The following is a 72,089-nucleotide window of genomic DNA, read 5'->3' as shown; positions in this document are numbered from 1 at the left end:
GCTCTCCTGTTGAGGGGAAGGGTTCTGGTACAACTGGTTCTTGTACCCCTACTTCCTCATGTACACCAACCTTGGTGGTTGTGGTGGTGGAGTCAATGACAAAGATGAAGAGCATACCCATATTGGGATGTTTTGTCCAGTGTAATGCTTATTTGTTTTAGCTAAAATTTGCCAAAGGGGGAGATTGTTAATACCTTAGGATTGGCATTAATTTTGTAAAACAAATAATGTAATCATCTCTGTTGTTTTAATATGTTGGGTTGAAGAAGTTCAACATCTGGACCAACATGTCATGTACGATGTCACGACATCATGCCTGTGACATCGTACATGTGTAGAAAACTGAATTAATTAATTCAGTATATATTCTGGGATTAGTAAGGATATTTGGTGAATATCCTAACTGTAACACCCCGATAAAATAAGATAATTATTTAATTTAAGTTAATATTATATTTATTAATTTAATTAAATAATTTAGAATATTATTGGATTTTATTATTGGAATATATAAGTTGGAATAAGAAAAAGAGTTCATTTGGTAAAGAGGGTTTTCACGTGAAAACAGAGAAGCGGCAGAGAAGTGGAGAAAGGGCAAAGAGGAAGAGCAAGAGAACGAAGGTTGGAGAAGAGAAAAGCTTGAAGCTAAAGGATTGCCGGATTAACTCAGGTAAGGGGGGTTTATCGTCGTTTAATGGGTATTATGGGTTAACATGTAATGGGTAGTGAGGAACCGTTGATTTGACCCTAATTGGGATGTTGAATGCTGAAAAATTGTGTTGGATAAGTTGTGTTAAAACTGAAATTGAATCTGTAATTGGACGAGTCTTGATTTCCCGAAAGTGTAGCTTTTTACGGAATTGAAATCGGAGGTCCGGAAGTCCTCCAACGGCGGAAAATGCGGAGAATTCTGCATTCTGCTTCGTGTTAGCGCAGGAACAGCTTTCTGTCTTGCGTTAACCGGTTAACCCAGGGTGTTAACCGGTTAACACTGTTAGGAATTGTGAGGTATTGCTGTTTTGCTTGCGTTAACCGGTTAACCCAGGGCGTTAACCGGTTAACACTGTTGTGGTTTCTGAGAAATTGCTGTTCTGTCTGCGTTAACCGGTTAACCCAGGGCGTTAACTGGTTAACACTGTTGAGTTTTGCCAGAAAGCGTGTTCTGTCTGCGTTAACCGGTTAACCCAGGGCGTTAACCGGTTAACACTGTTGGAAATTGGAAAAATTAATATTTGAATAATGTGTGCATAATTGGTGTTTGGCCTATATTGGCGTATGATGTAATAGGGATTAATTCCCGCTGTTTTGAGCAGTATAGGTATTAGTTGAGTGTGCTAATACTGTGATTAATTATTTGACATGATATGATGTTTTGATACATGTGTTGATGAATGTATGATGGTATGCATAATGCTGTGAATGTATATGTTATGTATGCAATTGTAAATGGATTGTTTATGGCTTAGAGTGTGAGCATATGTCCATTGTGGATTATTGTTGATGATATTGCATTGCTAGGTGAATTAGCATGCATATTGTGGCCTTTATGGTGGTAGCTAATTCCCATAGTGAGGAATTAGTGAGTTAGTCATTATGGACTGTTGTTGATGTTTGCATTGCTAGGTGATTTAGCATGCATATTGTGGCCTTTATGGTGGTAGCTAATTCCCATAGTGAGGAATTAGTGAGTTGGTGGTAGCTAATTCCCGTGGTGAGGAATTAGTGAGTGAGTCACTAGGTCTCAAATGAGTGGGACTAGTGGGCTTGGTAGCCGTATCTGGATTTGATCGGTGAGGTGAACTATATGTTCACGAATAGTCGGTACCGCATGCATGGAGTCTCATTGCATAATGTATGTATTGTGTATAATATGAATGGATGTGTTCCAATATTATACGTGTGTTTTGATGTGTATGTTGAGCATGATTATGATGTTTGAGTGGAGGTTGCCGTTACCGAATGTGGGATATGATTAGGGTGATTAATGTGTTATTTACTTAGCATTACATGATATTTTATAACGCTTATTATATCGATTGAGGAACTCACCCTTACAACTATTTTTCAGGTAACGAGCAGTGATTGAGTAGAAGCTAGTGCTTGGAGTCTAGTGTAGTCTCCTTAGTGGGTCATGCTCTGATAGATGTAACATCGGGACGGGATGTTTTACCTTGTTGAATAATTTTACATGTAATGTGTTACATGTTTTGCATGATTGATTTGATTTCTATCCGCTGCGTATTGTGCAAATCCTTTATGTTTTGAATTAATAAAAGAGCATGACAGTTATCATGGCGAATGGAGTGAAATGATTGTGTGACACCCTTAATTTGCATATTTACTCTGATTGATATATTGTTATTTAATTAAATATTTGGGGTATTTTAGAAGGGTGTTACATTAGTGGTATCAGAGCATAGTCGGTCGAGTCGAGTCGTAATTATTCTGTTTCCCTGTACGTGATAGGTGTTGTGTAACCCTATCAGTACTTATTGTTTTAGCTTGTTGGGTTTTCAGAATAGAGATGGCTGGAAGAGGTAGAGATGATGCTGCGATTGCTGAGGCTCTGGGTATGCTAGCTGGAGTACTTGGAGGAAATCCGAATGTTGTGGGAATGGGAGCTGCTCGTCAACTGAGTGAGTTCCAGAAGAACAATCCTCCAATGTTCAAGGGAGCATACGATCCAGATGGTGCTCAGAAGTGGTTGAAGGAGATCGAGAGAATCTTCCGAGTGACTGAGTGTGCCGATAACCAGAAGGTCAAGTTCGGTACGCATATGCTGTCAGAGGAAGCAGATGATTGGTGGGTTGCTACCCGCACTGAGTTGGAATCTGCTGGGAATGCTGAGATCACTTGGGCTGTGTTCAGAGAGAGATTCCTGAGGAAGTACTTTCCAGAGGATGTCAGAGGAAAGAAAGAGATAGAGTTCTTAGAATTGAAGCAGGGCAATCGGTCTGTTACTGAGTATGCTGCTAAGTTCACAGAGCTGTCGAAGTATTACACTCCTTATAATGAGGCTGCTGGAGAATTTTCAAAATGTGTGAAGTTTGAGAACGGGTTACGTCCCGAGATCAAGCAGGCTATTGGATATCAGCGGATCAGAGTGTTTTCTGATTTGGTTGACTGTTGCAGGATTTTTGAACAGGATACCAAGGCCAGAGCGGAGAGCTATCAGCAGAGGGTTGATAGGAAAGGCAAGAATCAGAATGATCATGGGAAACCGTATGCAGCTGGCAAAGGTTTCCAGAGACAGAGTGGGATGAAGAGACCTAGTGGGGGAGGCTCCAGTGCCCCTGCTAAGTGTTATAGATGTGGTCAGGCTGGACATCGTATCCATGAGTGTACCAGTGCTGAGAAGAAGTGTTTCAAATGTGGAAAAGGTGGTCATTTGGCTGCAGAGTGCCGGTCGAAGACTGTGACCACTACGCCAAAAACTGGAATAGACAGCGCACCTTAGAGGGCGCTTTACTACAAAAGCGCTCTTTAAAGTGAAGCGAAAAATAAGGAGCAATAGACAGCGCACTTTAGAGAGCGCTTTTGTAACAAAGCGCCCTCTAAGGTGAAGCGAAAAAATAAGGAGGAGATAGAGGGACAACAATACATGGCGCTTTTTAGAAAGCGCCCTCTAAGGTTACCCTTAGAGGGCGCTTTTAATAAAGCGCTGTTATAAGTCCATGTGCATTTCCAGCTTATAAAGCGCTTCTGGAAAGCCTTAGAGAGCGCTTTCATAAGCGCCCTCTTAGGCCCCCTTTAGAGGGCGCTTTTGTAACAAAGCGCCCTCTAAAGTGAAGCGAAAAAATAATGAGGAAATGAAGGGACACCAATAGAGGACGCTTTATTGAAAGCGCCCTCTAAGGGTAACCTTAGAGGGCGCTTCTAAAAAAGCGCTCTCTATGTCCATGTACATTTCCAGTTTATAAGGCGCTTTTGGAAAGCCTTAGAGAGCGCTTAAAGCGCTCTCTAAGACCCCCTTTAGAGGGCGCTTTTGTAACAAAGCGCCCTCTAAAGTGAAGCCAAAAAAAAAATGGAGGGACAACAATAGAGGGCGCTTTTGTGAAAGCGCCCTCTAAGGTTACCCTTAGAGGGCGCTTTTGAAAAAGAGCTCTCTAAGTCCATGTACATTTCCAGTTTAGAAGGCGCTTTTGGAAAGCCTTAGAGAGCGCTTTCAGAAGCGCCCTCTTAGGCCCCCTTTAGAGGGCGCTTTTTTTAAAAAAGCGCCCTCTAAGGTCCCCTTTAGTAAACATTAAAAATATAACATATACTGCATGTCTCTTTATTTTCCCTCTCTATAAGCTATTTCGTTTTCTCTCAACTGCGATTACTCTCTACTGCGATTTCTCCCTCACCGTTCATTGTTCGTTCTCCCTCCCTCACCGTCATCGTCGCCGTTCGTTCTCCCTCCCTCACCGTTCACGTTCACTGCGTTATCCTCTTCCACCGTCACTGTTCACTTTCTTCTCCATCGTTACCGTCACCTTTAAGGTATTTCTCTTCTCCATCGTTACCGTTCACTTTCTTCATGTGTTTGATTATGGCATTTTCTAAACTTAGTTTTTCATTTTGTGCATTATGTTGATTAATGTTGTTTAGGGCAAACTGAGTTTTTTATTTCTGATTGAAAACTGATATATTTGAAGTGTGTTTGAGCTTGTTTTTGGAAGTTTGATGATTATGGATACAAGTTTGTTCATGTTCCAAACACCATAAGTTTGCATTGGTCTTTTGCATGCAGTAGGTGTGTGTGAGTTTGTATTCAATAATGATAAAAAAAAAGAGTTTAGATTGTTGTAACATGAGAGAAATGGAAGGTATATGAATGTGTTCACGTATTGAATCATTGTCTTACTTGGGTCTTATTGAATCATTTCTATATTACAGATAAAATGGCTAACCAAGACGATACCAATGCCGCGAATGAATCACGTAATAATGTTGAAAAAGAAATCAAACGAGGATTGACTGTTATGAAGTCAATCATTCGTGCAAGAGACAAGGGTGTAAAATTTGAAGTACATTGGAGTGCTGAAGACCAACTAATTGAGCCTAACGGTTCAATGTTGGCAAGTTACATTGGTTTCCTTGTTCGCCAACATATTCCGATTACATGTGATAATTGGAGAAGTCCGGACTTGAAGGTTGGCAAGGAAAAAATATGGTCGGAGATAAAGGTACTTACCATATATTATTATATGTTTTTTTGTTGACTATTTGTTAACCATATATTGTTATAATATTACTTTATAATAACACACTCCATTTGTATGTTTTTTAGAGATCCTTTCACATCGATGAAAGCCGGCAAAAATATTGTATTCAATTGGCCGGAAAAAGACTCCGAGGATTTCGATCCTTTTTGTGCAACAAATTTCTCAAGGATGAGGAAGGAAAATTTGTTGAAGGAGAACGGCCAATGAAGTATGCCGAGATTATTTCAGCCGATGAATGGAATAACTTTGTCGCCAAACGAAGAAACGAAAAATTCCATGTAATGTCTATTAATTATGCTATTATACAATTGTTAAGTTACTAAGTTCTAATATGCCTTAAACTTTTTTATCCAGGAAGTAAGCGACATAAATAGGAAAAGGGCATCAAAACCCGCGTATCCGTACAAAAAAGGGCGTATGGGTTATGCACGGTTACAACAAAGAATTGTGAGTATATTCAAATACTATGAGCTTATACATTGTCACAATATGTTATAATTGATGATCTTATAATCTAATTCAATGTGTAGCTAGCCGAGGAGAAAAGTGACGCAACATCTCTTCCGGATCACGTATTATGGAAGGCTGCTCGGGTTGGGAAGGATGGGGCTGTCGTTGAAGCGGTCCAAAATGTTTATGACGAATGTGTAAGTATATGTAACATTATTTCTTTAATTATATCGAAAATTTTGTTAGACATATAATTCATTTTTAATCTCCTCTAATAATATTTCAGGAGACTTTATCCCAAACCGTACCTTCAACCGAGGTCCAGGATTGCAGGAGCGTACTTAGTCGAGTACTAAATGTTCCTGAGTATTCCGGTCGTGTGAGGGGTAAGGGTTTTGGTGTGACTCCGTCGTCATTTTATAAAAAAACAAAAACAAAAAATCCTACCAACAAAGAGGTGATGGAGACCTTGGCGGAGTTAAGGGCACAAGTACTCCAACTGCAAAACGAGAATGCAAGGTATAGAGAGGAAAGGTGCGCTTCCGAGGCAAAAGATACTAGTGACCGAGCTAGTATCAATCATCAACCGAAATTTCCCGAGGTAATTATATATGTTATTATGAAATTAAAATAGCACTTTTTTACTTGACACATATACAAGTTAACAATAACATTTATTATTGGTTTAGGGCATTTCACCTTGTCAGCTGTATCTATCGTCACCAACTTATCGCATGGTTGGCAAGGGAAAAGTGCACAATACTTCGGGTGAATTACTTCACCATAATCCCCTCCCGGTGGGATTTATGAAAGTTTCGGTTGACCTCGTATTCGATACGGACGCCCGTCTACCATTACCTGACGTTGTTTCAGAGACAACGTTGATGCGAGATGCAGTCGGATCCTTTGTTGGTTGGCCGTCAGAGCTAATTTTCCCTGATGCCGAGGTATATATGTTCTAAATGATTATGAATATTTATTCAATTCAGCTACAATTATGATATTTAATCAATTATATGGTAATGTTAGACTCCTACAAGACCCACACATAAAGTTGGTAAAGGGATTTCAAGACGCATCGAGTCGGTTGCATCTCAAAAAGAGGTACAAATATATATACCCATTGAATTATATACGCAACGATTCTGTTGCATCACAAAAAGTCATGATTTATTTTATATGAATTTTTAGGTTCCCGGTCGAGAGTTGAAAAGCGCTGCTAAGGATATTCCAACGACGTCCGGGACAAAATCTCAAATTTTGATGCGTCTTGAGAAAATGGTGGAGGAGTCCGATATTATGCATGGGGGGGCCATTCGTACTATAAATTTTGATGAAGGTGTTTTCGGAGCTGCTCATTTCGAAATAATTGGAAAGGAGGACTTCCAACAACTTTTTGAACACACCGAATTGGGCATCGCTGTCATTCATACATACATATGGTACTCCGATCAATCTATAATTTACTTAGTTGAACAATTTATTTACACATTTCAATGAGTAGTCTAATGTTTATTATGTTTCTATTTAAGGTATATGTATGTAACATTGATGCGGGGAACTGAATTGTGTAACCGTTTCAATTTTATTGCTGCTTCCCGTATCAACGCAACGTTAATAACGAATAATTCAACATCCATAAAGAATGATCTAGTCGATATATTCATGGCAGCCGGCGATAAGTCTACACCCAGTTTGTATTTTTTACCGTTTAATTCTGGCAACGGGTTAGATTTTCTTTCTAATAATTTCATTCTAATCTATGTATATCTTTTACGTAGAAAATTTTCATTCATCTAAATTTTTGTTTTATTTTACAGTGGTCACTGGGTGTTGGTTGCTATGGATCTTTCGAGACTAATAGTGTATTATCTCGATTCTTTATCGGGTGATTGGAGTAAATATCCGAGTATGAAGAAGACGGTTGACGCGTAAGTGAAATTCCCCTAAATAATCGTGTGTATTTGTATATTTAATTATGTCTGTCAGATTGATCTCAATATACGTTTTTATTTTGTTAGGGCAATAATAAAATTTAGATTGAAAAAGAAATACCGCAATAGGAAGGACATTACCTGGATCAGAGTTCAGGTATATATTAAGTATCTTATTTTTGCTTATAATAGTGTTTGTTTTTTTGCTTATAATAGTGTTTGTAAGAAATTAACTATATATATATTGTTTGTTTTTCTGTGTAGTGTCCTCAGCAAAATAATTCGGTCGATTGCGGATTTTTTGTAATGAGATTTATGAGAGACATCATTGCGTTGAATCGTATAGACATCCCAAAAATGGTATGGAATAATAACTTAGGGTTTATTTTAATATTATCGGATATTTCATCTAATTTGTTACTAAATCATGAATATGTTTTATTCTCTTAATTGTAGTACTTTGAGGAATACAAATCTTACTCAAGAGCTCATTTGGATGAAATCAAGGATGAATTGTGTCAATTCATTGTTGATCAAAGAATCATATAGCTAGGTTGTATATTGTTGTACATATATGTATGGAATGTTGTTGTTGTATGCTGTTGTTGTATATATGTTGTATATTGTTGTTGTAATTTTACTAAATCATGAATATGTTGTTGTATATTTTTGATCAAAGAATCATATATTAATGTTGTATATATGGAGGATTAATGTTGTATATAAATGGATTCATGTTGTATATATCAATGGATTAATGGTGTATAACATTGGATTAAAGGATGAAATCAATATGAATTTTACACTTTTGCAGCATGCGAACAGGTTACCAATTAAATATCCACTGTTTTTCAAACAATTTTTTTTTAAAATAACTAACACTTTAGAGGGCGCTTTGTCCAGAAAGCGCCCTCTAAACACTTTACATTGACAACTTTAGAGGGCACTTTTTCCTGAAAGCGCCCTCTAAACACTTTACATTGTCAACTTTAGAGGGCGCTTTTTCCTGAAAGCGCCCTCTAAACACTTTACATTGACAACTTTAGAGGGCGCTTATTCCTGAAAGCGCCCTCTAAACACTTTACATTGACAACTTTAGAGGGCGCTTTTTCCTGAAAGCGCCCTCTAAGGTGTCTCTTTATGGACCACTCCAGAGGGCGCTTTTTTCTTAAAGCGCACTATAATGTGGCCCTTAAAGGGCCACTTTAGACAGCGCTTTCTCCAGGAAAACAAAGCGTTGTCTTTACCTATGCCAGCGCCACTTTAGAGGGCGCTTAAAAGCGCTGTTATAGGCCAAAATAAGCGCCCTCTTTTCCCTTATTTGGCGTAGTGGACTTGTTTCAACTGTGGAGAGTTGGGTCATATTAGCCCACAGTGTCCTAAGCCGAAGAGAGAGAACCAGTCGGGAGGCAAGGTCTTTGCTTTATCGGGTTCTGAGACTTCTGCAGATGATCGTTTGATCCGAGGTACGTGTTATATTAATGGCTTTCCTCTTGTAGCTATTATTGACACAGGTGCGACTCATTCCTTTATATCTTTGGATTGTGCTGTGAAACTTAAATTAGAGATATCTGAGATGCATGGAAGTATGGTGATTGATACTCCTGCGAAGGGTTCAGTGACTACTACTTCAGTTTGTTTGAATTGTCCTTTGAGTATTTTTGGTAGAGACTTTGGGATGGACCTTGTGTGTCTTCCACTAGTGCAGATTGATGTTATCCTGGGTATGAACTGGTTGGTGTTTAACCGAGTTTATATCAACTGTTTTGATAAGACTGTGATCTTTCCTGAGATTGAGGAAGGAAAGAGTTTGTTTCTATCAGCAAGGCAGGTGAATGAGGCAGTAGCAGATGGGGCAGAGTTGTTTATGCTGTTAGCGACTTTGGAGGCTAAAGATAAACTGGTGATTTGCGATCTAGCCGTGGTGTGTGATTTTCCTGATGTGTTTCCTGAAGAAGTGAATGAATTACCGCCAGAGCGTGAAGTTGAGTTCTCGATTGATTTGGTACCTGGTACTAGGCCGATATCGATGGCTCCGTACCGTATGTCTGCTGTTGAGTTAACTGAATTGAAGAGTCAGTTGGAAGATCTGTTGGATAAGAAATTTATTCGTCCGAGTGTGTCACCGTGGGGCGCACCAGTGTTATTGGTTAAGAAGAAAGAAGGTACTATGAGGTTGTGTGTGGACTACAGGCAACTGAATAAAGTGACGATCAAGAATCGGTATCCTTTGCCGAGGATTGATGATTTGATGGATCAGTTGGTTGGTGCGAGTGTGTTCAGCAAAATAGATTTGAGATCTGGGTATCATCAGATACGTGTGAAGACTGAGGATATTCAGAAGACTGCTTTCAGAACAAGGTATGGACATTATGAATATTCTGTAATGCCTTTTGGTGTGACTAATGCGCCGGGGGTATTTATGGAGTATATGAATAGGATTTTCCATCCGTATCTAGACAAGTTTGTTGTGGTGTTTATTGACGATATTTTGGTGTATTCGAAATTTGAAGAAGAGCATGCTGAACATTTGAGAGTGGTTTTAGGAGTTCTACGAGAAAAGAAGTTATTTGCTAAACTGTCCAAGTGTGAATTTTGGTTAGAAGAGGTTAGTTTTCTTGGTCATGTGGTTTCAAGAGGTGGTGTTGCTGTTGATCCTTCTAAGATAGAAGCGGTATCTAAGTGGGAAGCTCCGAAGTCAGTTTCTGAGATAAGGAGTTTTCTTGGACTTGCAGGTTATTATAGGAAGTTCATTGAGGGATTTTCTAAGTTGGCGTTACCGTTGACGGTGTTGACTAGAAAGGGGCAAGCGTTTGTTTGGGACTCAAAATGTGAAGAAGGTTTCCAAGAGTTAAAGAGAAGGTTAACTACTGCTCCTATTCTGATATTACCGAGTCCGTCAGAACTATTTGAGGTTTACTGTGATGCTTCATTGTTGGGTTTGGGTGGTGTTTTGATGCAGAATAAGCAGGTTGTAGCTTATGCTTTGAGACAATTGAAGGTTCATGAGAGGAACTATCCGACACACGATTTAGAGTTGGCAGCTGTGGTATTTGTTCTGAAGTTATGGAGGCATTACTTGTATGGGTCAAGATTTGAGGTTTTCAGTGACCATAAAAGTTTAAAGTATTTGTTTGATCAGAAAGAGCTGAATATGAGACAGAGGAGATGGTTAGAGTTTCTGAAGGATTATGACTTTGGTTTGAATTACCATCCGGGTAAAGCAAACGTAGTGGCTGATGCATTGAGTCGGAAATCATTGCATATGTCTATGTTAATGGTTAAGGAATTGGATTTAATTGAGCAGTTTAGAGACTTGAGTTTGGTGTGTGAGAGTACTCACAATAGTTTTAAATTGGGAATGTTGAAGTTAACGAGTGGTATTCTGGATGAGATTAGAGAGGGTCAGAAATCCGATGTGCTTTTGGTTGATAAGTTGACTCTAGTGAATCAAGGTCAAGGTGGTGAATTCAGAGTTGATGAGAATGGTGTTTTGAAATTTGGTAATCGGGTGTGTATTCCGGATGTTACCGAACTTAAGAAGAGTATTCTTGAGGAAGGACATCGTAGTGGTCTGAGTATTCATCCTGGGGCTACGAAGATGTATCATGATTTGAAAAAGTTATTTTGGTGGCCGGGAATGAAGAGAGAAATTGCGAGTTTTGTTTATTCTTGTTTGACTTGTCAGAAGTAAAAAAATTGAGCATCAGAAGCCGTCTGGGCTAATGCAACCGTTGGCTATTCCAGAGTGGAAGTGGGATAGTATCAGTATGGATTTTGTTTCTGGGTTACCGAGGACAAGTAAGAATTTTGAAGCCATTTGGGTGATTGTTGACAGATTGACAAAATCGGCTCATTTCATTCCGATCAGAATGGATTATCCGTTAGAGAGATTAGCTGAGTTGTATATTGAGAAAATTGTAAGTTTGCATGGTATTCCGTCGAGTATTGTTTCGGACAGAGATCCTAGATTTACATCGAAATTCTGGGAAGGTTTGCAGAGGGCTTTGGGAACTAAGCTGAGATTGAGTTCTGCATATCATCCGCAGACTGATGGTCAGACTGAGAGGACGATTCAGTCGCTGGAGGATCTTTTGAGGGCTTGTGTTTTGGAAAAGGGAGGTGCTTGGGATTGTTATTTACCTTTGATTGAGTTTACCTACAACAATAGTTTTCATTCGAGCATTGGTATGGCACCGTTTGAAGCTTTGTATGGTAGGAGATGTCGGACACCTTTATGTTGGTATGAGTCCGGTAAGAGTGCTGTGGTTGGACCGGAGATTATTCAACAAACTACGGAAAAGATTAAGATGATTCAGGAGAAGATGAGGATTGCTCAGAGTCGTCAGAAGAGTTATCACGACAAGAGAAGGAAGTCACTTGAGTTCCAAGAGGGAGATCATGTGTTTCTTCGCGTTACTCCGATAACTGGGGTTGGTCGAGCTTTGAAGTCGAAGAAGTTGACACCTCGATTTATTGGTCCTTATCAGATTTTGGAGAGGATAGGGGAGGTAGCCTATCGTATCGCTTTACCGCCGTCACTTGCGAATTTGCATGAGGTTTTTCATGTGTCTCAGTTGAGGAGGTACATTCCTGATCCGTCGCATGTGATCCAAGTAGATGATGTCCAGGTGAGAGATAACCTGACTGTTGAAACATCACCTACGAGGATAGAGGATCGAGAGTTGAAGCAGTTGCGGGGTAAAGAGATTGTTTTGGTAAAGGTAGCTTGGGGAGGACCAGCAGGTGGCAATGTGACTTGGGAACTTGAGAGTCAGATGAAGGAGTCTTATCCCGAGTTATTCGCTTGAGGTATGTTTTCGAGGACGAAAACTCTTTTAGTGGGGGAGAGTTGTAACACCCCGATAAAATAAGATAATTATTTAATTTAAGTTAATATTATATTTATTAATTTAATTAAATAATTTAGAATATTATTGGATTTTATTATTGGAATATATAAGTTGGAATAAGAAAAAGAGTTCATTTGGTAAAGAGGGTTTTCACGTGAAAACAGAGAAGCGGCAGAGAAGTGGAGAAAGGGCAAAGAGGAAGAGCAAGAGAACGAAGGTTGGAGAAGAGAAAAGCTTGAAGCTAAAGGATTGCCGGATTAACTCAGGTAAGGGGGGTTTATCGTCGTTTAATGGGTATTATGGGTTAACATGTAATGGGTAGTGAGGAACCGTTGATTTGACCCTAATTGGGATGTTGAATGCTGAAAAATTGTGTTGGATAAGTTGTGTTAAAACTGAAATTGAATCTGTAATTGGACGAGTCTTGATTTCCCGAAAGTGTAGCTTTTTACGGAATTGAAATCGGAGGTCCGGAAGTCCTCCAACGGCGGAAAATGCGGAGAATTCTGCATTCTGCTTCGTGTTAGCGCATGAACAGCTTTCTGTCTTGCGTTAACCGGTTAACCCAGGGTGTTAACCGGTTAACACTATTAGGAATTGTGAGGTATTGCTGTTTTGCTTGCGTTAACCGGTTAACCCAGGGCGTTAACCGGTTAACACTGTTGTGGTTTCTGAGAAATTGCTGTTCTGTCTGCGTTAACCGGTTAACCCAGGGCGTTAACCGGTTAACACTGTTGAGTTTTGCCAGAAAGCGTGTTCTGTCTGCGTTAACCGGTTAACCCAGGGCGTTAACCGGTTAACACTGTTGGAAATTGGAAAAATTAATATTTGAATAATGTGTGCATAATTGGTGTTTGGCCTATATTGGCGTATGATGTAATAGGGATTAATTCCCGTTGTTTTGAGCAGTATAGGTATTAGTTGAGTGTGCTAATACTGTGATTAATTATTTGACATGATATGATGTTTTGATACATGTGTTGATGAATGTATGATGGTATGCATAATGCTGTGAATGTATATGTTATGTATGCAATTGTAAATGGACTGTTTATGGCTTAGAGTGTGAGCATATGTCCATTGTGGATTATTGTTGATGATATTGCATTGCTAGGTGAATTAGCATGCATATTGTGGCCTTTATGGTGGTAGCTAATTCCCATAGTGAGGAATTAGTGAGTTGGTGGTAGCTAATTCCCGTGGTGAGGAATTAGTGAGTGAGTCACTAGGTCTCAAATGAGTGGGACTAGTGGGCTTGGTAGCCGTATCTGGATTTGATCGGTGAGGTGAACTATATGTTCACGAATAGTCGGTACCGCATGCATGGAGTCTCATTGCATAATGTATGTATTATGTATAATATGAATGGATGTGTTCCAATATTATACGTGTGTTTTGATGTGTATGTTGAGCATGATTATGATGTTTGAGTGGAGGTTGCCGTTACCGAATGTGGGATATGATTAGGGTGATTAATGTGTTATTTACTTAGCATTACATGATATTTTATAACGCTTATTATATCGATTGAGGAACTCACCCTTACAACTATTTTTCAGGTAACGAGCAGTGATTGAGTAGAAGCTAGTGCTTGGAGTCTAGTGTAGTCTCCTTAGTGGGTCATGCTCTGATAGATGTAACATCGGGACGGGATGTTTTACCTTGTTGAATAATTTTACATGTAATGTGTTACATGTTTTGCATGATTGATTTGATTTCTATCCGCTGCGTATTGTGCAAATGCTTTATGTTTTGAATTAATAAAAGAGCATGACAGTTATCATGGCGAATGGAGTGAAATGATTGTGTGACACCCTTAATTTGCATATTTACTCTGATTGATATATTGTTATTTAATTAAATATTTGGGGTATTTTAGAAGGGTGTTACACTAACTCCCAAGTGGAGGTCTTAAAGACTCAATCAGAATATATATAGGCTCAAAATAAGGAGATATATATGGAGAGATTTTAGGATTGAAGACCTTGAATGTAGCAGAAAGTTTCTGCTGATTTTGTAACAGCAAAGAACAAGTTTGCTGCGATTTCTGAAGGCCCAAATCCAGTTGGGTGATTAGGTTATAAATAGCATATTGTAACCTAGTTTTTGTAAGCCTCATAGAATGAAAATTTAGGGGTGTGTGTGAGGTAAACCTCCCAATCTGTGGGAAGGTTACCATGTGTTTCTCAGTGTTCAAAGCTGAGAGTATTTGTAACTCAAAGCCTGTAGGCAAGAGTGATTATGTTCTTGAATGAAGCTGTGAAGCAAGTTCAAGTTGGTTTAACATTACATTGTATTTGTAGTGATAGGAATGGAAACTGGAGGTTTCTATCTAGGAGTTCCTAGGTATAGATTGCATTGGGTAGGGATTAAGTGAAGAGTTGTAAACGGGGGAGTTTAACTCTGAATTAATACTGCTGATAGTGGATCTTCTTCCTGGCTTGGTAGCCCCCAGACGTAGGTCATGTTGGACTGAACTGGATTAACAATTTCCTGTGTTTGTTTTCCTTCTGCATATGTTATAATCCTGTATGCCATAACTAAGCTTGTATTTCAGTCTGCCTACCAAGATAATAACAGACCTGATACATAGCCTTCTGGTTGAATGTCAATCAGAATGTCTTGACATTCATCATTGACAGCATATACTGAATAATAGGCAGGTTGGTTTTTATGCTTCAGTTCAGTATATATTTAAATCTGGCTTTCAAGTGGAAAGCAGACTTGGCCAAAGGATCATTGTGAAACTGTCAAACTAGATGTCTAGACAGTTGTTCATGTAGGATGATACTGAATTAGAGACTGGTTGGTCTTTTACAGTACAGCAAATTTAGCACAGTCTGTTTTTCAGGAACATAACAGAATCAGCATGATGTATATGTTCTGAATGTCAAACTGAATGTTGTGACATTCATTCCTGACAGCATGTGCTAAAGTGTAGGATGATTAGTTTTTCTGGGTCAGTATTTTTCTCAGGCTATTATTTAGGAATCCAACAGCTGAGCTAAAATCCAGGAAACCAACGACTACCCTAAAATTAATGAACCTAACAAATCGCCTATTTGTTAGCAATCTAATAAGTGGTAATTAGATTAATGTATTCAACCTTTATTTCAGGAAATACAAGTAAAAGGCAAGCACACTGGAATAATGTAACAGATGATCAATTAAGACATCATGCTGATAACTGTGTAGGAAAACAACAGAAGTGGGAGCTATGATTGATCTCTGTTGAGGTTGTATACCTGATGCACAGGACTAGGGGTTCCTTCATTCTAGGGTGACATAGAAGGAGATGTCGTGACATCTGTGAAAGCGTGCTTTAGTACAGGGTTTAATGTGTTAACTGTCTTGCTATGATAGTTACAATGTTAGATCAGATGTCATGACTTGGAGTAGAACATCTGAATTCTGACTACGCCAGAATTTCAGGGATTACCTAAAATCCTTTATAGATTGATAAAAGTTGATATGCTATCTATTTTTCGAGGAAGTTGGTCTTTCCTTCAGTGTAATTGGAAATTTCCCGCAGAATGAGCAGGAATTCCTAGCATGAGTGAAATTTCTCAGCAGGTCGGCTTGCATTTTTCCCCAGCAAGTTTGCTTACCACTCCTCCTCAGTAGGGTTGCTCACTGAGGATTTACCTGATCCTGGTGATGGCTCTGTAGCTTCCCAAGCTGAGGATTTACCTGATCCTAGTTTGGCTTTGGAGTTCGAGGAAGATGTGTTGTTTCCTTCCGTAGCAGAGATGTTCCTTAAATAGAGAAAGGAATGTTTAACTGTGTTTCTGTTTGGGTGTTGTTCCCCATAGAATTTCTCATTATCCTCCGATGAAATCCCCGGGAGAGTTCATCCATGATGGATCTTATTGTTATCTCTGCGTGTTGTTGGAAGATCCCCAACATTTGGTAGTTGTGGCCTTTGGCTGATACCCAACAGCGGTCTCTAATCCCCAGCGACCCTGCTTGTTCCCCTAGCAGAAGTCTTTGTCCGCGGCGGTGACCCTGCTTGATCCTCAGTGGTGATTAGAGTTTCCTGGTATTTGCGGCTCCCCACCAGATTGGATTTTCTCCTGTGGGCCTGGCTTTCCTCTTTGTGAGATGTTGTACCGGATGTCTGCCCATTGATTGTTGGACCTGTTTGTGTTAAATATGTCTGTTTGTCAGCATTAATCACACATAAACCACGCATATACATGCATAATTATAGCATTCAGATATTCATGTTGCATTCTTTGTCATATATCTTTGCTTGTTATCTCCTGCTATTGGTGAAATGTTATTCCCCAAGCAGATAATTGTGTCTGATCTCTCCATATAGAGTCAGCCCCATAGGCAAAAAGTGTCTATCTTTCCTTCATACATTCCCCACTGAGTTATGTCCCCGTGGATGATTTTTGTTTTAGTGTCCTTCCAAAATATATATTGGGATGGAATTACTTCCCTGAGTTATGTCCTCATTGGGTTGAGTCTTGTTTCGTTGCGTCTCTCTAGTTTGTTCCTAGATTGACTCCTTTCTTGTTATTTTCCCATGTGGTCCAGGTGATCAATTACTCGGTAAGCCGTAATTGTTCATTCTCTCCCAAGTGAATATTTTGGCCATCTACCTAGTAGCCGATAGTTGTAAGTCCTATTGCTGTGGTTTTCTACCCGGTAACCGGTAGTTGTAAACCCCATTTTTGTCCCCTTGCAGAGTTAATCCTTGATATTCTCTTCCTTGGTTTGCTACCTAGTAACCGGTAGATGTAATCCCCTCTTTGTTGGTTATCTTTATCCAATATTCGGTATTGATATTCCTTCATTTTTGAGTATGCCACCCAGTAACCGGTGATATATCTCTGGGATCATTGCTTTTGACAATGCATCCCAAGCGAGTTATCTTTCATTTACCCTTGCTTGGTAATGATTGTTTCTCCCCTTGATTGGTCATCATTTTATACCCAGTAACCGGTATCCCGATGTCCTTTCTTTTTGGTCGATTTATCCTTTATTAACCCAGTAACCGGTTGTGGATAACCTTCCATGCGAGTATGTTATCTATGTTCTGACGGTAATAGATAATATATCTCATGCGCTCTTCAGTCGAAGTCTCCTTCTTCCCTAGTCGAGTAAGATTCGTATGTCCTTATGGAACCGAATGTCCATCCTGTAATCGAGTTTGCTTTTTCAGCCCTCCTTTCGGATGATGAGTGTCTTGGAAATATTCCCCAATTCGCGCCTGGTTGGTCACCTATTATATGCCCAGTAACCGGTATCCATGGTGTTCCTTCCTTCTGCTCCCTATTATGACTTTTTGTCCCCTGTGGAGTCAGATTTTCCTGAGTTGAAATATACCTTTTTAGGTCTTCCTCAGATGTTTGGACGATTGATATCTCTCACCCTTATACCGGTCTTAGATATTCTTTCTCCCTGAGCGTGTTGTTCTTTCACCCTTATACTAGTGTTTTGGATCACATATCTCTTTGAGCTTATTACCCAGTAACCGGTAATACCTCATTTGTTGCTTCCTCAGTTGGGTCCTTTGCGGACATCCCCACCTGAGTCCGGATTTTTATCCGAAGTATCCTTTGTGGATAGTTTTGTTGTATTGGCATATTCCTCAATACATGCATTTTTCCGCCAGCTCGAGTCTTTCCATTGATTTATTTTCATGGAATCCCTTCGTGTCTCCCAACAAGTTTTAAGTTGTGACCTGCTCACGCATATTCCCCTTTTCCCCTCAGAGTCTCTATCTCCCAGTGAGTTTTCCTAATGGAATATATTATACTCCCGCGGACTTTCAGTCTCTCCTGATTTCTTTTCTTCTTTGTGGTCATATATCCCCACATAGTATTAACTTTTGCATATATACATTTGCATCATGAGGTCTCTTAGGGACCAAAAATCGTCTCTTTGTTATTATTTAAGCCCATTCTACCTCGTTGAGACGAAGATTTTAACCTTCATATCTCCGGCTAGAATGACCTTAAATAGGGGCATCTGTAAGACCCTAATTTTGACCCTAAGATCCCTCATGGCATCATATCATTTCTCATTTGCATTTGCCTCAAGGATTATAGCATCTTGGCTCCTTAACCCTAGGGTTGGGACTTGTGTGAGTTGGTTTTATACCACCAAGCATGCTTGAATTGTATATTATTGCTTTTCTTATCTTGTCTACTAACCAAAAGCACAAAATATGTCACTAACTTGTTTTGTTTTGAAGCTCAAGCAGTCATGTGATCCAAGGCTCCTAGGAGGCCCCTATGCTCAATGAAGTGGCCAGATGAAGATGAAAGCAAGCATGAAAATGGTTCTCAATTCTCTAAATCATCATATATGTCTCCCAAGCATCTCAATTTGTCAATTTGATCAAGATAAACCCAAGGTCTTGAGAATTAATTCCCAAGGAAACCCTAATTCAACTGTGCATTGACCGTGCCTTGCTCATGAAGCAACCTCAACTTATGATCAAATCCAATCAAGGGAAGTTCTTTCATTCATCATTTTATGCATATATGAGCCTATGTGAGTATCCTCAATCATTCATTCATCAAGATTTGAAGTTTGGACTTGAGAAGTTGACCAGTCAGTTCATCTGACTATTTTGAAATCCACTGAGACCTAACGTTTAATGTGTTTATCAAATGATGATGACCCCAAGAGAAAAAATGTTATTAAGAACCATATGAACAACTTTCATATTCATCAAAAATCCATTTGAAACTTGGAAGGTCATCATTCATTTCAAAACATTACAGGTCATTTTGACTAAAACCCTAATTCTGGGTCAACTTCCCAAGGACCTAACTCCTTCATTTTTTATGATTTTGAGGTGATACCAATTGCATTGGAAATTTTAGTATGTATACTTCAATTGTTATGTTGTACCAAATTTCATAATCCTAAAATAAACACATGTGATAATACAAAACATTATAGGTCACTTTGGACCAAAGCCATTGAATCTTGAAAATGTCCAACTTCAAGTGCCCATAACTTTCTCATCAAAAATCCAAATGATGTAAAATTTACGTCCAAATTGATTGTCTTGAAAGGATATACAACTTTTGTTTTGAAGGTGTTTCCATTTGAGGCTTGCATCACTGAAACAGAAGGGCTTGAAGTTGGTCATTTTTATCAAATTTTTCAAATACATGTTTTGTACCTTGAACTTCATGGCCAGTTTTCATAAATTTCCAAACTCCAAATGGATTTTTGTTCAACATAAATTTTGTTCCTTATGTCAAGACCTTTCCAAAAAAATACCAAAAATATGTTTGACCTTTCTTGACTTCTAATCTTCATTTCACTTTTGTTTACCATTGATTGATGTTGATTCCATTCATGTTTGATCAATGTGTTTTGGTTATGCCATTTGAATTTTCCTTTTGTACATTCCATTTCCATCTTCATCTTCTTCTTTTTATTTTGACCAATGAGTTAATGATTTGTGGTTAGCCTTGACATATCAAATTCATCTTGATCAAAGATCAAGTGAATTGCTTTGTGTCCAAGATATGTTGCTTTTGGTCAAGCAAAGAACCTGAAATTCATACAAGGTCATTCTTCTTTTCTTTTGGCATGGTAAGTTGTAGGAGCTTGGCTTACTAGTCATGATCTCTAACTTGTATTTATTTGCCTATAATTTTATTGACCGGCCTCAGATAGGTGTGACTATTACATTAGTCCACTTACGATTGCTTAACATAGTGCTAAATTGCCTTATGGCACACTAACACTAACTACTAATTACTAACTTTTAATTCAAGCATTTAATTCTTGCAATTTACTTTAATGCAATTTAATTTCTTGCTCATTTATTCATATTACCTTTTCCCTTTGCTCATTTGAGCTCATGTTTATGTTTAGGCCATTTGCCTTTTGCTCACTTGAGCACATTATTGTGTAAATATACTATTGCCTTGTGTTTGTTTCGTTTTGTTTATGTGAACCAATGCAAAAAGGAGAAAGGAATTAGAATTAGGACCTCAACTATGCTTAATGGAGTTCAAGAGCAACTAGGCCTCATGCCTTTAGAATGCTAAATATGTTGAAGAGCAACTAGGCCTCATGCCTTTAGAATGCTTACATCTTGAAGTTGATTTGAAAGGACCCCTAATCTAAACTCTCTCTTTGTCCATTTCTTATTGCATTGTGGAACTTTTTGATTGTTTGTTTTTGTGTGATAGGGATTCCAAATTTGAGCTAATTAGAAGGACCATTGTCATGAGCATCCAAGTTAAGAGAAAGACAAGTCCAATTGGAAGATCCTAGGAGCTTGATTGAATATTTGCTTGATTGCTTGAGTTAATTGCTTGTGCTTGCTAAGTCCAAAGGAAAGGAGCATCTTGGATCATCTTTATGATTTCAAGAAAGGAACTCCAAGGGTTTTATTCTCTTATCTCATCTTTGCATGTTTAGGACTAGCCCTTCTTTTCTTCTCTCCACTCTAACCCAAGCCAAACTCATTTTGTGCAAACATTGACATTGTTTTCAAAACTAGAAACCTAGGCATTATGCCTTTGATTTTTCAAACTCTTTTCATTAATACTTATTTTGAATTGAATCTTAAGTCCACTTTGACTTCCTTTTTATGAATACTTCTAATTGGTAAATCCAACTCACTTCAAATTCTTTTGTGGTTCCAATGACCACCCTTGTTAAAATTTCTCATAAACATTAGCCATAGGTTTGAGTTATCATAGTGGGTGATGTAAACCTCACCTCATCCTTAGTGATTGGACTATAAGTCTTCCATACTTATTATAGGGTGGATCCCTCACTAGTATGTTGAAGCTCTCCTCAAATGGTGGATTGTTGGTTTAGGTTGAGTTTTCTCCCTTTGATAACAAAAGACCTTAAGGCTTTTGTCAAATCAATTCACCAACTTATTTTGAGATTTTTACCCCGAACTACGAGGTTTTGATCTTACCTTTGTGATGGTACGTAGGCAATGGGTTCATCCATTCAAACAACAAAATTGTAAATAATTTGTATATTCTTTTCTCATCTCCCCAATCATGTTTGCACAAATATTTTCACAAATACCTACCTACTGTCGCAACCTGAAAAAAGAATGCGAAAAAAAACAACCGGCGAAAAAAAGAAATGACAGACGAGTCGCCACCGTGCGTTATTTATCCCAAAGGAGGGAAAGGAAACGCTCGAAGTAAACCTGAAAAAAGGAAAGGAAAAGACAAGGTCTCGCAACCAAATCTTGGGTTCGGGAGCCGATTATGCGAAGGGAAGGAATTAGCACCCCTACGCATCCGTAGTACTCTACGGGATCCACTTTTGTTGTTCTTTTCTAAAGGGTGTAGGTTTATCTAATGTACTATTTACTAAAAGGGGGGTCCAAAGAAAATGACTCGCACGGATGTCGCATCCACTGCATACGTATCTCATCTGAACATGAGAATCAGAGTCTTCGTAGCTCGGCTACCTAGGGGTTAAAGAGGAGTGTGCTCGCTAAGACATCGCGTCTTATGCCTACGTATCTCATCTGGAATGAGAATCAGAGCAAGCCGTAGTTCGGCTACCTACGGGTTAAGGGTTGTGTTTTAGGATGAACGAAGTCACTATGCAATCTACCGGATGCTCGACCTTTGGAGACTTACTCACCTGTAGTAGAAGGAGTCAACGTGTTATTAGGAGAAGAAAAATCAATGAGTTGGTTTGTGTTTTAGGAATGCTCATGCAAAAAAGGAAGTCCTAGACGAAGGAACAGTGTTACCTTAATTGACATGCAAACGAGAGATTGTAGGAAGCCTAGCAATCTTATGGGGAAACGATCACACCAGACAAAACATGTATCTTAAAGTAAACGCGCCAACAGGGGGGCTCAAACATACATGGGTAGGGCTTTAGTCAAGAGGGGTCATATCAACCTCGACAAACAAGCCATGGAATAGGTAATCAAACGGGCTCTTAACCACTGACATTGAACGTCAGGCTGAGCAGATCAAAAGGGTAATGAGGATAAGACCTCATAGCTCTTAACCCTGGCCAGGGTGAGCTTATGACAAAAAGTGGGGATTCAGAAAGGTGGAACCCTCTCCACTGACTGACCGGACAAAAGATCTTGGGCTTTTGTTCTGAAGCATCGACACGTAGTGCGAGCATAAAGAACGACACACTAAATAACGGAGGATTGATTACTAATCCCTTTTATCCGTCAATTGCCTCTGCATGGAGGTCTTTGGGCACAAAAGTAAACAAACAAAAGAAAATATTGCCTCCTATTGAGGTCTTCCAGCTAAGAAAGCGGTAAAATGCGGGAAAGATGTAAAAGTACCACACGGATAAAGATCCGAAGTAATAGCAACTAACGACACAAGAAACCCAAAGATCTCTCAAGCTGGCACCACCAAAGAAAGCAAGTCAGCACAGGTAATCGGAATAAACCTCCAGGTGGTATCCCACAAATAAAGTGGAATTCCAAGCAAGCTATCCTTTCAGGAGTCATGTGAGCCCTCACAAAAAACTCAACAAACAGGTTAGAGTGACAAGATGGGGCACAATCAAGAGTTGCCCCAAATCAAAATGTAACCACATGAATCATGCCATTAAAATTCACAAAAAGAGCTCACAAAAAGCAACCAAGTGTAGGAGGCCTAAACCTCTTGTTAAACACATGCATCAAAAGGGTATCAAAATTCAAAGTCAGGGGCAAGGATCCATACATCAAGACATGACATACATACTAAAACATGTGCCCACATGCAAAACCTAACGATAATACCTCATACATTCAGAGCATTCAAATTGAAAGCATAGAGTAATGGAAATAGGGCAAACCTGATTGGAGAGATCGAATGAAATTGAATTGCCCGGTTGGGTTTGCAAAGCAATCTGAGGGTTTATATGAGATGGAATTGGCTCTTTGCAGATGAGTTCCTTTCCGTCTCTAGAGGTTGCTCTGAACTCTGTTAGCTCTTCTCTCACTATCTTTTTCCCAGGGTTTTTTGGGAGATGGAAGTCTAGAATTTATAACCTGATTTTTGTGACTTTGTGGGCTCAAAAGAGAGAGGTCCAAGTCCAAGATTTTTCTGTTATATTTTATTTATTTATTTATTTATTTATTTATTTTTTATTTATTTTTTCGAAACGCGTGGGCTTCGCCTAGCGAGCATGACAGTTCATGAACAAACTTTTGCTCCTTCAAGATTAATGTTTTGACTGATGAATATACCCCATTTGAACATGTTGGAAGTATCTCAAGCCATTCCCTTGTGTTGACTGATCACCCAGATAGGACCCACAAAGTGTCTTGGATGATATTCAAGTTTCTTGGATCTAATTCCGATTGACATGATGAAATGCAATATGAAATGTTAAATGACCTAAAAATGAATGCATGCATGAGGGGGGAAAATTTTGAGGTATTACACCTACCATACAACCTTTGCAAAAAGGGCTCCCTTAGAGTACTAAGAATGTTTTGGGTGCGTAAAACCTTCCCATTTCATAACCAACCCCTTACCCAGATCTCTGACATTTTTATTAGTTTTTGATTTGATAAAACTTCTCGGTTTTTGTTCGCTTTCTAACCTTTCCTTTGGATAAATAGAAGTGCGGTGGCGACTCAAATTGTATGATTTACTTTTGATTTAGTCAATAAATCTAAAGGTAACGAATACCCCGCTACAGGATTGAAGATGAAGAGGGAGGGGAGATGAGACAAACACAAATTGGTCATGGGAGGAATTTTATCAAATTAAAATCATTCATTCATTTTGAGAGATGAAATGTACATTTCATCAATCCCCAAATCCAATGATTTTAATCCAACAAAAGTTAAATCAACCTTGACCAAGGCCCAAACACATAGTCCAACTTCACAAGTCAATAAAAATGGCTCAACATAATTTCTACACAATTAATCAATTAAAAGTCAAATTAAAATGCATTTAAATTAAATTATGTTTGATCAAAAACCTAAAACCTCTTCAAAACACAAAATAAATGGCCAAGAGATTTATCCTAGGTCAAACAAGATCAAAGGATCTTAGACAAAAAAATTCATAATTTTTGAAAAGTCAGAAGTATTTTTAAACAATTAAAAATATGCCCAAAAGTAATTAATTCATAAAAAATATCAAAAATAATTTTTTGGTGAAATTTTTTGGTGAAAGTCCCATATTTTTTGGATTAAAAATGTAATTGATATGAATTAATTAAAAATAATGGATTAAAAGAAATAATCAGAAATTCAAAAAAAGGAGAGCCATCTGATCTCGCTCATTAATTGAGGTGGCAGATCAGATGGATGGAAACGCGTGTTCCACATGCGCTTCAGTCAACTGCTGCACACACGTGTTAATCAAAAGCAACGTACAAGATTAAAACAATTCAGTTTGATCATATGGCTGAGATGCATGACAACACATCCCCGGAGCTAGGGCTCCGATCTTCTTCTCCGGTGGACCTCACCGGACTAGTCCACCATCAACCATCACCAAAATGGAAAACAAGGATATAGATTTACAGAAAAAATGTCCAGGAGCTCGAATCTGGCCTCAATTTTGTTTAATTCCAAGTATATAAAAAGATACAGGGATTTGAATTTTGAGGATCATGAACTGAGTTGCTTCGATTTGACCTCAAAGCAACTCAATCTTCTTGCTTACATTGATAGGACATCAGACAACCAAAAATCAACAAGAATAGTGAAGAATTAAGGGAGAATCGAAGAGATGAAAATTCTGAAAATTCACCTTCAATGGAGCTTCAGATTGACACGATCTTGCTTTTAATTATGCTTGGCTTTGCTTCAGATGCTTGATGGAAGGGAAATGGATCAAAGAAAGGGATAGACTCTTGGAGTTTCAATCTCAAAACAGATGGAGAATTGAAACTCGATTTTCAAATAAAATCTTCAATTTTATCCTTCATTAGTGAGGGTTTGGGGTTGTAGGTTCAATGCTTGGGCATGAGGTCCTTAATTCTGAGCAATGAGGGTCTTATTTATAGGCCATGAGATTGATTTCCACACACTTCCAATTTTGGCAAATTTTGAAATTCTCCCTTGCATGGTTGCATGGGAGTGTGCTAGGCCCATGAGATAATGTGATCTGATCCATAATTGAGTGTGAATCATGCTAAAATCATGTTAGAAATCCATGCAAATGAGTGTGAAAAATGGAATTTGAAATTATCCAAATGTTCCCTTAACTTAAACCCATGCGCAAGTACCTTATACTTTGGCCAAATAAGATGATCTTGGACTTTTTGGAAAGGTGAGATCTAGGGGAACAACTTTCACGTTGAACACTTTTTCAGTTGAAGCTTGGATCATTATGAATTTTGATGTGGAAGTTTGGGAAATCAAACATATTTGAAAATTTTCTAAGTCCCATGTCAAATGTTCACTTCTTCCACCTTGAATAACTTTTTCTATAAACTTCAAATGAGAAACGTTTCTTCACCAAAGTTGTATCTCTTTAAATCCTATTCAACTTGCTCACAAATTTGACCTCATTTGGATTTGGCACGAAGGAGTTATACATTTTAGAAGTTGAGGAAAATCACTTGTTCAATGGTATTGGTCCAAAGTGACCTATAATGTTTCCTCTTGGCACATGCATTTGCAAGTTGAATTTGCACTTCCTCCAAACATCAAAGTTGAATTAGACATATTTACTTTGATCATAAAATTTGAATGGATTCAATATCATAAATATTGAGCAAGTTATGGTCTTGGGAAATTGACCTCCAAACTAGGGTTTAGACAAAATGACCTATAATCTTTCACCATAAAAAATGACTTTCCAAGAAAAACTAGCTCTAGACTTCAACATGAAAGTTGTTTGGAATATCATTTTGAGTAACGTTTCTCTTGGAATCATTTTCATATGATACAAATTGTAGGAGATAGGGTCTAGGGAACCCCAGTTTTGACCAGTTGAATTTCTCTAATCAACCACCATGAACCAACTTGCTAGCTTAACATTATCTTGACTTTTTGGAATCATGGAGGACCATATATGCATAAGATGGTGTAATGTGAAGTATCTTTTGAAATATTTGATCAATTGTTGAAGAAGTTACACAAGATACCCAGATGAATTAGGGTTTCCAAGGCAAACAACTCCAAACTCTTGATGGTTTCTTGATCAAAATAACATGTGAAGATCATGGGAATCCATATTTGATGCTTAGGGCTAATGTAAACCAATTCTTGATTGTGCTCCTTGGATTGAGGGTGTTAAACCCTAGATATGAGCTTGATAGAGCATAGGTGAGCATACACACTACTTACAAAAGCAACAAATTATACATTGACATATTTTTGGTATTTTGGTTAGTGAATAATGAAAAACAAAGTATGATACAATCAAATTATGCTTGGTGATCTCTCCTAATGCAAACACAATGAATGAGGGGTAAGGAGGATGCCAAGGTGTGATCCCAAAGCCAATGCATATGATGAGATAGCATGAGGGATCTTAGGGTCAAAATTGGGGTCTTACAGACTGCTCCGGTGTTCACAGAACGTGTGAACACTTCACCATCCAGAGTTGTAAGAATCAAAGCACCGCCTGAAAAGGATCTCTTAACAACATATAGGCCTTCATAATTAGGGGTCCATTTTCCCCTAGCATCTGGTTTGCAAGATAGAATCTTCTTGAGCATGAGGTCACCTTCCTGGAACACACGCAGCTTGACCTTCATAATAATATCTTTCTTCAATCTCTGCTGATATAACTGACCATGACACATGGAAATCAATCTCTTCTCTTCAATCAAATTCAACTCATCATATCTGGTCTAGCACCATTCAACTTCTATCAACTAGGCTTCCATCAAAACATACGAAGATGGGATCTCAACCTCCATGGAGAGTATAGCTTCCATGCCATAAACAAGAGAGAAAGGGGTTTCCCCTGTTGAAGTGCGGATGGATGTATAGTACCCATGCAAAGCAAATGGTAGCATATGATGCCAATCTTTGTATGTCACAACCATCTTCTGAATAATCTTCTTAATATTCTTGTTCGCAGCTTCAACATCCCCATTCATCTTGGGTCTGTAGGGAGAGGAATTATGATGTGAAATATTGAAGTCTTTGTAAAGAGCTTCCACCATATTATTATTCAAGTTTGATCAATTATCATTGATAATCTTACTTAGCACACCATTGTAGCGGTATATTCATGACCATCAAGCTACGAATAAGCTTAACGTTAATAAAACCAGAGTCGCCACCGCGCTTTTATTGTTTCTAATGGAAAAGGGAAAAGTACGAACAAAACCCAAAGATAAGAAGTCTTCAAATCAAAACTAATAAAATGCCAGAGATTATAGGTAAGGGGGTTGGTTACACAGAGGAAAGGTGTTAGCATCCAAAGTGTCCTAGGTACTCCTAGGGAACCCTTTTTTATGTGTGTATGTGTTTTTGCTATAAAAGATGTTTACAATAAATAGAGTATGGGGATGAGAAAAGAAATCATTAATTATATTTTTGTGTTTGACAAGACCTTCAGACTTGTGCCTACGTACCAACATAAAAATGAGGGATCAAAACCTCGTAATTCGTGGTATCAATTTCAAAGTGAGTGGATTTCTTTTAATCAAAAATTTAAATTTAAAAGAGACACAAAGGGCCTAAAAGAGTTTAAATGAGTGTTAGTTCTTTTTTTCTTTTGAAATTTTAAGTCAATATGGTTAAGTTCATTTACAAGTTTGATTAAGAAAAGAGTGTAAAAATGCAACGACATAAGGCCAAACTTTCTAATTTGCAATAAAGTCTAAGTTTAGAAATCACAAGCAAAGAAGATTTTGAAAAGGCGGAGAGATTTGAAATTTAAGAAATGGGAGGAGATGAAGAGACTAATCCTAAGCAAAGATTTTGACAAGACCTTCGGACTTGTGCCTACGTACCAACATAAAAACGAGGGATCAAAACCTCGTAGTTCGTGGTATCAATTTCAAAATGAGTGGGTTGCTTTTAATCAAATGTTAAATTTAAGAGAGGCACAAAGGGCCTAAAAAGAGTTTGAATGAGTGTTAGTCCTTTTTGTCTTTTGAAATTTTAAGTCAATATAGTTAGATTCATTTGCAAGTTTGATTTAAGAAAAGAGTTTAAAAATGCAATGGCATCAGGCCAAAGTTTCTAATTTTAACAATACAGTATAAATTTAGAAATCACAAGCAAAGAAGATTTTTGAAAAAAAAGGGGGGAGAGATTTGAAATTTAAGAAGAATGGGAGGAGATGAAGAGACTAATCCTAAGCAAGAATTAAAGGTTAAGAGTTAAAAAGATCTGACCAATGGGATGCAATCCAACAGACAAGAATGTCATATAGAAACCCACTTTTCCTTTGGACTTTAAATCAAGCAATATCAATAAGCAAGTAGAAATGTAAAGAGCAGGGCATCAAATAAAATTAGCCACATCCAAGCTAGCAACTTCATAGCCTTCTTCATAATCTTCCCATGTATTAGATGACATACTCCTTGTATGGCTCAGAATAAGGCATTAGACACATGTTCAAAGTAACATTTGCATCAAAACCATGTAGCAGATGAACTCAAGTGGATCCCAATACTTGTATCAGATGAAAGCTCAAATCACAATCACTTGGTTTCATAAATATTGGCATTGGCCAAGTCCTTTTGCATAGGGAATGTTGCCTAATTCTAAGTCCAAGGCTCAAATCAAACCCAACAATCCACACAAACATTTTTTAGGGTTTTTGTTGTTCATTAAGTATTTTAAGGTCCTAAGACCACCAACACAAACAAGATACTCAAACAAATATATACAATCACAATATATGGCTCAAGTGAGCCAAGTGAAAATGGCATAAACATAAACAAGTTAAATGATATGTAAATGACAAATGAATGGTAAATGACTTAAATTTAAATTGCATAAAGTAAATGACTTGAAAATAAAATCAATATTAATACAAGTTAGTCAAACGTTAGTTGATTAAATGTTAGGGATGTTTTGCTTTTCAATTGATTAAGTCATTGTTTGGAGAACACTCAACCCTCTATTCACAAGCATGGATCCTTGAACCAAGACATCTTCCAAAGGAAGGAAAAAAGGCCAAGTTTCCACACAATACCATGAAAGGGGGGAGACTTACAATCTCACTTACTAGAATGCTATGCCTTTAGGGTCAAAATTTAGCGTTATGTTAAGCAATCGAAATTGGACTTATATAGAAGTCATAACTATCTGAGGTCGGGCCATAGAAATTATGGTGTTAATGCATGTTAGAGATATGTGTAATGAACCATACTCCTAAAACATACCACACACAAAAATAAAATGATCAAAGGATGGACCTAATCTCATCCATACTTGTATTGGTTCATCTAACATGAAGTTATTGATGAACTAATTAACCTTAGGATATTGAGACTTCATTGGTCAATGAATGGGATGGGATAGAATGGGATTAAAGATGAAGAAGGAGGGGAGGTGAGACAAACATAAATTGGTCATGGGAGGAATTTTATCAAATTAAAATCATTCATTCATTTTGGGAGATGAAATGTACATTTCATCAATCCCCTAAATCCAATGATTTTAATCCAACAAAAGTCAAATCAACCTTGACCAAGGCCCAAACACATAGTCATACTTCACAAGTCAATAAAAATGGCTCAACACAAATTCTACACAATTAATTAATTAAAATGCATTTAACCTAAATTATGTTTGATCAAAAACCTAAAACCTCTTCAAAACACCAAATAAATGGCTAAGAGATTTATCCTAGGTCAAACAAGGTGAAAGGACCTTAGACAAAAAATTTCATTATTTTTGAAAAGTCAGAAGTATTTTTAAACAATTAAAAATATGCACAAAAACAATTAATTCATGAAAAATATAAAAATTATTCCAAAAAATAGTTTTAATTCAGAAAACGAATGGGGAAAATATTTGAAATTTTTTGGTGAAAGTCTCATATTTTTTGGATTAAAAATCAAATTGATGTGAATTAATTAAAAATAAGGGACTAAATGAAATAATCAGAAATTCAAAAAAAGGAGAGCCATCTGATCTCCCTTATTGATTGAGGTGGCAGATCAGATGGTTAGAAACACGAGTTCCACCAATGCTTCAATCAACTGTCCCACACGCGTGGTAATCAATTTGGATGAATGAGATTAGAAGTTATGAACCAGATCAGATGGTTGGAATCTTGCCAACACACCACCGGAGCCCTAGCTCCGGTCATCTTCTCCGGTGAGGACCACCAGACTGGTCCAAGCTCAACTCAAAGGAAAATAAAAAGTGAATACACTAATTAGAAGGAAAAATGCTCATGGGCACGAATCTGGCCTCAATTTTGTCCAATTCCAAGTATATAAAAAGATACAGGGATTTGAATTTCGAGGATCATGAACTGAGTTGCTTCGATTTGACCTCAAAGCAACTCAATCTTCTTGCCTACATTGGTAGGACTTCAGACAACCAAAAATCAACAAGAATGGTAAAGAATTAAGGGAGAATTGAAGAGATGAAATATCTAAAAATTCACCTTCAATGGAGCTTCAGATTGGCACGATCTTGCTTTCAATTATGCTTGGCCTTGCTTCCAATGCTTGATGAAAGTGAAATAGATCAAGGAAATGGGTGGACTCTTGGAGTTTCAATCTCAAAATAGATGGAGAATTAAAACTCGATTTTCAAACAAAATCTTCAAGTTTATCCTTCAATGGTGAGGGTTTGGGGTTGCATGTTCAAAGCTTGGGCATGAGGTCCTTAATTCTGAGCAATGAGGGTCTTATTTATAGGCCATGAGATTGATTTCCACACACTTCTAAATTTTCCAAATTTTGAAATTCTCCTTTCCATGGTTGCATGGGCATATGCTAGGTCCATGAGATGATGTGATCTGACCCATAATTGAATGTACACCATGCTGAAATCATGTTAGAAGTCCATGCAAATGTGTATGAAAAATGGAAGTTGAAATTATCCAAACGGTCCTCTAACTTAAACCCATGTGCAAGTACCTCATACTTTAGCCAAATGAGATGACCTTGGACTTTTTAGAAAGGCAAGATCAAGGGGAACAACATTCATGTTGAATACTTTTTCATTTGAATCTTGGATCATTATGAATTTTGATATGGAAGTTTGGGAAATCAAACATATTTGAAAATTTTCTAAGTCCCAAGTCAAATGTTCACTTCTTCCACCTTGAATAACTTTTTCTATGGACTTCGAATGAAAAAAGTTCCTTCATAAATGTTGTAGCTCTTTCAAATATATTCAATGTGGTCACATATTTGACCTAATTTGGATTTGTCATGAAGGAGTTATGCATTTTAGAAGTTGAGGAAAATCACATGTTCAATGGTATTGGCCCAAAATGACCTATAATGTTTCCTCTTGGAACATGCATTTGCAAGTTGAATTTGCATTTCCTACAAACGTCAAAGTTGAAGTAGACATATTGAATTTGATAATGGAATTTTAATGGATTTCATCTTATAAAAATTGAGCAAGTTATGGTCTTGGGAAGTTGATCTCCAAACTAGGGTTCAGACAAAATGACCTATAATCTTTCATCATAAAAAAATGACTTTACCAGCAAACCTAGCTCTATAATTCAACATGAAAGTTGTTTGTAATGTCATTTTGAGTAACGTTTCTCTTGGAATAATTTTCATATGACAAAAATTGTAGGAGATAGGGTCTAGGGAACCCCAGTTTTGACCAGTTGACTTCCTTTGGTCAACCCCCATGAACCAACTTGCTAACTTAACATTCTCTTGATTTTTGGGACTCATGGAGGATCATATATGCATAAGATGATGTAATGTGAAGTATCCCTTGAAATAATTTATCAATTGTTGAAGAAACTTGATGAAGAAGTCACACAAGATACCCAGATGAATTAGGGTTTCCAAGGCAAACAAACTCCAAACTCTTCATGATTTCTTGATCAAAATGACATGTGAAGATCATGGGGGATCCATATATGATTCTTAGAGCCAATGTAAACCATTTCTTGATTGAACTCCTTACATTGAGGGTCTCAAACCCTAGATATGAGCTTGATAGAGCATAGGTGAGCATGCATACTACCTACAAAAGCAACAACTATACATTGACATATTTTTGGTATTTTGGTTAGTAAATAAATAAAAATGGAGTATAATACAATCAAATGTGCTTGGTGATCTCTCCTAATGCAAACCCATTTAATGGAAGGTAAGGAGGATACCAAGGTGTGATCCCAATGCTAATGTATATGATGAGATAACATGAGGGATCTTAGGGTCAAATTTTGGGTCTTACAGCTGCCCCTATTTAAGGACATTCTAGATGAGGAGGCGAAGGTTAAAATCTTTGTATCAACTCAATAGAGTGGACTTAAATAACAACATAGAAGCAAATTTTATTTCCTAAGAGACCTCATGATGCATATGATATGAAATGTTAAAAGTAATCTTTGTGGGGAAAATGTTGTCACAAAGGAAAAGAATTCGGAGAGATTGAAAGTCCACAGGAGCATAATGCATTGAACGAGGGAATCTCACTGGGGAGACAGAGTCTCTGGGGATAAAAAGTTGCGCGTATGCCAGGCTACGACTTAAAACTTCTGGGGGGACACGAGGGATTCCATGAAAATAAATCAATGGAAAGACTCAGCTAGTGATAAAGGGGAAAATGTGCATGGGAAATGGATAAATCAGGACAAAACTGAAATAGTCAACCCAAACAGGGGACGACCATTTCACTGAGGAAATACACACTCAAACTCAATTGGGGAAGAAATTAATTTCAACACAGGAGTAACAAAAATATATTATCCACTACCGGTTACTTGGGTAAGGAGATAACATAATCTGACAGAGAGGACATCCTTTATCGGTTAGAGTAAACATATCAAGGATGACTCACCGAGGGAAACAGAAGGTGTATTCACTACCAGTTACTGGGTAAGGATAACCAGTTGGGGAAAAGCCAATAGGATATACAACTACTGGTTACTGGGCAGAAGACCGCAAAGAAAGAGAATATATGTCACTGTTTAAACTGAACATATCAAGGATAGACTCAAAGTGGAGAATATCCGTCATCATTTAAGATGAACATATCAAGGATAGCGTGTTGGGGAAAAGTAGGAATTACATCTATCGGCTACTGGATAAAATACCGAAAAGAGAATATCTGTCACCGATTAAGATGAACATATCAAGGATAGACTCCGATGGGAGAAATAAGAATTACATCTATCAGTTACTGGATAGAAAACCAGAGAGAGAATATTTGTCATTGGTTAAGATGAACATATCAAGGATAGACTCAATAGGGGGAAGTAGGATTTACGACTACCGGTTACTGGGCAGAAAACCGCAAAGAGAAGGAAACTCGTCATCAGTTAGGATGAACATATCAAGGATTAACCCTCCGGGGAATGAAATAGGGATTACAACTACCTTTTACTGGGTAGAATATCAAAACAATAATATCCGTCATCGGTTAAGATGAACATATCAAGGATAGACTCAAAGGGAAGAATACCTGTCATCTGTTAAGATGAACATATCAAGGATAGACTTTCTGGGAAATGTGAAAATGGATCCACTGGAAAAAATAAGAGGAAGTAGATTACTATTATCGGGTATTGGGTAAGAGTAAAGAACTCACAAATCGAGAAGAATATTACTATTTACTGGGTAACAGACTCTCGGGGAATTAAGGTATCTATCTAGGCAGGATCTAGAAAGAAAAGGTCAATCAAAGACTCAACCCAATGAGGATATAACTCAAGGGGAGTGGTTCCATCCAGATAATCAACTAGGGAGGAAGCTGAAAGAATGATCATCCACGAGGAAATAACTCAGTGGGGAATGAGAAAGGTTAAATTCTTTCTACTTAAGGGGGATGACACTCTATAATTGAAAGAGGACAGACACACCAAATCTGCATGGGGGAGAGGATACCGCCATCGCAGAGGATTAGAAGAAGAATGAATCACAAAATGCAATAATACTGCAATAATGAAATTTATGAATGTATATGTATATGTATATATGATGATTATGCTGACATAACAATCACAAGGATATAAATATCAATGGTTTGAATCATCATTACAACACTCAGCCAATCTCAACAAGATGAAGTCATCAACTGGAGAAAGAGATGTTAAGGATGAACATGAATCATCCGTCTCGAAGGCTCGACCCTGGCTGGGGAAAGAGGGCGGATTTGCTGAGGACCTGCACCCTCAACTCTGCAGGGGATTTTAGGTCAACACCATATCAAAATGGGAGACAACCTTGAAGAGGACCAGAAATTTTACTCAAAAATCAGTGCTAACAGGGATCAGGAATGAATTCCGCTGGCGACTTGAGGGGAAACAAAATATTTGTGCCGAATCTATGCAAACCGTTGAGAATACATGCTCACAACTCAACTAGGGAAGCGATCTCAAAACTCAGTTGGGGAAACTGAATTGATGAAACCAACTGCTTGGGTAAAGATCAACAATGTTTCGCATTTTGGGACTTACCTGTTCTCAGACTGTTGTTGATGTTCCTTTAATGAAATTGATTGCTCTTAAAAAGTAATTACTTTTATTATTTAAAAAAAACATGATTTTGATTTTTAAATTCAATTTCAAAATGATCATTATAAAATTTAATTCTATTTAGCTGAATAAATAAGAGTAGAAACAATTGGATAAAAAGCTCAACTTTATTTAATAGAATGGTAGTTTGTAAATGACAAGACTCCATAGATCCTTACAAAAGTTGAAAAATGGTAATTTACATGGAAGAGGGCTACATTGAATACAATGATCACTACTCCTTCTATCAACTTTGATATCCACTGTGCTCCTAGCTTCGGTTGAAGATGAATCAGAACCAAATGACGTGCTCAAGAATGTCTTCAAGACTGAAGATCAACAGGATACAGTCACTTGCCATAATCCCTAATTTTTGCATAAAGTTCCCCAAGGTGGGGTACTCAATTTATTGGGATAAATATTTTTGTTTTATGTCTCTAACTTTTGCCTGGATCGCCCATTCGGGTTTTCTATCCATCGAGACGCTCATTTTTTCCTAAGCCGCCCATTCGGGTTTTCAACTTAGCGAGCTGTTCTTTTCTTTTTAGGTGAAGTATTTCTTGACTGCATTGGCATTCACAGGACGAGTGAACTATTCACCATCCATAGTTGTAAGAATCAAAGCACCGCCTGAAAAGGCTCTCTTAACAACATATGGGCCATCATAATTAGGAGTCCATTTGCCCCTAGAATCTAGCTTGAAAGATAAAAATTTCTTGAGCACAAGGTCACCTTCTCTGAACACATGAGGTATCACCTTCTTATCAAAAGCTTTCTTCATTCTTTGCTGATATAACTGACCATGACACATGGCAGTTAACCTCTTCTCTTCAATTAAATTAAGTTGGTCATATCTGGTATGGCACCATTCAACTTCAGTCAACTTGGCTTCCATCAAAACACGCAGTGATGGAATCTCAACCTCTACTAGGAGCACAACTTCCATGTCATAAACAAGTGAGAAAGGGGTTGCCCCTGTTGAAGTACGGATGGACGTACGGTACCCATGCAAAGCAAATGGAAGCATCTCATGCCAATCTTTGTAGGTTACAACCATCTTCTGGATGATCTTCTTGATGTTCTTGTTTGCAGCTTCAACAGCCCCATTCATCTTAGGTTTGTAGGGAGAAGAATTATGATGTGCTATCTTGAAGTCTTTGCAAAGAGCTTCCACCATATTATTATTCAAGTTCGATCCATTGTCAGTAATGATCTTACTTGTGACACCATGACAACATATAATCTGATTCTTGATAAACCTCACAACAACTTGCTTGGTCACATTTGCATACGATGCCGCTTCAACCTACTTTGTGAAGTAGTCAATAGCCACCAGAATGAAATGATGTCCATTCTAAGCATTGGGATTAATCATCCCAATCATATCAATTCCCCACATGGAGAAAGGCCATGTAGAGGAAATGACATTCAACAGTGTCGGAGGAACATGAATCTTATCTGCATATATTTGACACTTGTGGCATTTCTTCACAAACTTGCAACAGTCAGATTCCACTGTCATCCAATAGTAACATGCTTTCAACATCTTCTTAGCCATAGCATGTCCATTGGAATGAGTACCAAAGGAACCTTCATGGACTTCAGTCATCAATAAGTCTTCTTCGTGTCTATCCACACATCTCAGTAGAACCATGTCGAAGTTTCTCTTGTACAACACATCACCATTTAGGTAGAACTTGTCGGCTAATCTCCTCAAAGTCTTCTTATCTTTCAAAGATGCCCCAGGCGGGTAAATCTGATTTTGGAGAAAACACTTGATATCAAAATACCACGGCTTTTCATCTTTGATCTCTTCAACTGCAAACACATGAGTTGGTCTATCAAGACGCATCACATTCAAATTGGTAACTTCATTTCAGAATTTTACCACAATCATTGAAGCCAACGTTGCAAGAGCATCTGCCATCCGGTTTTCATCTCGGGGGATATGATGAAATTCCACCTTTGTAAAGAAAGTTGAAATTCTCCTCGCATAATCTCTATAAGGTATCAAACGGGTTTATTCATCTCTCGTTCACCTTTGATTTGATTCACAACTAAAGCTGAATCTCCATAGACGTCCAAATACTTGATTCTGAGATCAATGGCCTCTTCAAGCCCCATAACGCAAGCTTCATACTCAGCCATATTATTCATACACTTGAAAGTAAATCTGGCTGTAAACGGAAAATGAGTGCCTTGATGAGTAATAATCACTGCCCCAATGCCGTTTCCATACTGATTAACAGCTCCATCAAATACCATGCCCCAACGGGAACCAGGTTTTGGCCCTTCTTCAAGCAATGGTTCATCGCAATCTTTTATTTTCGGGTACAAGATCTCTTCATCAGGAAAATCATACTGCACTTACTGATAATCTTCAATCGGTTGGTGGGCCAAATGATCAGCCAAGACACTACCTTTAATAGCTTTTTGAGATCGGTATTCAATATCATACTCGGATAACAACATCTGCCAACGAGCAATCCTCCCAGTTAAAGCATGCTTCTCAAAAATGTATTTGATTGGATCCATTTTGGATATCAACCAAGTAGTATGATTCAACATATACTGATGCAGACGCTTAGCAGCCCAAGCCGCTGCACAACAAGTCTTTTCTAGCATAGAATACCGAGTCTCACAGTCGGTGAACTTCTTACTGAGGTAGTAAATAGCATATTCTTTCTTTCCAGTTTCGTCATGCTGACCAAGCACACAACCCATACTTTCTTCAAGCACAGTCAAATACATGATCAACGGTATTCCTTCAACAGGTGGAGACAGAATCGGAGCCTCAAGCAGATACTCTTTGATACTATCAAAAGCTTTATGGCAATCCTCGGTCCAATCACAAGACTGATCTTTCCGAAGAATCTTGAATATAGGTGCACATGTGGTAGTCATATGCGATATAAATCATGAGATATAATTCAAGTGGCCGAGAAAACCTCTGACTTGCTTCTCGGTTTTGGGCGCAGGCATATCTTGTATTGCTTTGACCTTGGCAGGATCAACTTCAATACCCTTCTCATTGAAGATAAAGCCCAGCAACTTACCAGAACGAACACCAAACATACACTTATTGGGATCCAAGCAGAGTTTGTACTTCCTCAAACGCTGGAATAGCTTCAACAAATGCTCAACATGTTCTTCTTCATTACTGGATTTAGAAATCATATCATCAACATAGACTTCGATCTCTTTATGCATCATATCATGGAAAAGAGTGGTCATTGCTCTCTGGTATGTTGCACCTGCATTCTTTAAACCGAAAGGCATCACTCTATAACAGAATGTTCCCCAGGGTGTAATGAATATGGTCTTCTCCATATCTTCGGGTGCCATTTTGATCTAATTATATTCGGAAAATCCGTCCATAAATGAAAAGCCTTTGAATTTAGTTGTATTGTCTACCAACATATCAATGTGTGGCTGATCGCGACTTTATGAGTCGAATTTGGGGTACAAACTGCAAGTGCACAGTTCTATCGCGTAGTTTTAAAAGATATCGATCCCACAGGGACTTATGAATCGATATACCGTTATCTAAGGTTACTTCGTAAAGCTAAGGCGGGTAATACTTTGATTGTTTGGGGAAAAGTTAAAACTAAAAATAGGATCTAAATTAAATATCAACTAAATGGATATCGGTATGTAGTTCGTCGTAATTAGGGAATCAATTCTTCGTTGGTTTCTTGGTTTTAAAATAAATCTTTTCAGTTGACACTATTGATTAAAAGTCTTATCTCAAACTCTCGCTCTGTTGAATAAACTATGATTTTATATTAACGTAGCTGTCACTTATTAGTTAAGTCAAAAACCACTTTTTGAAAACAACAGAATCCATAGAAACTCTTTTTAAGAAAACACTAATCGTTTAAACACCCTTATCTCAAACTCTCGCTCTGTTGACTTAGGTTATATAATTAAATTCAAATGCTTAACTCTCGTCCTCACATTCAACCTTTAAAAATACTTTTTGAAAAAGATTAGAATTTAATTAACTCTAAAAATTGCTCTCGCCCTGATCTAGAATTAATGTCCAATTAACACTGTCCAGTCAAAAACTCAAACTCTCGTTCTATTGCTTTTAACTTCTTTATGTCTTTTACTTTCGTACAAAAACCTTGTTATTAAACCTGTAAATTGGGACCGTGAAAAGAGTGATTTTAATTTTAAACTTAATTAAACCAATTTAGTTTTGATTCCTTCATTCCGCTTACTTTACATACCGATACCTAAATAAATTAGCCAGACATGCTAAACAGATCTAAATAATTATCATGCATAAACAAATTCATCTCAGGCAAATAATATAAGTAAACAGTAAAACAGGGCATATATAAATTCAAACAATAATTAAAGAACCTGAGAAATTAAATAGCAGTCTTGAACACTCCACCACAGGCCGGTTGGATTTGTTCTTGAATTCTTCAATCAAACAGAAAAATAAAAGCGAAGGAATAAAAAACTAGATTCTAACGTAAGGTTAGATCCGGTGAAAGGTACACAATAGTTTCCGGTGTAGAAACTATTGTGCGAAAAATTATTTAATTGCTGGAAGCTTAACTGGAAAAGAAAATAAAAATAAAACTGCAATTAAAAGCAAAAACAGTAAAGAAAAATAGTGGTATGCTTGCACGGCTGGAAGAAGAAAAATTGCACGACGGAAGAAAATTGAACGAAGACCCCCAGAGCTTTTCCAAAAGCTCCTATTTATATTGGTACTTTTTGTAACTGCTTCCAAGGGTTTTCCGTGTACATAGCCTTCACGTTGCAAACGGTCAAGCGTGATAGTAGGCTTCAACGTGGTCTGTTGCGTTCCTTGTGCCAAAAATATAGGAGAATGGTGTGACGTCCGTCACACCATGTGTGACGCTCGTCACACAAGTGGGTAAAGCGTGACGCTCGTCACAGCATGTGTGACGTTCGTCACAGGCACATCGCCTGTGCTTTTGGGCTGGGCTTTGGCTTTTGATATTTGCTTCTTTTCATCCCTATTTGCACCTCCTTTTCTTCCCTTTTTACTTGTGCTTCAAATAAACTACCTGAGATAAATAGAAAGAAAATACCGCGTAATATCGAATAAAATGAGATAAATTGAAGTAAATAATAATATAATTTAATTAAATTGAATCCTAGAATGTGATACTATTTCATGTTATCAGTGGCAGAGGGAAATCATCTTTCGGACTAGCTTTGTTCAAATCTCTATAATAGACACACATGCGGACTTTTCCATCCTTCTTCAGAACAAGCACAATATTGGCCACCCATTGAGGGTACTCAACGGTAATAAGGAAACCGACATCAATCTGCTTTTGCACTTCTTCTTTGATCTTTACCGCCATATCAGGGTGAATCCTCATCAACTTCTGCTTGACTGGCGTACATTCTGGCTTCAACAGCAATCTATGCTCCACGATCTTAGAATCCAAACCAAGCATGTCTTAATAGGACCAAGCAAACACGTCTTAATACTCTCGTAGAAGATCAATCAACCCCTTTTTAGCCTCTGGATACAGTTGAGACCCAATCTTGACTTCCTTCACATCATCTTCAGAACCCAAGTTGACTAGCTCGATCTGCTCTTCGAACGGCTGAATGGCTTTTTCCTAGTGCTCAAGTAGATGGGATAAGTCATCAGACACTTCTTCATCAATTTCTTTCTCAGCCTCAAACACAGGGAAATCAAAGTTTGGAAAGGGAGTATGATCATTGTATTCAACGGGTTTAGACACCAACCTACATAATGATTTGATATTTTGATTTTAGAGAAATGAATTGTGACCAAATATCATACAAATGGACAGTTATTTATTTACGTTTTTTGTGATTACCATTTTCAGAAAATCAAAAAATAAAACATCATAGATGTGGATGAATAGAATTGCATTTTATTGATGATAAAATTTGAAAACTGCCCAACAATGTTCGCTTCTCCCTTAGGCATAGGAGAAGGATTTTCTTAAAATAATGAAAAAATAAATTACTTAGAGCGATGGACAATAACAGGAACATCAACAGCAACCCAATTGTTGCAAGCCTTTCCATGTGTCACAAAATTGGCGCAGTCTTCATCTTCATCATCCTCGATCACAGCAGCTGAGTGTCGTTCATTACCATGGATGAACCCTCCACTACAGAAAATCATTTTCACTTCTTCAATTTTGGCATTAGACGACCCTTGTTTGAATCCCAATCCGGCTCGGTTCTTGTTCTCGGTGATCTCTACCATACGGCCCCACTGATCTGTACTGCCATCTTCAATAATTTTTTGTGTATCCTTGAGAGAAGACATGGGTGCCCTAGTTTTCTTTACCTCAGCAATAGATAGAGCTTTGAACAGAGTTCCAACCTCTTCCTCAACTTCAACATATGAAAAGGATGACAAATGGCTTATCAATAGTGCTTTTTCCCCACCTATAATGACAAGCTTGCCATTCTTCATAAATTTCAATTTCTTGTGCAGAGTAGATGTTACAGCTCAAGCTTCATAGATCCATGGCCTTCCTAACAAGCAGCTATAGGCCAGGTGAATATACATTACTTGAAAAGTAATTTGAAAATCACTCGGACCTATCTTTACTGGAAGGTCCACTTCTCCAATGACGGTCTTGCGAGAACCATCAAAAGCTTTGACGATCATGCCACTGTATCTCATCGGGGCGCCTTGGTAGGATAATCTGGACAGAGTTAACTTGGGGAGTACATTCAAATAAGAACCGGTATCAACTAGCACATTTGACAGTGCATCCTCCTTGCAGTTCATCGATATCTGTAGCGCCAAATTGTGATTTATGCCTTCCTCGGGAAGTTCTTCATCACAAAAACTCAGATTGTCGCAAGAAGTAATCTTAGCCACAATATGGTTAAATTGATCTACAGTTACATCGTGCTCGACATAAGCTTGCTCCAACACTCTTTTCAATGCTTCTCTATGTGCCTCAGAATTCATTAGCAGAGACAACACTGAAATCTTCGAAGGAGTTTGGAGCAGCTGCTCCACCACATTAAATTCACTTTTCTTAAGTAATCTCAACACCTTATCATCATCATTAGGCTTCAATTTACTGGATTCACCAGACTGACACATTGGAGCGCTAACTTGGTGTACTGCAGGCACATCAACCTTCTTACCAACTGAAACATCTTCTATCACTTTTTTCGGGAAGACGGGTCTAAAAACACGACCGCTGCGGGTCACCTTCGCAATATCGGTGATGTTCACAACAGAATTGGTCGTAGGCAACGGAACCTCTTGACCATTCTCTACCATGGTAGCATTATACTGGTAAGGAACAGCTCTATCAGATGTATACGGGACGGGGGCCGCTAGCCGTATTACTAACGATGATACTGATCTGGTGACGCTGTTACTGTTGCTGCTATCAAACTGAATCACTACCCACTCCGGGGTTTTAAACACTGGCACAATTACATTGACATCGTCTATATCCCTCGACTGTTGAATCTGGATCATATTCTCATCCTTCAACTTCTGGATATCTCTCTTGACGATCAAACACCCACGGGGGTTTACACTGTAAATTGCACAACCATCATGGTCGTGCTCACAATCACTGATGGTACACAAGGTCCTATTCATCTCCACCAAGGACCTACGAATACGTCGCACATCGAATACTCAGAAATTTCCAGGACAACCATATACCATATTAACAGAGGAGTTACCATGAGCGGGCAATGGGTTAGCTTTCACATTCGGCGCACGGTCCTTAAAGGAAACCATCCCACTTTTTACCAGTTTCTGGACCTTATACTTCAATGGGTAACAGTTTTCAGTATCATGATCGGGAGCTCCTTGATGAAAGGCACAGCAGAGTTCGGGCTTATAACACCACGGAAGTGGGTCTGGAATTTGAGGCGGATTTCTTGGCTGGAGTAATTTCTTAAGAACCAAATATGGATAAAGTTCGGCATATGACATGGGAATAGGGTCGAAAGAGACCTTCTTCCTCTCGAAATTTGGTTGTTGTTGATTATTGTTGTTGTTGTTGTAGTTGTTTGTTCTTTTTTTGCGGTTGTAGTTAATGTTGTTGTTGAACTATAAATGATTGATTATTTGCAAACACTGGAATAACTGGTGAAACTTGATGTTGATGTTGACGTGGTTGCGGATTTCTTCTGACATGAGGCCTCCTTTGCCTCCCTACAGATACTGCATCGGTTTCTCCTTCCTTCTTTCTGGAAAAACTACTTCCATATTTCTTGCTTGATGACACCTCTTCTTTAGACAGATGTCCCTCTCAGACTTCTTCTTCCAACCTCATCCCCATGTTTACCATTTTGGTAAAGTCACTAGGGACACTAACAATCATGTGTTCATAATAAAACAAACTCAGGGTCTTAAGGAAAATCTTGGTCATCTCCTTTTCTTCCAACGGAGGATTGATCTGAGCGGCAAGCTCTCTCCACCTCTGGGCATACTCTTTGAATGTTTCTTTGTCCTTCTGAGACATAGACCTCAGCTGGTCTCTATCAGGTGCCATGTCCACATTATACTTATACTGTTTCACAAAAGCTTCACCCCAATCATTGAACGTGTGAATACTTGCACTGTCTAGTCCCATGTACCATCTCAAAGTGGCACCAGTCATACTGTCTTGGAAGTAGTGAATTAATAACTGATCATTATCAGTTTGAGTTGACATTTTCCTGGCATACATAACAATATGGCTAAGTGGACAAGTGTTTCCCTTGTACTTTTCAAAGCCAGGAACTTTGAACTTCATCGGGATCTTGACATTTGGCACTAAGCAAAGTTCAACAACACTCTTACCGAACAAGTCCTTTCCTCTCAACGTCTTCAATTCCTTTTGAAGCTCAAGGAACTGATCATTCATCTCGTCCATATTCTCATAAACATTTGGACACTCTGACGACTCAGAATGATAGATGGTGTCCTCAACACGAGGCAAGGTATGAACGACTAGAGGTGGCACAGACATGACCAGGCTAGATGCCGGCATAGAAGCAAATGTGGGTGCAAACCCTTCAGGCATAAAATTCGGTGGCATTCCCCACGGGAATCCAGCAGGCATAGTCGAACCAGATTGAGTAGCAGCCATAGGCACAGTCGAGGTAGCAACCTCGGAGATGACAACCCTCTGAGGAGGAGGAGTTGCGGGAGTTAGAGAAGACTGATTATGGGCAGCTAGAACAGACTTCGTCATAATAGTTAGGCGAGCAATCTCGTCCTTCAGTTCTCGGTTCTCTTGCTCTAAGTTCTCCATGATTCTCGGTTAATTGGCGCGAGTGTTGTATCGGTGAGCCAGCTTGGCTGAAGCATATAAGAATAACCGATAAGACATATGGCGGAAGAAAACCTGTTATGCAAATGATGCATGAAATGCAATGTTTTGATTGTTATTATTTTCAAGGAACATACTATTTTATTTTCAAATATATAATAACAATAATAACAATTTGATTGACCATAAAATCTCTTTTATTCATATAATTTGGAAGGATTATACTGAGTACAATTTCAGAAACCAAAATACGAATACCAGAGAAAAGGAAACTAATCATCCTAAGGATCCCTAGCAACAATGTTAGATGATCTGATAGCAGGTGTATACTTCCTTCGGATGCGTCGAATCTCGGAGTCAATGGAGGTCTTCATTTGAGCCTTCTCGAGAATAAGATGATCAAAAATCTTCTTTTAGGCACCAGAAGAATGAGGCATACTAGAGGAAGATTGACCTTATGGTTTTCTCTGTCTCTTCACTTATCGGTCTTCAAGAAGTTCAATAAGTGCTTCTTTGTCCTTAGACTCAAGCTGCAACTCCTCAGGCTTTCGGCTCAAAGCATGGAACCGCTCTTCCCACATATCCTTCTCTTGCTTCATCTTGGCGAGTGCGTCTTCCAACTCCTCTACATATTGTTTAGGGAGAGTTGATGGCTCAACCACAAGACATAGGTCTTTCACAAGCATACGACATCTTCAGCTCCAAAGCTCTCTTCTTCACCCAAGTAGTGTAAGCTTCCAAAGATACACAGTTGCACGGACCAAGCTCGGATCTTCCTTTCCTATGCACGTTATGCCAAGCATGTATCATTTTCTGCTTCAAATGTTAGGGATCTTTACCCTCTTGATAGAAAAGACCTTCTAACCAAGTGTTATTAGGTTTGTCTCTCAAGGGGAACCCAAGTTGACGACGAGCCAAAGGAGGGTTGTAGTTGATTCCTCCTTGTGTACCTATGATATGTACATTAGAGAATTCACCACAACTATCAATAATATCCAAACTACTCAGTTAAGAAATATACCAAACAATATCATCATTAGTGAGGGACATAAGTCTCTGAGACCACCGTAGACATTGTTTGTTTTCCACAAAAGCAGGTGTCTTAGGCAAGTGCGAAATAAACCACTTGTATAGAAGAGGAACACAACACACAATAGTTCCACCACCTTTAGAATTCCTTAGATGCAAATAGACGTACATATCACCCAACAAAGTAGGCACGGGATTCCCAATCAAGAAAATTCTAATGGCGTTAACATCAACAAAACCGTCAATGTTAGGGAACAAAACCAAACTATAGATGAGAAACACAAAGATGGCTTCAAAAGTATCAACACTACCGGCTTGAGCAAAGGTAGTAGCTTTCCCAAATAGGAACTTAGAAGTCAACCCAAACATTCCTCCTTTCTTCACCCAATGAGCCTCAATCTCAGACTTCTTCAGATGAAGAGCTTCAGCTATAAGATGAGATCTGGGAATCTCCTTCAATCCACTAAAAGGCACATTGTCAGAAACAGGTATTCCCAAGAGATGGGCATACTCCTCTAACATAGGCATAAGCTGATAATCGGGAAGAAGCAACGGTAGAGAGGATCATAAAACTGAACCAACACACTCAAGATCCCTTCCACTATATCAGCAGATAATACAGACAGAAGCTTCCCATGATGTTTCTTGAAGTCCAAGGGATCTAATACAAAAGATGACAACTTCCTTAGCTCTTTCAAATCGGGACATCTGAAATTGTACTTCTTAGTGTTCCTTCGTCCATAATACATGGTCTGAAAATATTTGCAAATAAAACACCAGTCCCTTGAAGTTATTTTTCATGTGATGAATGTTATGATACGCATGAATGCATGAATGCAACAATCACAAATAAGGGATCACACACAAGGCAAACACAAATCAGAGGTCAAGGGATTAATCAAGTCATCGTCAAGATCAATCATCCATTTTGGTGGATTATGGTTTCCACCTTATCAACACCCAAGTTCCATTGATATTGACAAGACTTTATTGGATCAACCGAGAATCAAGGGTTTGTTGTGAGTCACGAGCATGGAGTCAGGTTAAGAACCATCCCAAAGGAGTGTACTAAGGATAAAAACCTGTAAATCATGTTCTAAAAAGTTCCCAGAGTCTTAATTCCATCTATCGGATATTATAGGTTTGGATGACTGACTCATCAACCCATAATATTCTCAAGAAAAACTCGTCTGAGTGTAGTATCGCGTAACAACTGTTATCAAGTCTACACTTGAACAGTCTTTGCACTAGGTCCTAAATAGGCCAAGTTGAGTTAAATGTTCTACGGTCCTCAATTTCTCGGACCCCAAATCATAGAAAGTAACGCCTCACCACAAATAAATTGTGTGACATCAATAGCTTCAAAAGCGTCGCCACTGAGTAGATGGGTCTTAAGCCAACTTGTTAAGGACTACTCCACACAAGTCGAACATGACTATACCATCTTCCTATCTTAATTGCACTCAAGTTCGGGTTAGAACTTATCTCACCACTCAGAGATCACCAAGCATAACAAGCAGATTATATCACATAAACAAGTATACAAACATCAAATATACAATTATATACACATAAATAAAGTAGGCTAAACCCATTGAAGGTTACTCCCTAGCAGAGTCGCCACTTAATTTCTGTAGCGGTAAATTCATGACCATCAAGCTATGGATAAGCTTAACGTCAATAAAACCAGAGTCACCACCACACTTTTATTATTTCCAAAGGAAAAGGGAAAAGTACGAACAAAACCCAGAGATAAGAAGTTTTCAAATCAAAACTAATAAAATGCCAGAGATTACAGGTAAGGGGATTGGTTACACAGAGGGAACCCTTTTTTATGTGTGTATGTGTTTTTGGTATAAAAGATGTTTGTAATAAATAGAGTGTGGGGATGAGAAAAGAATTCATTAATTATATTTTTGTGTTTGACAAGTCCTTCGGACTTGTGCCTACAATCCAACATAAAAATGAGGGATCAAAACCTCGTAGTTCATGGTTTCAATTTCAAAGTGAGTGGATTGCTTTTAATCAAAAATTTAAATTTAAAATAGACACAAAGGGCCTAAAAGAGTTTGAATGAGTGTTAGTTCTTTTTGTCTTTTGAATTTTTAAGTTAATATGGTTAAGTTCATTTACAAGTTTGATTAAGAAAAGAGTGTAAAAAAGCAATGGCATAAGGCAAAAGTTTCTAATTTGCAATAAAGTCTAAGTTTAGAAATCACAAGCAAAGAAGATTTTAAAAAGGGGGAGAGATTTGAAATTTAAGAAATGGAAGGAGATGAAGAGACTAATCCTAAGCAAAAACTTAAAAGTTAAGAGTTGAAAGGATCTGACCAATGGGATGCAATCCAATAGACAAGAGTGTCATATAGAAACCCATTTTTCCTTAGGACTTTAAATCAAGCAATATCAATAAGCAAGTAAAAAGGTGAAGAGCAAGGCATCAAATAAATATAGCCACATCCAAGCAAGCAACTACATAGTCTTCTTCATAATCTTCTTATGTATCATATGACATACTCCTTGAATGGCTCAGAACAAGGCATTAGACACAGGTTCAAAGTAACATTTGTATCAAGACCATGTAGCATATAAACTCAAGTGGATCCCGGTACTTGCATCAGATGAAAGCTCAAATCATAATAACCTGGTTTCAGAAATGTTTGCATTGGCCAAGTCCTTTTGCATAGGGAATGTTGCCCACTTCTAAGTCCAAAGCTCATATCAAATCTAACAGTCCACACAAACATTTTTTAGGGTTTTTGTTATTTGTTAGGTATTTTAAGGTCCTAAGACCATAAACACAAACAAGATACACAAACAAATATGTACAATTACAATATATGGCTCAAGTGAGCAAAGTAAAAATGGCATAAACATAAACAAGTTAAATGATATGTAAAATGGGAAATGAAATGGTAAATGACTTGAATTTAAATTGCATAAAGTAAATGACTTGAAATTAAAAGCAAGAATAATAAAAGTTAGTCAAGTGTTAGTTGATTAGATGTTAGTGATGTTTTGGTTTTCAATTAATTAAGTCATTCTTTGGAGAACACTTAACCCTCTATTCACAAGCATGGATCCTTGAACCAAGACATCTTCCAAAGGAAGGAAAACATGCCAAATTTCCACACAATACCATGAAAGGGGGAGACTTACAATCTCACTTTCTAGAATGATATGCCTTTGGGTCACAATTTAGCGTTATGTTAAGCAATCGTAATTGGACTTATATAGAAGTCACAACTATCTGAGGTCGGGCAATAGAAATCTTGGTGTTAATGCATTTTATACATATGGTATAATGAACCATACTCCTAAAACATACCACACATAAAAAGAAAATGACCAAAGGATGAACCTAATCTCATCCATACTTGTATTGGTTCATCTAACATGGAATTATTGATGAACCAATTAGCCTTAGGATATTGAGACTTCATTGGTCTATGAAAGGGATGGGATAAAATGGGATTGAAGATGAAGAGGGAGAGGAGATGAGACAAACAAAAGTTGGTCATGGGAGGAATTTTATCAAATTAAAATCATTCATTCATTTTGGGAGATGAAATGTACATTTCATCAATCCCCTAAATCCAATTATTTTAATCCAACAAAATTCAAATCAACCTTGACCAAGGCCTAAACACATAGTCAAACTTCACAAGTCAATAAATATGGCTCAACACAAATTCTACACAATTAATTAATAAAAATCAAATTAAAATACATTTAAATTAAATTATGTTTGATCAAAAACCTAAAACCTCTTCAAAACACCAAATAAATGGCCAAGAGATTTATCCTAGGACAAATAAGGTCAAAGGACCTTAGACAAAAAAATTCATTATTTTTGAAAAGTCAGAAGTATTTTTAAACAATTAAAAATATGCACGAAAACAATTAATTCATGAAAAATATAAAAATTAATCCAAAAAATAATTTTAATTCAGAAAATGAAAGAGGAAAATATTTGAAATTTCTTGGTGAAAGTCCCATATTTTTTGGATTAAAAATGAAATTTATATGAATTAATTAAAAATAAGGGATTAAATGAAATAATCAGAAATTCAAAAAATGGAGAGCCATCTGATCTCCCTCATTAATTAAGGTGGCAGATCAGATGGTTAGAAAAGCGCATTCCACCAATGCTTCAGTCAATTGTCCCACACACGTGGTAATCAATTTGGATGGACGAGATTAGAAGCCATGGACTAAATCAGATGGTTGGAATCTTGTCAACACACCACCAGAACCCTAGCTCCGATCATCTTCTCCGGTGAGGACCACCGGACTGGTTCAAGCTCATCTCAAAGGAAAATGAAAATTGAATACACTAATTTGAAGGAAAAATGCTCAGGAGCACGAATCTGGCCTCAATTTTGTCCAATTCCAAGTATATAAAAAGATACAGGGATTTGAATTTTAAGGATCATGAACTGAGTTGCTTCGATTTGACCTCAAAGCAACTCAATCGTCTTTCCTACATTGATAGAACTACATACAACCAAAAATAATCAAGAACGGTGAAGAATTGAGAGAGAATCAAAGAGATGAAAAATCTGAAAATTCACCTTTAATGGAGCTTCAGGTTGGCGCGATCTTGCTTTTAATTATGCTTGGCCTTGCTTCAGATGCTTGATGGAGGTGAAATAGATCAAGGAAAAGGGTGGACTCTTGGAGTTTCAATCTTAAAATAGATGGAGAATTGAAACTCGGCTTTCAAAGAAAATCTTCAAGTTTATCCTTCAATGGTGAGGGTTTGGGGTTACAGGTTCAAAGCTTGGGCATGAGGTCCTTAATTATGAGCAATGCGGGTCTTAATTATGAGATTGATTTCCACACACTTCCAAATTTGGCAAATTTTCAAATTCTCCTTTGCATGGTTGCATGGGCGTGTGCTAAGCCCATGAGATGATGTGATCTGATCCATAATTGAATGTACACCATGCTGAAATCATGTTAGAAGTCCATGCAAATGTGTATGAAAAATGTAAGTTGAAATTATCCAAATGTTCCTCTGACTTACACCCATGTGCAAGTACCTCATACTTTGGCCAAATGAGATACTCTTAGACTTTTTGGAAAGGTGAGATCAAGGGGAACAACTTTCATGTTTAACACGTTTTCATTTGAACCTTGGATCATGATGAATTTGGAAGTGGAAGTTTGGGAAATCAAACATATTTGAAAATTTTCTAAGTCCCAAGTCAAATGTTTACTTCTTCCACCTTGAATAACTTTTTCTATGGACTTCAAATGAAAAACATTCCTTCATAAAAGTTGTAGCTCTTTCAAACTTATTCAATTTGGTCACATATTTGACCTCATTTTGATTTGGCATGAAGGAGTAATGCATTTTAGAAGTTGAGGTAAATCACTTGTTCAATGGTATTGGCCCAAAATGACCTATAATGTTTCCTCTTGGAACATTCATTTGTAAGTTGAATTTTGTAGCACCTCAAATTTGCACCCCCCATTCATGCATTCATTTCATCTTTAGGTCATTACCATTGCATTAACATCACATTAATAGTACATTATCATTGCATATTACATTGCATCTTATCAGTCAAGACTGGCATCAAGAGAATTCCTCAGTGCAAAAGAGCAAGGTTTTTCTTGAGATGAAGGCCCTATGGTTGTTCTAGAAATCTTATATGAGCCAAGGTTCATTTTGAAGCCATTATACCAAGTGCTAGAGGCTCAAAAGTCATCAGTGCAGTTTCAGGTCATTTAGGGCCCATAAAAGTCAACAGAAAGTCAACTGAGGGCCAGGAGGTGGAGAAATGGTTTGAGACACTTAATTCATGTCCCAAAGAGGGTTATTCATCATGTCAAACACTTATCTTGAAGATTTTGAAGCCAGACCAAAAGTTTCCCAAAATGGAAAGTGACCTGTAATTTCAAGTTTCCAAAAATGGCAAGTTTTTGGACCAAATTCAACTTGACTTTCCCACATCAAAGAAGCTTCAAATGAATTTTTTTCCAACATGAAAGTTTAAGATCTTTCTCTCCCATTTCCAAAAAGTCTAAGATCATGAGCATCTGATGAATGGTTGAGGAGATATGATCAAATCATTGCCAAGTGTGCATGGAACTTCCAAGAGCCATAACTTTTGATCTAGAATTCCAAATTGAGTGGCTCTTTTTGCATATTTCTTCTCATGACATGTATTTTCCAAAACATTCATCACATTGCATGAAATTTCATCACATGACCATTTGCATATTCATGCTTATTTTGGAGGGAAAATTGCAAATTTGAAATTGGTGCATCATGGGAACAAATCACCATTGCCATTGTGTTCATTAGAAGATTTTAAGTAGAATTTCTCATGCATTGGCTACTGTTCACGTCCAAATGCTCCATGCACCTCCAATTTTCAAATTTTTGCCATACACCTTATCTTGCTTAATCTCAACTAAACCATGCTTAATTTTGATTAGGATGTGATTAGTACAGCATATAAATACCAAATCCTAACAGAATTTCTGATTATTCATCATTTCTAGATCTCAAACTTTTTTCCCTCCAAATTTTCTCTCCACCATAATTCAAAAATTCTTCAAAGAACACTTGATTTTTATTGCATATTATGTTTTCTTGATCCTCATTTGGTAGAATTCAAGCCATTGATTGAAGAAATTGGTGAAGAATCAAGCAATTCCATACATGAACATGAACATGGAGTTTTGAAGTTTAGCTAGATCCAAGCCATTCCAGGAGTTGATTTGTGCTTCAGAATTGATAACAAGGTTGATAGAAGATATTTGGATGCTGCTAGACACCTGAATCCATTACTGTCATTGTTGGAGCTTCAAGAGGTCAGATTTTCGAACCTCCTAATTCGTGTTTTTATTGCCATAGACTTGTAGTTCGTTGCTTGCTGATTCTCCTGATATAAAGATCTTGAAATTTGGTGCATTACTCATGGAGATATATGAGTTTAAAGTTTGGATGTGAAATTTTCTTTCCATCGATTTGCATGATTCATGAGTAGTTAGGATGAAATAATGATAGATTTGAATTCCTCATGTTGTAAGCTTTCAAATGATGTACTCATGAGCGAATTCTGCAAAAAAAATTAGGAGATGTTACTGTTCACCACCGTCTTCATGAGGAAGACGGTGGTTTCCACCGTTGTCGCCGCCGTGCATAAACAGTTAACCCTAGCTCCAATTCAGACCTTGAGAACTACTGTTTGGACGCTAGTAACGTTTGTTTCACGTGTTCGATCCTAGCCCTGCGTGCTTCATCATTTTTTTCATTTTAATCCCTATTGTCCAAAACGACACCATTTTGATGGCGCGCTGAACATGCTTCGATTCTGGACTCCAGCATTTTTTCAAATTACATCAACATTTCCTCTTTCCCTCCATTATCATGTACATGTATCATTTTATTTCAAATATTTTTACCAAACTTTGAAAAATCACCAAAAATAGTATGATGATCCAATTAATTCCAGATTTTTTTCTATGTGATCATATGAATGTCTTCTATTTTTTGATGTGGATTTCTGGAATTGTGCCTGGCTGGAATTTTAATTGTGTTAGACTAATTGAACATGTATACATTATGACATTGCCTCATTCAAATTAATGTGAAATGCTCAATAATGATCCAATTGCCATGAAATTTTATGTGCTGATTCTCAACATGTTGTGTGATTTTTGAGGTTTGGTTGTGCATTTTTAGCATTTTCCATTTCTGTTTTAGGCATGTGCTAATATGGTCTGACAATGTGTGTCACACGATTTGATGTTGATCTTCTCCATTTTCATTGCCTTGCCAATTGAGCTCCTCTGTTTATAATTTTTGGCATGATGATTATGTTTGACATGTTGATTGCTCATAAAAATTTCCAGAATTGTTTGAGTCATTTCTGTTTTAATATGGAATTTTGATTCTTGATGACCAATTGTATGCACCTTTTGCTTGCCTTGCCTTCTCTTGGTTGAATGATGACCTTGCTTAATGCTTTTGACTTGGTCCTTTTTAGGACATGTTCATGATAGATTAAGCATGCTCCATGTTGATAATTGGTTGCTGTTTTGACTTTTTGCCTTACCTTTGACCCTAGCCTTGGTGCTAGTGGTTTGAACTCACATTTGAGCTGTGCATTTCAGGTTCAAGCTTCTAGTCTTGATGGATGATATTGATCTCATAAATTGAGATGCAAAATGATGTGTTCCACTAACATTTGCTGTTTTGTAGGTCATTTGAGATGATGAAACAATTTGAATGCTTGCACATAAAGCTTTCATGTTATGTATATTGGTTGTCTGACTGTTGTTATCTGTTGGTTGTTTGTCTGAACATAGTGCTGATTGTTTAGCTTTTCCTACAGGTACTTTAGCCGCTTTAACTCATTGTTTGAGTTGCTTTGCTTGTGGTTGGCATACCACCTAGGTAACTTCCTATTCTCCATGTAGTCTGGAAGACCTGTCATGTTCTTTTGGCAGACACCTGTCTGAAGCCCTCCTTAAGAGGCCATGTTTGTGCTTGTTTATCTTTGTGCCTTGTACTTCGAGTCCTCCTAAGTGAAGAGGCATTGGAAGATAGAAGGGATGTGCAATCCATCCCCTGCTATTCAGTTGAGTCTTTCATCTTGCTCGCACTACGTGCTGATGCATTTTGAAAAAACACCCAAGATCATTGTATATCGAGTCAGTCATGTGGAGTAGAGTTCCTCATTCTGGACTCCCACACTTTCATTGATTCAAGCTCACCCAGGCCCGGGTTAAGAGCTATGAGGTCTTACCCTCATTACCTTTTCATCTGCTTCACCCTAACTCTCAATGTTAGGGTTAAGAGCTCAAAACACCCATAACAGAACCGGCTTGTTTGTCGAGGTTGACATGACCCCTTGACTAAAGCCCAGCCTTGTATGAGCCACTTGTTTGCATATAGTGTGTGTGCTTGCTCTCCTGTGCTTGTGTTTGCTTACTTGATTGATGTTTAGGCTAGCTTGCTCCCTGTGCGAGTTAAGTTAGGATTAGAGACCTCAACATAGGGATCGTATGCATGACAACTTCTAGGCTCGAGTCGTAGTCTCCCTAGTAGTCTGTTATCTCCCTAGTCTCTGGTTAGGATAGAAGTTTTTTCCCTGTTAAGGGGAACTACGTCGCCCTGATCCTCATACCAGATGAGGTACGTAGGCAGGAGATGAGCTGATCTCTCCGGGCGCCCTTTTTTCTTTTCCAACCCTCCTGTGTGTGTGGAGTCTGATGTAAGTCCAACGATTGGCATTCGGGTTCCCGTTCGTCTGTTTGTGTGCGGAGTCTGACGTAAGTCCAGCGATTGGCAGTCGGTTTCCTATGTGTGTTTGCTTGTTTGGAGTATGACGTAAGTCCAGCGATTGGCAGTCGGTTTCCTGTGTGTGTTTGCTTGTTTGGAGTCTGACGTAAGTCCAGCGATTGGCAGTCGGTTTCCCGTTTGTGGTTGTTTTGTCTGGAGTTGGATGTAAGACCAGTGATTGGCATTCCGTTTCCAGTCGTGTGTTTGCTTTGACGTCTCAGCGTCTCCATTTAGTGTTTGTGTGGCGTGCGTTATCCGAGCTACGAGTGCTCTGATTCTTTCTCTGGTTAGAGAAGATACGTATGCATGGGATGCGACATCCTAGCGAGCATGTTTCCCGTTTCCCCGAACTACGTCGACTCTGATGTTTGTGCCTGACAAACTACGTAGGCCCAGGATGCGACATCCTTCCGAGTCCGCTTCTTCCGTCTTTCCTGTGTTTCACTCCAGTTTTGTGCAGTTTTAAGCAGTTATTTGGCAACCTTATTCTATTCTTTCTGAGCGTGGATCCCGTCGAGTACGACGGATGCGTAGGGGTGCTAATACCTTCCCTTCGCATAACCGACTCCCGATCCTATCAATCTCTGGTCGTAAGACCGTTTCCTTTCCAGGTATACCTTGAGCGTTTCCTTTCCCTCTTTTGGGATAAATAACGCACGGTGGCGGCTCTGTGTCTTTTTCCCGCCGGTTTTTTCGCGTAATGCGACAAATTTGCATTTCCTCCGAACATCAAATTTGAAGTAGAGATCTTGAATTTGATCATGGAGTTTGAATGGATTTCATCTCATACAAATTGAGCAAGTTATGGTCTTGGGAAGTTGACCTCCAAACTAGGGTTCAGACAAAATGACTTATAATATTGCATCATAAAAAATGACTTTCCCAGAAAAACTAGCTCTAGACTTAAACATGAAAGTTGTTTGGAATGTCATTTTGAGTAACGTTTTTCTTGTAATCATTTTCATATGACAAAAATTGTAGGAGATAGGGTCTAGGGAACCCCAATTTTGAGTAGTTGACTTCCTCTGGTCAACCACCATGAACCAACTTGCTAACTTGACATTATCTTGATTTTTGGGACTCATGGAGGATCATATATGCATAAGATGGTGAAATGTGAAGTATCCCTTATAATACTTGATCAATTGTTGAAGAAACTTGTTGAAGAAGTCACACAAGATACACAGATGAGTTAGGGTTTCCAAGGCAAACAAACTCCAAACTCTTGATGATTTCTTGATCAAAATGACATATGAAGATCATGGGGGATCCATATATGATTCTTAGAGCCAATGTGAACCATTTATTGATTGAACTCCTTGCATTGAGGGTCTCAAACCCTAGATGTGAGCTTGATAGAGCATAGGTGAGCATGCATACTACCTACAAAAGCAACAAACTATACATTGACATATTTTTGGTTTTTTGATTAGTAAATAAAGAAAAATGGAGTATGACACAATCAAATGTGCTTGGTGATCTCTCCCAATACAAACCCAATGAATGGAAGGTAAGGAGGATACCAAGGTGTGATCCCAATGCTAATGTATATGATGAGATAGCATGAGGGATCTTAGGGTTAAAAGTGGGGTCTTACAACCATAACGGTATATAATCTAATTCTTGATAAATCGGACCACAACCTACTTGGTCACATTTGCATACGATGCCACTTTAACCCACTTTGTGAACTAATCAATAGCCACCAGGATGAAACAATGTATGTTTGAAGCTTTGGGCAAAATCATGTCAATCATATCAATTACCCACATGGAGAATGGCCATGGGGAGGAAATGACATTCAAAAGTGTTGGAGGAACATGAATCTTATCCGTATAAATTTGACACTTGTGGTATTTCTTCACAAACTTGCAACAGTTAGATTCCATTGTCAGCCAATAGTAACATGCTCTTAACATCTTCTTCTCCATAGCATGTCCATTGGAATGAGTACTAAAGGAACCTTCATGGACTTCAGTCATCAATAGGTCTGCTTCGTGTCTATCCACGCATCTGAGCAAAACCATATCGAAATTTCTTTTATAAAGCACATCACCATTCAGGTAGAAGTTGCCAGTTAATCTTCTTAAAGCATTTTTATCTTTCAAAGATGCCCCAGGCGAGTAAATATGACTTTGGAGGAAACATTTCCTATCATAATACCACGGCTTGTCATCCTTGATTTCTTCAATGGAAAATATATGAGTTGGCCTATCAAGACGCATCACAGTAAAATTGGGAACCTCATTCCAAAATTTTACCATAATCATTAAAGCTAAATTAGCAAGAGCACCTACCATCCGGTTTTCATCTCGAGGGATATGACGAAACTCAACCTTTGTAAAGAAAGTTGATATCATCCTCGCATAATCTTTATATGGTATCAAACCGGGTTGATTCGTTTCCCATTCACCTTTGATCTGATTCACAACCAAAGATGAATCTCCATAGACGTCAAGATATTTAATTTTGAGATCAATGGCTTCTTCGAGCCCCATAATGCAAGCTTTATACTCAGCCATATTATTTGTACAAATAATTAATAATTAAAATAATCACTTTTGTAGGGGGTGTATGGTGAAAGAATGGGTATGGAAAGTATTTAGGAGCGTTGGGCTTATAATTAGAAGCCCAATAGTATGATGATTGTTGAATTCAGAAACATGGGGAGGTGTGTAAGCAGTTCAGGGGGTGTGAACAACAAAGCCTTTTAGGCTTGGAGTTGCAACCCCATTACGCATAAGGGCAATCAAATGAGACTCTCAATTTCACTCTGATTTCAATTCTAATCCATTTAATATGCCTATCTCCCTTTCTTACCTTCTTCCTAGCCAGAAACTGCTATGTCGCGCTGGAGGTGGCTAGGGACCCAAAACTTCACCCTAATGCCACCAACAGAACCCTCTCACTCTCCTCTCTCTAATTCTCATATCCATTTCACCTGATTCTCAAAGTAGTTCGCAAATCAAAAAAATTTGCAGAAGAATCCTAATTGCTTAAGCAAAACTTAAATGTCCATGGAGGGGAAAACAAACTTAGGGCTTTGATTCCCCTCATCTTCCCCTATATCTTGGCATCAAGATTAAAGCAAAAGAAAGAGAGATGGAAGGAATCACCTACCTACAAGGTTGTGACTCACCCTGAGAATTATTGATTCAGTTGAAAATGAAGATAAAGTTATGAAGATCAGATAGTGTAATCAGGTAAACAATTCGACACTCCATTTCTTACAGTTTATTCCTTCTTCTTCTTCTTACACTAGTCTGTAAGGACTTTTGAGAATTTGTTGTTATTGTTGTTGTTGCATATAGAGAGTAGAGAGTGTAGAGAGTAGAGATTAAGGGATTTTAGCTCAGTTGTTTAGAGCTTCCATTGATGAAGCTCTTTCAACTAGGATGAAAAGCTTTGGGTATGAGTGAGGGAGAAAAGAGTGAATGCTGAGTAATTTGTGATTCATAGTGAAATATGCAGAGTGATTGTCGTTACCGGAGATTGAAGATGAATGAATTTTATATAGAGATTGAAATGGAAGAGGTTTGTAACCATTTAGAGTAAAGGTTAGGGAAAAGCAGATATAGTTTGGGCAGTTGTTATTGTTATTAGGTTCAATGAGTAAGTTAGTTAGGGGGAGTTAACTATGTTAATGAACTGTTAGTAGTTTGAACTTTGGTAGTTAAGTTAGTTCAATGTTAGTTAAAATGATCAATTAGAAGTTAGTTTGTTGAATTAGTTAGTGAATTAGGAGTTGTGAGTTAGTTACTGAATTGAAGATAGTAGTGAACTAAATTGAAGTTAGTTAGTGAATGCTACACTGGATTAAAATGTTGCTTGGTTAGTGAGATGTTAATAGAATTTATAGTCAGATTAATTAGAATGAAAGCCAATCAGTTTAGTTAATTGATTATTAGTTGAACTAAAATGTGGGAATGAGAAATTGGTTAGAAATTTGAAATATGTTAGTGTGATTTATAAGTTTGGGTTGTTGTATTATCTTGAAATGTTATGAATATTTAGATTAGTTTATGGAAATTGGAAATAGCAATTGATGTTAATGGATTGTTAGTGAATTCAAAAATCAGTTCAGAAAAGGTGTTAGTTAGTTTAATTATTAGGTTAGGACTTGACAATTAGTTTGAGTCAATTGGTAAAAGTTAGTAGCTAAGGGGTTGGTTTAGTTAGAGGTTTTTCTAGTTCTTTAAACTACCTTCGCGTTGTATATTATCTGGTATGAACTGATGCATTATGGGTTCCTTTTTCTGAACTTACATGTAAGCATAGCTCCCAATTTACATTGTCCTATTTCCGCTTGTATTGAGCATGGTGATGATTGTATCTGATGTCTTGAGTGCATAGTTGAATTGTAGTCATTACATGAATCTTGATGCTTATGTCAACATGGTGTGGGGAAGTTTGCATGAGATTGTGTGTGTTATGTAGCAATGTGGATTACTTTTGTAGGGAAAATAACTTTTGTCTACAAGGACGAGAATCTTTTGTGTAGTGGTTGACTTCCACTCTCCGGCCTTTGATAACTGAACCAGAAAGTTCATAGCAAAGAAAAGGACCTCTAGTTACCATAACTGATAGGGGTTATATCCTGATTCTTTCTGAGAGAGAGAATTACTTACGATATGATTAGGTAGTCATTAAGATGCTTTCATGCATTAAGTGTTAATTGTAGACTAACGATCTCCCTTTAGAACTTTTCAATTAACAAGGTAATGCAAATGTTTTACTTTTGTCTTTTTATTATTCTCGATATTTTGTAACATTATATATATAAATAATAAATATTTTGCAAACAAAATGCAGGAAAATAAAATTGGTAAGAAAGAGAAATTTGATATGAGAAAAAGAATTTTATTGGATAGAAATAAAGTTTATAGATAGGATGTAAGTACAAAGACACAAAATCCTAAAAGAGGAAATCACAAAAATTGAAAAATAGAGGTAAGTGGAAATGGGAAATTCATATGAATTTCCATTGGTTACAACACATGCTATTACCCACTGTAAGATTTGAATCCCAATACTTTGCTTCAGTTGATAATGATTAGGCTAATCTTTTTTCATATGTATCGTAGTTGTGATGAAGTAGGCTCAAGTGTTTCCATCAAATGCCTTTATCCCTAACTTTTTCATGTACATTTTTCTCTTCTTTTTTTTGTCCACCGGGATACCCATTTTTGCCTAAGTCGCCTTTTTAGGGTTTTGCCTTAGCGGGCTTATATTTTTTTATTGATTGTAGATGTTTGATTGGCTGCATTTTATGTTAAAACACTAACTGGAGTCTAATGTCTTGACTGATGTCATGACATGCTTTGTAGATGTTTGATTGGCTGCATGTTGTGCTAAAACACTAACTGTACTCTGATGTCTTGACTGATGTCATGACATACTTGAGTAGTATGCTGCAGGTTTAGCTAATACATGATTTACTAAATGCCAACCTGGATAGTATGACATTCATCCCTGACAGCAGATACTGAGGTATAGAATAGTTGGTTGGCTGTTATAACTCAGTATGTAGTTCAGGCTGTTTATCAAGGGAATAACAGACCTGGCATAAGGCCTACTGTCTGAATGTCAAACTGGATGTTGTGACATTCATCAGTGACAACATATACTGAATAATAGGCAGGTTGGTTTTTCTGCTTCAGTTCAGTATTTAATTCAGTCTGTTCTTCAGGAGGATAACAGACCTGGCATAAGGCCCATTATGAAAATGTCAAACTGAATGTCTTGACATTTATTACTGTAAGCTGATACTGAAGTATAGACTGGTTGGTCTTTTACAGTACAGCATTTAGCACAGTCTGTTTTCAGGAAAATAACAGACTTAGCATATGGTCTATGTTCTGGACGTCAAACTGAATGTTGTGACATTCATTCCTGACAGCATATGCTAAATTGTAGGATGGTTAGTTTTTCTGTTTCAGGATTTTTCTCAGGCTATTCTTCAGGAATACAACAGCTGATCTAAAATCCAGGAAACTAACAGAAGAGCTAAATTCAAGAGCCCTAACAAATAGCTTATTTGTTAGAACCCTAATATGTGGAAATTAGGTTAACTTGCCTACTCTTAATTTTAGGAAATACAAGTACAAGGCCCAAATCCAGTTGGGTGTTTAGGTTATAAATAGCAGATTGTAACCTAGGTTTTGTAAGCCTCATAGAATGAAAATTTAGGGGTGTGTGTGAGGTAAACCTCCCAACCTGTGGGAAGGTTACCATGTATTTCTCAGTGTTCAAAGCTGAGAGTTTTTGTAACTCAAAGCCTGTAGGCAAGAGTGATTATGTGCTTGAACGAAGCTGTGAAGCAAGTTCAAGTTGTTTAGCATTACATTGTATATGTAGTGATAGGAATGGAAACTGGAGGTTTCTATCTAGGAGTTCCTAGGTATAGATTGCATTGGGTAGGGATTAAGTGAAGACTTGTAAACGGGGGAGTTTAACTCTGAATTAATACTGCTGATAGTGGATCTTCTTCCTGGCTTGGTATGCCCCCAGAGTAGGTGATGTTGCACCGAACTGGGTTAACAATTACCTGTGTTTTTACCTTCTTCACGTTATAATTCTGTCTGGTATAAAATAAGGTAAACCTGTAATGCTGTAACAGGTGATGTTCAAATCAATGTTGAGACATCATGCTGATAACTGTGCAGGCTCAACAGAAGTAAGTGTTGTGGTTGATCTCTGCTGTGTCTTTGTACCAGATGGACAGAACTGGGTGTTCTTCCATACTATGGTGATATAGTAGCAGATGTTGTGACATCTGTGAATGTGTGCATATCGGTACTGGAATTTAATTTGTATAAATACCTTGTTGTATTAGTAATATTGTTGGATCAGATGTCATGACTTCGTGTAGAACATCTGAACTCTGACTATGCCAGAATTTCATTGATCCTAATTCTTGCCTGGACATTTCTTTATTGGTCCACCGGGATACCCATTTTTGCCTAAGTTGTTATCTTGTATGTTAACCTAGCGGGCTCTTTGTTCATTTCCTTTTAGGCATAATATTTTTTGACTGTGTTGGAGTTCACTGGCAGTGGAAACTCCCCCCCATCCATGTTGGTGAGGATCAGGGCTCCGCTTTAGAAGGCCTTTTTATGACAAATGGTCCTTCATATTTGGGAGTCTAGTTGTCTCATGGATTCGAGTGTATTGGAGAGTATTTTTTTAGCACTAGGTTGCCTTTTTGGAATATGCAAGGGCGAACATTTTCACCAAAAGCATTCTTGAGACGTATCTATTACATCTGACCATGGCAGAGAGCAGTCAAGCGCTTTTCATTAATGAGATCCAGCTGATCAAATATGGATTGGACCCATTCTGCTTCATCAAGCTTGGCCTCCATGTTAACCCTTAATGAAGGAATTTCAATTTCGATTAGAATGACAACTTCCATGCCATATACGAGTGAAAATAGAATTTCCCCAGTAGAAGTGCGAACTGGATTTCTATAGCCATGTAAAGCAAATTGAATCATCTCATGACAATCCTTGTAAGTCTTGACCATTTTCTGGAAAATCTTCTTGATATTCTTATTTACTGCTTCTACAGTGCCGTTCATATTGGACCGGTATGGTGAAGAGTTATGGGGTTCAATTTTGAAGTCTTTGCACAACTCTTTCATCATTTTGTTATTCATGTTATTGGAGTTGTCAATAATAATCTTGATAGGAACTCTATAGCGAAAGATTATTTCCTTCTTGATAAACCTTGTAACCCTTTGTCGAGTGACATTGGTGTATGAAATAGCTTCGACCAATTTTGTGAAGTAATATATAGCGGCTAAAATGAAGCGATGGTCATTCGAAGTTTTCGATTCGATCATTCCAATCATATTAATTCCCCACATAGAGAAGGGCCATGGTGATGTTAAGATGTTCAATGGACTTGGTGGCACATGGATCTTGTCATCATATATATCTGACATTTGTGACACTTTTTAACATAATGGAAGCAATCAGTCTTCGTAGTTGTCTAGTAGTATCGTGCTCGGAGGATTCTCTTGGCCATAGCATGTCCATTGGCATGGACTCCTTCACAACCTTCATGGATTTCCTTTATGATCATGTCTGCTTCATGTCTATCCATGCATATTGTATGACCCCAATTTTGACCCTAAGATCCCCCATGGCATCATAACATCGCATTTGCATAGCCTCAAGGATCTTTAGCATCTTGGTTCCCTTTGCCTTTGGGTGGGACTCCTTGTGATTGGTTTGAGATCACCAAGCATGCTTGAATTATATACCATTGTTTCTCTTACTTTTGTTTACTAACCAAAAGCACAAAAATGTGTCACTAACATCTTTTGTTTGAAGCTTAAGTATCATCCAAGACACTTTGTGGGTTCTATTTAGATGATCAGTCAACACAAGGGAATGGCTTGAGATACTTCCAACAGGTTCAAATGGGGTCTATTCGTCAGTCAAAACGTTAATCTTGAAAGAGCAAAAGTTTGTTCATGAGCTGTCATGCTGGCTAGACGAGCAGAATGGATCGCCTAGCAAGTCCTAAGAAAAGCCACCCAGAATCACCTACGCTCAGAGGAATTTCTTGAACTGTCATGCTCGCTAGGCGAAGCTCACGTGTTTAACAAAAAAAAAAGAACGAAAAACGAAAAAAAAAAAACGAAAAACGAAAATAAATAAATAAATAAATAAAATATATAATACAAAAATTTTGGACTTGGGCCTCTCTCATTTGAGCCCACAGGTCCACAAAAATCAGGTTATAAATTCAGAGTTTCAGTGAAACAAAAGGCCATTCTATTCCTATTACCCTGGCAGGGAAAAAGATAGTGAGAGAAGAGCTAACAGAGTTCAGAGCAACCTCCAGAGACTGAAGGGAACTCATCTGCAAAGAGCCAATTCCATCTCATATAAACCCTCAGATTGCTTTGCAAACCCAACCGTGCCATTCAATTTCATCGGTCTCTCCAATTAGGTTTGCCCTTGTCCCCATTACTCTATACTTTTAATTAGAATGCTCTGAATGTATGAGGTATTATGGGTGAATTTGATACCCTTTTGATGCATGTGTTTGACGAGAGGTTTAGGCCTCCTACCCTTGGTTGCTTTTTGTGAGCTTTTTGTGAATTTTAATGGCATGATTCATGTGGTTACATTTTGATTTGGGGGCAACTCTTGATTACCCTATCCTGTTTGCTCTAACCTGTTTTGTGTTTGTTATGGTTTTGTTTTCTCATAATTCTGTCATATTACTCTAACCTGTTTGTTGAGTTTTTGTGAGGGCTCACATACTCTTGCAGGGATAGCTTGCTTGATGTTCCACTTTATTTGTGGGGGTACCACCTGGAGGTCTATTCCGATTACCTGTACTGACTCACTTTCTTTGATGGTGTTTAGCTTGGAAGAGTCTTTGGGTTTCTTATTTATCTAATTGTTGTTACTTCGGATCTTTATCCGTACAGTAGATCTCTCGATCCCTTTACTTTTCCCGCATGTTACCGATTTCTTAGGTTTCGTATAGCCTCTCGTGGCATGTCATTTAAGGTAGCGCGGTTCCTTCATCTAGGACTGCCTTTTTGCATGAGCATCCCTAAACACCCCAAACTCATTGATTTTTCTTCTCCTAAGAACACGTTATCTCCTTCTACTACAGGCGAGTAAGTCTCCAAAGGTCGAGCGTCCGGTAAATTGCGTAGTAACGTCGTTCACCCCAAAACACAACCCTTACCCCATAGGTGGTCGAACTACATTTTGCTCTGATTTTCATCCCAGATGAGATACGTAGGCATAAGACGCGATGTCTTAGCGAGCACACTCCTCTTTAACCCATAGGTAGCCGAGCTACGAAGACTCTGATTCTCAGATTCAAATGAGATACGTATGCAGTGGATGCGACGTCTGTGCGAGTCATTTTCTTTTGACCCTTCTTTTAGTAAGTAGTACATTAGATAAACATACACGCTTTTCTCATCCCTTCAATCATGTTTGCACAAATAAATTTTCAAAAAAAAAACAACAACCTTTACAACAAATGTGAAAAGGGCTCCCTAGGAGTACCTAGGATGCTTTGGGTGCCTAACACCTTCCCATTGCATAACCAACCCCCTTACCCAGATCTCTGACATTTTTACTAGTTTTTGATTCGATAAAACTTTTAGGTTTTTGTTCGCTTTCTAACCATTCCTTTGGATAAATAGAAGTGCGGTGGCGACTCGACTTGTATGATTTACCTTGGATTTAGTCAATATCTCTAATGGTAACGAATACCCCGCAACAGAAAAGTGGCGACTCTGCTGGGGATAAAAAATTTGCCTAGTGGGTTTTGCCTACTTTTCATATTTGTTGTATTGTATTGTATATTTAGTTTTTTTTTGTGACATATTTTTGTGCAATTTGGGATTACTGTATTGTATGTAATGATTGAATTGCTTGATATTAATTCCTTATATGCTTGGTGATCTTTGTGAGATGAGTTCTATACCCGGACTCGAGTGCACTTAGGATAGGAGAATGTCGTAGTCTTGTTGACTTGTGTGGAGTTATTCCTTAGCAAGTTGACTTGCAAGTCCATTCACTTGGTGGAGGTTATGTTGGGATCAATAATGTCACACAAGTAAGTTGTGGTTAGACATTACTTTTTCCAATATAGACCTTAGAAGCCAAGGACCTTAGTTTACCAAACCTATCTTGGCCTATTCGTAGGATGTAGTGCGAAAGTCGTTCAGGTGTAAGATTTGATACGATTGTTACGCGATACTACACTCATAAGAGTCTCTCTTGAGAATATTTTTGGAATACGAGTAGTCATTTCTCCGATAATATCCAAAAGATGGAATGATGACTATGGGAACCTTTTGTAGAACATGTTTGGCAGGTTTAAACCTTAGTACACTCCCTTTGGGTGGTTCTTAACCTAAACTCCATGCTCGTGACTTGCAACAAACCCTTGATTCATGGTTGATCCGTTCAGGTATCCTTAATATCAATGGAACTGGGGTGTTGATAAGGTGTAAACCATAATCCACCAAAATGGATGGTTGATATTAAGGATAACATGATCCATCCCATGACCTTTGTTTGGTGTGCTTTGCTTGATCCTTGAGTGCGATTGTTGCATTCATGCATTCATGCACCCATTTGCATTTATATCATCAAAATAATGAGAAAATTTTTAAGGAACTTAAGAGGTCTATTTGCAAAATTTTCAGACATGGAAAGACAAAGAAGGAATACAAAGAAGTACAGTTTCAGACAACCAGACTTGAAAGAGTTAAGGAATTTGACATCTTATGTATTAGATCCCTTGGGTTTCAAAGCTCGTTTTGGGAAGCTTCTTCTTCTTCTGACTACTCAGGTGGATGAAGGATTGATGAGTGTATTGGTGCAGTTTTACGATCCTTTGTACCGTTGCTTCACGTTTCCGGATTTCCAGCTTTTGCCTACCCTTGAGGAGTATGCTTACCTTGTGGGTATACCTATTCTAGACCAGTTGTCGTTCAGTGGCTTGGAGAGTATTCCTACTTCTCAAGAGATAGCTGACATGTTACACATAGATGAATCTCTGGTTGGTGCTCATATGACTACCAAAGGTGGAATTCAAGGTCTCCCTTCTGAGTTCCTCATTGCTCAAGCTACTATATATGTGAAGGCCATGAGTGAGGATGCCTTTGAAGCCATATTTGTACTTCTCATCTATGGATTGGTATTGTTCCCCAACATCGACAAGTTTGTGGATGTGAATGCTATTAGGATCTTCTCTACTCTTAATGCCGTTCCGACTCTGTTGGGCGATACCTACTTCTCTTTGCATATGATGAATGCAAAGGGTGGTGGCGCCATTGTTGTTGTTTGCCTATGTTGTATATGTGGTTTATTTCTCACTTACCTTAGACGGTCGCTTTCAAGGAGAACAAGGAATGTCTACGGTGGTCCACGAGACTTATGTCTCTCACTAATGATGATATCTCTTGGTATAACCGTGTGTATGATGGTGTGCAGATTATTGACTCTTGTGGTGAATTCTCCAATGTACCTCTTCTTGGTACATGTGGTGGGATTAACTACAATCCTGTTTTGGCACGTTGGCAGCTTGGGTTCCCCTTAAAGGATAAACCCAATAACATTCTGTTAGAGGGTGTATTCTTTCAGGATGGTAAAGATCCCCAAGGCTTGAAAGCTAGGATGGTTCGCGCTTGGTGCAAGATTCATAGGAAAGGAAGGAAAGAGTTGGGTCCTAAGAATTGCATCGCTTTGGAGCCTTACACTGTTTGGGTTAGGAAGAGGGCGTCTGAGTATCTCATGTCTTACGAGTATCCGAGACCTACACCTATGTTTATGGCTGGGCCTTCAACCCTCCCTAATCAAGGAGTAGAGGAGTTGAGAGACGAAGACCGTTCACGTGCCTGGATCCGTGAACGTGAAGAGTTGCTTCAGCAGATTAAGGAGAAGGATGCGTTGATTGAGTTTCTTGAGCATCAGGTTATTGATGACCCTGATGATGTATGGACTTCTCTACTTCCTCAGTCTTCTAAGTTCTGGAAGAGGAGGTATGATCGACTCTCCAAAGAGAAGGCCGATATGGAGGCAGCCTACGAGAGGGAGGTGAAGAGGCTTCGCGCATCTTATCTTCCTGTGTCCCGAGCTTTGGATGATTGTTTCTAGGGATCCATAGGATGATTATTTTCATTTTCTCTTGTATATGATTGACGATGCTGCACTTCTTTTCCCTGATATTATTTGATGAGATATTTCCATATGTGATAAAATGCTTAATATTTCCAAAATTTGCAAATAAAACTCTAAAGTTCCTTTGAAATAAAAAACAAATCATATGCACAAGCATTGCATGCATCATATGCATAAACAGGTTTTGTTTCTGGTCCCTTGCCCTGTGGTCTAACTCTGTGTCCTTCATTTATTTTGAAGACAAGCTGACTCACCGGTACTACACTAGAGCCAACATTTCAAGACTGATGGATCACCTAGAACAAGAGAACCGTGAGCTGAAAGAGGAAGTGGCCAGATTGACTGCCCTAATGGAGTCACTCATGGCTGCCCAGAGCCAGTCTTCTCCGACGCCTTCAACTCCTCCCCAGAGGACAATTATCTCCGAGATTGTCTCCTCTACTGTGCCCGCTGCCAGTGCACACTTTGTTCCAACAGCCATGCCAACCGGGTTCCCGTGGGGGATGCCTCCCAATTTCATGCCTGAGGGTCTTGTTCCCACCTTTGCTTCTCTGCCGGCATCTAGCCCGGTCCTTGCCGTTCCTCCTCCTATCATGCATACTTTTCCCAGGGTAGACGACACCATCTATCATTCTGAGCCGTCTGAGGGTCCAGATGTTTATGAGAAGATGGATGCTATGAACGATCAATTTCTTGAGCTTCGCAAGGAATTGAAAACTCTCAGAGGGAAGGATCTTTTCGGCAAGTCTGCTGCCGAACTCTGCTTGGTTCCCAACTTAAAGATTCCGGTGAAGTTCAAAGTCCCCGACTTTGAAAAGTACAAAGGAAATACTTGTCCTCTCAGCCACCTGGTCATGTATGCCAGGAAGATGTCGACTCAAACAGATAATGACCAACTACTCATCCACTACTTTCAGGACAGTCTGTCCGGTGCCGCTTTGCGTTGGTACATGGGTTTAGACAGCGCGAACATCCGATCCTTCAATGATCTCGGCGAAGCCTTCGTCAAGCAATACAAGTACAACGTGGATATGGCTCCCGATAGAGATCAATTGAGAGCCATGTCCCAGAAGGATAAAGAAACATTTAGGGATTACGCCCAGAGGTGGCGAGAGGTGGCAGCACAGATCGTTCCTCCGCTAGAAGAGAAAGAGATGACTAAGATCTTTTTGAAGACTTTAAGTTCTTTTTATTACGAGCGGATGATTGCTAGCGCTCCTTTTGACTTCACCGAGATGGTGAATATGGGGATGCGTCTAAATGAAGGGGTCCGTGAAGGACGGTTAACCAGAGAAGAAGGCTCTTCTGCCAAACGTTATGGGGCGTTTGCAAAGAAGAAAGATGGAGAGGCACATGCTGTGATCTCCCATGAGAAACCAAGAAGACCCTCTGTGAGGAGGAAGACTGTGCGTCCCGCCAGTAACCAGCACCAGGTGACTCATATAGCACCTGTTTTCAGACACAATCAACAGTATCAGCAACCACATCCGCAATATCAGGAACAACAGCTCCGTCCACAACAGCAGGCCTACCAGCCTCGCAACAGTAATCAGACCAGCACAAGTTACGAGAGGAAAAGGGTCACCTTCGACCCTATTCCTATGACGTACGCAGAGTTATATCCCTTTTTGATAGAAAGGAAGCTGATTACTCCGAGAGACCCACCAGCTATACCTGCTAACCCCCAGTGGTGGTATAAGCCTGAGTTACATTGTGTTTACCATTCTGGTGCACCCGGCCACAACGTGGAGAATTGTTACCCTTTGAAGACCAAGGTCCAAGACCTTGTGAGGTGTGGTATTCTATGTTTTGAGGACATAGGCCCTAATGTGAAGAAGAACCCATTGCCCGAACATGGGAAATCTGTCAACATGGTCCAGGGTTACCCTGGAAAATACAAGGTCAAATATGTCAGTCATATTCAACAGTCTCTGGTCCAGATGCATCGTTTGTTGTGTGACTATAGTCATTATGAGCATGACCATGATAGATGCCGAGTCTGCTCTGTTAACCGATTGGGTTGTTGCCAGGTGCGCAAGGATGTTCAGGAAATGCTGGACGAAGGAGTCATTGAGATCCTTCAAAACAGGAATGTCGATGAAAATGAGCCTGAGGTCAACGTGATTTCCCCAGTGTTCCGGATACCCGAGCCTGTTATCATCAAGTACAATGGTAGCAAGCATAAGGCTTCTCCCGCTCTGATCATTAAGCCTGCTGGTCCTGTGCCTTACTCTTCTGAAAAGGCAGTTCCCTATCGCTACAACGCCGTAGCAGTAGAGAATGGGAAAGAGGTGTCATTGCCCTCTTCTTCTGTTGTGAATATTGCCGATGTTAGCGGTTTGACCCGTAGTGGCCGTGTATTTTCAGCACCGCCGAAGCCTCAAATCAATGCTGATCTTGTTGAATGCTTGATTGGGAACGTTGTGAATTCTCCGAATCCGGCACTTGCTGTTAAGCCCTCCTCCGTACTGAAAACTCCTACTTCTGTTGGCCCGAGTGGCAATGAGAAAGAAGACTGTGATGAGATGCTGAGACTCATCAAAAGGAGCGAGTACAATGTTGTAGACCAACTTCTACAAATGCCATCCAAAATATCTGTGTTATCCTTACTCTTAAATTCAGAACCACACCGAGAGGCTCTGCAGAAGGTGTTGGATGTGGCATATGTGGATCACGATGTCACTTTGGAGCAATTCAATAGCATTGTTGCAAACATTACTGCTTGTAACAACCTGAGTTTTTGTGACTCTGATCTCCCTGAGGAGGGAAGAGACCACAACTTGGCATTACATATATCTATGGGTTGTAGAGACGACGCCATGTCCAATGTATTGGTGGACACTGGGTCATCATTGAACGTATTGCCAAAGTCCACTCTCTCAAAGCTATCATATCAAGGGTCTCCCATGAGGCAGAGTGGAGTAGTTGTGAAGGCTTTCGATGGGTCTCGCAAAACTGTGATTGGGGAAGTTGATCTCCCAATCAAGATCGGACCGAGTGATTTCCAGATTACCTTCCAGGTTATGGACATTCACCCATCGTATAGTTGTCTCTTAGGCAGACCATGGATTCACGAGGCAGGCGTCGTGACGTCCACCCTACACCAGAAATTGAAATTCGTGAAAAATAAGAAGCTGGTGGTGGTAGGGGGAGAAAGGGCTCTCCTGGTTAGCCATTTGTCTTCCTTCTCTTATATAGATGCTGAGGTTGAAATTGGAACTCCTTTCCAAGCTTTATCTATAGCTGAGCCTATTGAGAAGAGAACTCCTTCATTTGCTTCCTACAAAGATGCAAAGTTGGCCATTGAGCGTGGTGCAACCACTGGTTTAGAAAAAATGATTGAGTTAGAAGACAACGAGTCCCGGGCTGGCATAGGTTTTTCTTCTGGTACTTTCAACAAGCAAGGGTTATTCAAGAGTGGAGGTTTCATCCACACTGGTCTAGATGAGGAGGCTGCTGCCGTTTTAGAAGAAGATACAAAGGATTCTGGCAATTTCATCATCCCTGGAGGGGGCTGCAACAATTGGGTCACTGTGGATATTCCAACAGTTGTCCATAAGTCAATGTAATGATCACTTTGTTTAAAAACCCTTCTCCCATGCCAAAAGGAGAAGTGATGACATTGTTGGCAACATAAGCACAATGATATTTTCATTCAATAAATTCATGTTAAATGTTTATTTTTCCAATTATTTTCCCTTTTCGTTTTTGCATGAAATTGGTGATCACATAAAACCCTAAAAATAGAATAAAATCAATCTTTTCATCTGCATAATGATTTGCCTTGTTTGATTTCTAAAAGCTTTTCATATCCAAAATCATTATGCAAGTTGATTTCTAGACCCATTGAACATAATGATCCAACACCATCTCCCAACTTTGAGTTCCTTGTATTTGAGGCAGAGGAAGATGATGTTGAAGAGATTCCTGACGAGATTACCCGTCTACTTGAGCATGAAGAGAAGATCATTCAGCCGCATCTTGAGAATCTGGAAACAGTCAACTTGGGGTCTGAGGATTGTGTGCGAGAAGTGAAGATTGGGGCACTCCTGGAAGAATCTGTTAAGGAGGGGTTGATTGAATTGCTACGAGAATATGTCGATGTCTTTGCTTGGTCGTATGAAGACATGCCGGGTCTAGATACAGACATTGTGCAACATTTCCTACCCTTGAAGCCTGAGTGCGTGCCTGTGAAGTAGAAGCTCAGAAGAACTCATCCTGATTTGGCAGTGAAGATCAAAGAGGAAGTTCAGAAGCAAATTGATGCGGGGTTTCTGGTGACTTCTACATATCCTCAATGGGTGGCCAATATTGTGCCCGTGCCTAAGAAAGATGGAAAAGTCTGGATGTGTGTGGACTATAGAGACTTGAATAAAGCTAGTCCGAAAGATGATTTCCCTCTACCACATATTGATATGTTGGTAGATAATACAGCTAAATTCAAAGTCTTCTCGTTTATGGATGGATTTTCCAGATATAATCAGATTAAAATGGCACCCGAGGATATGGAGAAGACAACATTCATCACACCTTGGGGAACATTCTGTTATCGAGTGATGCCCTTCGGTTCGAAGAACGCCGGAGCCACGTATCAACGAGCTATGACCACCTTGTTTCATGATATGATGCACAAGGAGATTGAGGTATATGTTGACGATATGATTGCTAAGTCAAGAATGGAAGTTGAACATGTAGAGCATTTGTTGAAGCTTTTCCAGCGTTTGAGGAAGTACAAGCTTCGTCTGAATCCCAACAAGTGTACATTTGGAGTCCGTTCTGGCAAGTTATTGGGCTTCATTGTTAGTGAAAGAGGTATTGAGGTTGATCCTGCAAA

Source organism: Lathyrus oleraceus, chromosome 2 (assembly GCF_024323335.1).
Source record: "Lathyrus oleraceus cultivar Zhongwan6 chromosome 2, CAAS_Psat_ZW6_1.0, whole genome shotgun sequence".
NCBI classification, from domain to species: domain Eukaryota; kingdom Viridiplantae; phylum Streptophyta; class Magnoliopsida; order Fabales; family Fabaceae; genus Lathyrus; species Lathyrus oleraceus.
The sequence above is the reverse complement of the archived record's forward strand: the minus strand, read 5'-3'. Positions refer to the sequence as shown.